This window comes from Arachis hypogaea, chromosome 18, assembly GCF_003086295.3.
Source record: "Arachis hypogaea cultivar Tifrunner chromosome 18, arahy.Tifrunner.gnm2.J5K5, whole genome shotgun sequence".
In the NCBI taxonomy this organism is placed as follows: domain Eukaryota; kingdom Viridiplantae; phylum Streptophyta; class Magnoliopsida; order Fabales; family Fabaceae; genus Arachis; species Arachis hypogaea.
The window spans coordinates 72,382,767-72,454,855 of record NC_092053.1 but is presented as its reverse complement, the minus strand read 5'-3'; the positions used below and the strand labels follow the sequence as shown (position 1 = coordinate 72,454,855).

Below are 72,089 nucleotides of genomic sequence, written 5' to 3'. Positions count from 1 at the left end.
TGGTTTTGCATACCTGTATTGCCATGAGAATACCCATGCCAATGAAAATGTTGAGAAAAATTTTAACATTACAGGAACACATGTTTCCTGATTGTTAAAGTTTGATTGAAAAAGTTTATACCCTTCATCTATTGGTGAGGGTAAAATTTCTTGGATTGGTCCAAAGAAGTCCCACCATTGGTAGAACCAATTTGGAAAAACATAATTGATTTTTCTTTTAAAATAAATTAACCATGAATGTCTGAACTGAGTATTTTGAAACCAAAATACTTTAGTCCAGGCTTCCATGTAGTCCCAATAATTAAAACCTATTGGGTCATAATTTTGAGAAAATTTTTGAATTTTGTTTAGGTTGTTCCCAAATTGCTTTGGGGATAAAATTTTGAGAATTTGAATGGTTGAATGGGTTATAAGTTCGGGATTGGTTTTATCCTTGTAATGTTTAATAGATACTGAGTCAGTATCTATTAAGATGAATTCGTAGAAATGGCGAGTTTTATTAGGTGCTAAGGGCCTAAAGTGGAATCCAGTAGGGAAAATCTTTGGGATAACTTTGTTTGGAGAGCTATCCCAGAATTCAGGTTCTATGTGGATAATATTTGCGGTTTTGTTTGTAGATATGTAATTGGTCTGGGTTTTTTGAGTTTTGGTATTGGTTGAGGATGTTTGGGGTGTCGAGACGACAGACTTTTGTTTTCCTATTTGGATGACTGTTCTACGATTGGCTACCTGAGATATTAATTGAGATAGGTCAATTTCTTCATCGGACTCACTGCAAAGGTCGGCCCAAGATTTTTTGTTGAGTTTAGTGAGACCCTGGTCCTGTAAGGCTAGGAGGGTTTCGATTGGGATGGCATAGTCTGCTTTGGATTGTTTGGCTTGGTTGTTTTGTGGTTCAAAAGATTTTTGGGTGGTTTGTTGTGTAGATGGCCCAGCTTGTTGGGTTTGGGTGAGTTGTTGGGTAAATGACCCAGATTGTTGAGTAGGTTGTTGGGTACTTGATTCTGTTGGGGTACTAGACCCAGATCTTCTGATTGGCCCTGGTAGGGCTAGGCGAATGCCTCTGCCTCTTGCTGAGGCCAAGGTTGCCTTTTTAGGCATCTTCTATCTGTTTATCTCCCTGCAAATATTCACGTGTGAGAAAGTCAGGGAGAGAGTTTGAGTTGCCCTTGATATGCTCAATATCAAAATCAAAGACGCTTAAAATAGCTTGCCACCTGGCAAAAACTTGTTTTGATGCAAGATTTTTAACATCATTTTGTAAAACATCTTTAGCTGATTTACAATCAACTCGGACTAAAAATTTTTGGTTGAGTAAGTCAGATTGAAATTTTGTGATGCATAAAACAATAGCTAAAATTTCTTTTTTGATAGTGGAATATTTTTGTTGAGTACTATTCCAATGTTTGGATGTAAATGCAATGATACAATCTTTATCATGCAGTTTTTGTTTTAGGATACCGCCATATCCTAAATCTGATGCATCTGTTTCCACTATTTTGAATGCATGAGGAACCGGTAAGTAAAGACAAGGAAGATTGCGGACTTTGGTTTTAAGGAACCTGATAATATCAGAATGTTTTTCTGTCCAAGGTGGAGGATTTTTCTTAAGCCTATCATGGAGAGGCTTAATGAGGTTGTTAAGATTTGGGATGAAATCCGAAACATAATTGAGACAACCTAGGAACCTCTGGAGCTGAGGTTTATCAAGAATATAATCTGGAAACTTTTCTGCAAACAAAATTGATCTTTCAATTGGAGTTATAGTGCCTTGGAAGATTATATGACCAAGAAAACGGATTTTTGTTTGAAAGAGAACAATTTTTGACTTAGAGACAGCAAGACCATTTTTTTGGATGATGTACATGAAAGTTTTAACATGCTTGAAATGTTCATGTAAAGTCTGGGAAAAAATTAGAACATCATCAATGTAAACGATTGCAAAATCTGAATATGGATTGAAAATATCATTCATAATTTTTTGAAATTCAGATGGGGCATTTTTCAGACCAAAAGGCATTACATTCCATTCGTACTGTCCAAATGGAACTGTAAATGCTGTTTTGTATCGGTCTGATTCGGTGATTTGAATCTGCCAAAAACCGGATTTCATATCAAATTTTGAGAAAATATTTGCAGAATTTAACCTACTAAGTAAATCTTTTTTGTTTGGGATAGGATAACGAATCCATTGTAAGGCTTCATTCAGAGGTTTGTAATTGATGACAAGCCTAGGGGTTCCTCATTCTATTTCAGCTTGCTTATTAACATAAAAAGCAGAGCAAGACCAAGGACTCTTGCTAGGACGAATTAATCCTTTATCCAAAAGATCTTTTATTTCCTTTTGACAATGCTGCAAAAGCTGCTCATTCATTTGAATTGGGCGGGCTTTTGTAGGGATTTTTGATTCTTTGAAATTCTTTTCATAAGGAAGATCAACGACGTGTTCTTTCCTATTCCAGAAAGCATGAGGCAAATCTGAACAAATAGACTTCTCAATTTGGTTCAAAAGATTTTTAATTTTGTCCTGAATCTTTGGTTGGGAGAGTTGAGATTCAAGGGTTTTAAAAGAGATTTCTTCTTTTAAGAAACAAATCTGCCTAGTCTTGGATTCAATAAGATTTAAAGATTTTTGTTTTGGTGAATCCAGGAACTCAAAGAAGGTTACTTGTCCCTGAACAAAAGAGGTAAGCCCCGGAAAGTCTGCCAGATAAGGAAACAAAAGGATTATGAAAGGTGTCCCCAAGACCACATCATTTTTGATATCTTTTGCAATAATAAATTCGGTGGGAATCCTGATATTGCCCTTTTCAATAAAAACATCTGTTAGTTTGAAATTGACACTTAGCCTTTCTCCTGTTATTGAGCTAAGGCGTTCAGTAGTTTTTTCGAAATATTTTGTAGGGACCAAACCTTCCTTAATATAGTTTGAATCTGCACCTGAGTCAAAGAGTGCAATGGTGTCAAAAACAAAATCTTTAACGACAATTCGGATATGAACACGATGCTTCATAAAAGAGAATACATTGATTATTCTCAGAATTTCTTTTCCCTCGTTGTCGTCAGAGATTTTATTTTCTTGTTCCTTAGAACACTCTGTTTGATCAAGTTCATCACCAGATTCTCCCACTTGCATTAATTGGGAGAGAATAAGTTGATGATTGTCTTGATGTCTCCTAATTTCCTGGATTTCTCTTTTGAGATTGTTGACCTCAGACTGGAGGTCCTGAATAGTTATGGGACGAATAACTTGTTTTTCTAATTTTTTGAAAATAGGTTTAACATCATATTTATTGCTAAGGACCAGGTTTTTGGGTTTTTTCTCCTTTTGTAGAGATTTTTTTAGTTTCAAAAGAAAGTCTTTTTTTTTGTTCAGGATTGTCAATAGCCTCAATAGCATCAAATAGGAGATCTTGATCTTTGGATAAAACACCAATTTGCTTGACATCTGAATCTGAGGATGATTCAATGTCATCGATTTCGATGTTATTGATATCATTCGAAGATTCTTGGTCAGAATCATTTTCTGAACTTTCTAACATCAGATTATTAATCTGTTCCTCAATCAGAGGATCAAGGTTTAGATTATTAATCTTTCTTTTTAACCGGCAGTATTTGCTAATATGTCCAGGTTTCTTACATGTATAGCAAATAATGGGGTTCTTTTGTGGGCAATTTTGGAAATTCTTTTGGAAATTCTTTTTATTTTTAGGGTTTTGAAAACCTCTTCTAGACCTTCTGAAATTCTTTTCAGGATTAGGTTTAATAAAAACTTTTCGATTGGATGGTCTTTTGGATTTTCTTGGATGACAAGCAGGAAGACCGAATTGTTCACAGAAAGTTCCCAGATCAATACGATTTTGGGTTTTTTCTCGGGCAAGTTGCCTTTGGATTTTGTCATCTTGACAAATCTTTAGAGCAACCTTCTGGATAAAAGAAACTAGCTGACCATAACTTAACTCGTCATAGGGTATTATCCCATCCGGGGTTAAGCTACGTATTTTGTCCCTTACTTTATCTCCAAGAGATTTTGGGAGTCCAGCAAGGAACTTTTCTTTCCAAAAAGGTTGTTGACTATCTTCTCTGGTGTAAACCCTGGTAAGAAAGGTGTCTTTATACCACCGGAAATCAGACAAAGTTTTGCATCTGAGATTGGAAAGTAGTTCAGCCGAACGATCTTTCCAGAGAGATGGATCACCAATGAAATGGCTTGCTATGGTAAAGATTAGGGTATTAACAGCATCAGGGATGGGTTCCCCATCATCACCAATGATCGGTTCGTTCTGATCATTGACTTTTATGGCAGAGAAGATTGAGTGTTTTTGGTTATCCGAAAGGTAGTTATCCCACCATCCTTTGAGTTGGCCACTGAAACCAGAAACAATAACATTGGCTATTGCTTCTTCAGAAGTTTCATGGGCAGCTTGATAGGCTGTGCCTACCATAGTCATATGCTGAAGCATACTCATGATGTTATATTCAGTTTTACCATCTATGTTCCATTCATAGACATTATTGGCATTGAAGCTGACAAAACCTAGTTCTCTTTCTTCGAGAGCTAGGTCGGGAGCGGAAACACGATTGTAACCGTACGCAGAGGGTTTGGTTAAACCCTTCCACTTGGTTAGGGAGTTTGTCAAAATAGGGCTGATTTTGAGGGATGTTTTGTGGGAACCATCACTTTCTTCGGAGGAGGAGTCGTTAGACTCATGACAAAGGGCATTAACGGCTTTGGATGAGCGTGTTTGAATACGCGAAGTAGACTCACCAGAGTTTGGAGTTTCAGGGACGGTAGAGAAACGGTTTAAAAGTTGGTCAATTTTTTGAATAACTTCTGAATCACCGGATTGTTGTTTTAAAATGGAAGTTTTAAGATTTTGCTTCGCTTTACTACTCATTTTAAAAGGTTTAAAAAGGGGTTTTTCAATACTTTTAGAAGTAGTGGCTTCAGAAGCATTTTTGAAAGAAAAAGTAGATCCCGAAGATGAAAGGTTGTCACCGAGACATTGTAAAAACCTATTGGTGTAATTAGATTGTTCAATAAGGTTTTTAATATCTTTTGGGGCGACAGCTTCATCAATATTTTTTGTTTTAAAAGGAGAAGCCATAACAGGGTTATGTCCTTCTGTGCTTGAAATAACAAAAGGTCCTTTTGGAGGAAACTCAGATCTAACTAAATTCCCATCTTTAACTTTCCAAGTTGAAATAACATTTGCTGAAAGCAAGTTTTCTTTGTTTTTGAAAGGATAAACCAGATTGTTTTTGATGGAATAAGCATGAAACCATTCAAAGAAAGGAATATGCATCTCAACCTCTTTTAGAAAACTGTAATATTTTTCTTTGAATGATGCAATTTGAGTAGCTGTGTGCGTACGTAAATACCATTCTCTATGGAGGTCATATTCCTCAGATTCTAGGTTTTTACATAATGCTTCCCTATCTATAATAAATTCTGTGCTACTCATTGGGCATTATTCACAGAAGAATATTGAGCACCATGCATAGATGAGTATGTTGGAGATTGAATGGAAGATTCTATCTCAATATCATCATCTGAGTGCTTATCATCGGTTTGATAAACTGGTTGGGAAATATTTGAATTATTTTGTAATCCCGAAATATTGATTTCAGAATGTACGGGTTTTGAAAATTTTGAAAACTGTGATTGAGAAGTTACAGAAAAAGACCTTCTTGCTGAAGCAAAATCATTAGATGTCCCTGCTTCTGATCTGGAGGAAAAAGAGTTTCTTCTATCGAAGAAAATTTCTACTTTTCCAGATTCATCCTGTTTTATTTCTCTTAGGAGAGGTGCTTGTCTAGGTTGTGTAGGGATAGCTCTATCAATAGACCATGACTGGGGGAGATCAATTTCATCCCACCTTATGAGCCTCGGAATCATGACGTTGGCCTTTGTCATATCGGTGACAAACAAAATCGTTTCACGATCTTGGGATTTAAGAAGGACCCTAGAATTACAGGTGTTCATGACCTTGTATTGAATCCTATAGATTAAAGCGGCTGGAATGGATCCTTCCTTCATGTTAAGACCATGAATTCGGATGTTTAGGAAGAGAGAATCAAGGATGTTGGTATCTAACAGGCTGACCGTTTTGTTTGGAAAACAGTTGAAATAAACTGGACCATGTCCGAGACTTGTTTCAACTGTTCCGATAAGGGAGTCTTGGAAATCATTGTGTCTAATATCTCTAAGACACATAAGGATGGAAGCATTCAAGCCTTCTCTGATGAGAGGTTTGACTGCAACCTGGACACATCCTATGTGAAGATATCTGTAGTGACGGGCATGTTCTCTGACAGATGCTTTGGTTAAGAGATGGAATTCCTCACCGGAATCTGGTCCCAGAGGAATATTATTTTCAGCGGTCTTGATGATATAGTCTGATTTTCGTTTGTTGTCGTCAGGGACATAAAGCTCATCTTGGGGGATTTTGGGTATCTCCCAGTTATCGATGGCTTGATTGATATCTTCGAAGCAAACTTCTTCTTCAAAGATATTGTGTTTGGGAGAAAGTTCATCAGGCCTAGCCACTTTCTCAGTAAGGGGATTGGAGGAAGAATGGATTGGAGAGGTGGAGGAGGAAGACGGAGAAGAAAAAGAAAGTCGTCGAGAAAGAGAACGGAAGAGTTTAGACATATTTTCATAAAATCTGATATCATTGCCCTCCTTTGGTTCAGAAAGAACAAAAACATTATCACTAAACTATCACTCAAATTTTTGGATCCGGGGTCTTAACTCTTTTTTTTTTTTTTTTTTTTTTTTTGCAATCTCTAAATCCATAGCCACCAGGAGTTCTTACGTTTGGATCTTATCACTTTCGAGAACATCATCAAATTAGCCTTACTGCCCATCAACAAGGGTCTTACTGCTACAGTTCCTTTTAAGTGATAAAATTAAACAGCCTGTACTTCCAGATTTAAAGAGTGGTTGTTCTGATATATACAAGAAATATAAGAACATGAACAGTAAAAAATGGTTTCCAGATCCATGAACCTCAGAGATAGTTTAATGATAATATTAATATTCCTACTTCCCCATCAGGCTCTGATACCAGATGTCCCGAGTTTGCTATACATATATATATATATATATATATATATATATATATATTGCAGATCATGTTTTTGAGCTAAGAACACAAGCAAGTGAGATTTGAACCTAATTGTGTGGTTACATCTTATAACCACTTATTTTTCCTTCTTGTGTGCATTATTCTCTTTCTATAATTGTGATCCTTGATTTGTTTAACTCTTTATGTCCGTTATTTTGTGTATTCATGTATTTATATGATTCAGGCCATTATTTTATTTAGCTCACTTACCCAAATAGCCTTACCTTTTATCTTCCATTGTTAGCCAATTTGAGCCTACGATCAACCCACTTGTTCTAATTTTAGCACATTACAAGCCTTAAAGCGAAAAACAAAAAATTTCCTTATTTGGATCTTTGATTGGCTTAAGCTAGTGTGTGTGTGTGTGTATCATTCAAGTGTGGAAAACTTGGGACATTGGTTGAATAAAAAGCGTAGTTTGTATTTTTGTTGTAAATATTGGGATTGGGTACATGCTCATGTATTGATTAAATGTATAGACCTTATGTATTGATGTCCTTGCATATAGCTTGAAAGAAAGAAAAAAAAGAAAAAAATATGGAAAAGAAAAGAAAAAATAGAAAAAAAAAGAGAAAGAAAAATAAAGAAATAAAAAAGGGACAAAATACCCCAAAGCAAAGTAAAGCTCAATAAAATCAATGCATATGAGTTGTAATTAAGAAGAGAATGCATGAGTATGTGAAAAATGGAAAAAATGGGTAGTTAGGTTAGTTTTGAATTATATAGGATGTCATAGGTTAGGTGGGAAGTTTAAGCTTATCAAAGATTCAAATCTCAAGTCCACTTGGCCAAATATGCATCCTACCTTGACCCTAGCCCCATTACAACCGAAAGAAAAGCCCTCATGATACTTGTATGCATGCATGAAATAAATGTTGATTGTTAGAAGAAAAATAAATCTTGGAAAGAACAATTAGGCGAGAATTGAGTGAATCAATCCATAAACACTTGAGTGAATAGAGCGGATACACATCCGGTGAGGGTTCGATTGCGCAATTACATGTTTTCACCTATGATCATCTCTTCTTGCAAGTTTGTAAAAATATTTAATAACTAGATTCAATTGTGGTTTAGACTTGCTAGTCCCTAGCCCTTGTGCATATATGCTTCTTGGAAATTGATTTATTTTGACCAAGCATTTGCATTCATTTAGATAGTTGCATATAGGTAGATTGCATGTAGTTAGTTCACATCGAATAAATGTCGTACCCTTTGCTTCATTCTTGGTTCAAGCATGAGGACATGCTTGGTTTAAGTGTGGGGAGGTTGATAAATCCCATTTGTAGGGTTTATCTTGTGCTTAGTTTAGGTGATTTTATGACCTTCTACCCACATTTATTCAATGAAATAGCATAGTTTCATGATTGTCTCCCAATTTGTGCTTAAATGTGAAAACATGCTTTCTAGGTCCTTAATTAGCTAAATATAATTCAACTTTGATTCCACTAGATGCCTTGATTTGTTTATTAAGTGATTTTAGGTTAAAAAGGCTAGGAATGGATCAAAGGAGTGGAGAGAAAAGCATGAAAAATGGAGAACTCATGAAGAAATGAAGGAATCGCAAAAGCTGTCAAGCCGACCTCTTCGCACTTAATTGACCATAACTTGAGCTACAGAGGTCCAAATGATGCGGTTCTAGCTGCGTTGGAAAGCTAACATCCGGAGCTTCAAAATGATATAAAATTTTCCATAGTTGCATCACGTTTAGGGGTTCACACGTGCGCTATATGTGTACGCGCCGATAGTTGCACATGATTCACTTAATGCAACTCGTGGCCAGCGATTTTAGAAGCCTTGTGGGCCCAATCCAACTCATTTCTGATGCTATTTAACCCAAGGATTGAAGAGGGATGAGGCACCTAGTTAGTTAGTGAGTTTTATTTTAGTTTTATCATACTTTAGTTAGTTTCTAGAGAGAGAAGCTCTCTCTTCTCTCTAGGTTAATTTCATGCTTTGATTTACTTTTCCTTCTGTAATTCTTCTTCTTCTACATCTCTTCTCTCTAGTTTAGCATTTAATTCTTGTAATTCTCTACTTTTATGTTGATGCACTTTTGTTCTTCTATTTCTCTTTAATGCAATTTATGTTTTCATGTTCTTTTATTGTTCATTTGATTCGTTGTTGTTTAATTCCTTGCAATTGAGTAGAGTAGATTTACTTTCCTTGCAATTTTACTATATTTTCCTTTTATGCCTTCCAAGTGTTTTATAAAATGCTTGGTTGGATGTTAGAGTAGAATTTAGTGCTCTTGGCTTGGGAAGGTAACTTAGGAACTCTTGAGTTACAAATGTCCAAGTAATTGATGATTGGGAGCCATTAACTCTAGATCTCACTAATTGAATTGGTGGAGAACTAGGACTTATGGACTTGGATTGATATAGCTCACTTGACTTTCCTTTACTACTAGTTAGAGGATGACTTAGTGGGATTGATCCTTGCTAATTCTCATGTTATGGTTAGTGATAGGGATAGAGATCCTTGACCACCAAACCTTGCCAAGACCTTGTTAGTTGTTAGTTTATTTTCATTGCCATTTACATTTCATGTCTCTTACCCCAAAAACCCCAAAACATACCTCATAACCAATAACAAGACACTTTATTGCAATTCCTAGGGAGAACGACCCGAGGTTCCAATACTTTGGTTTATAAATTTAGGGGTTTATTTTAGTGACAAACAATCTTTTGTATGGAAGGATTATTGTTTGGTTTAGAAACTATACTTGCAACAAGGATTTATTGTGAAATCTAAAGCGTCAATTTTCCAATCATCAAAATGAATCTCCATGGACGCGTACAGCGCGTCGGTGGCCGCACGTGATTTTTAAATAGAAAACGTGCCCAGCGATTTCTGAGAGCTGTGGGGCCCAGTTTACAACCAACTTTGGCGCCAAACTGCATATAAAGACCAAGGATTGGAGGGGAATCATCAATCATTCACACATCTTTAGCTCATTCACACACATTAGGAGGTTTGCCCGTTCTTTGTACATAAACTCTTGTGATAGTTTCGCGCAGCTTTAGTAGTTCTTCTGCTTCCAGGATAAATTCTCCCGTTTGTGCTTCATAAAAAGAACTAGCGGGTTGATGGATCATTACCCTAATGATTAGTTTAGAGTTAGTTTCTAGTTAGCTTCTCTCTAGAATTAGAATTAGGTTTAGTTCTTAGATCTAGGTTTAGATTCATGCTTTCTTCTACTTCTTCTTCTTAATTCTTTGTTGTTGCAATCATCATTCTTCTATTCTTTTGTCATAATTTCCTTTATGTTGTTTCTATATTTTGTTGTAGATCTACTCATGTTCTTTCTATTATCTTTCAATTCAATTAGAGGTAATTCATAATAATTGTGCTTCTTTGATTGTTGTTGTTAATTCTTGCAATTAGTTGTTGTTAGATTTTATTTTTGTTATTGATTTACTATGCTTTTCCTTTATGCCTTCCAAGTGTTTGATAAAATGCTTGGAAGGATTTTAGAGTAGAATTTTATGCTCTTGGCTTGGGAAGGTAACTTAGGAACTCTTGAGTTACTAATGTCCAAGTGATTGATGATTGGGAGCCATTAACTCTAGATGTCACTAATTGAATTAGTGGAGAACTAGGACTTATGGACTTGGATTGACATAGCTCATTTGACTTTCCTTTATTAGTTAGAGGATGATTTAATGGGGTTGATCCTTGCCAATTCTCATGTTGTGGTTAGTGATTAAGATAAAGACCCTTGACCACCAAACCTTGCCAAGACCTTTTTAGCCATTAGTTTTCTTTCTTGCCATTTATCTTTCATGTCTCCTATCAAAACCCCAAAAATATGCAACTCATAACCAATAACAAGAACACTACCCTGCAATTCCTTTGAGACACGACCCGAGGTTTAAATACTTCGGTTATTAGGATTATTAGGGGTTTGTTACTTGTGACAAACAAAATTTTTGTATGAAAGGATTAGTGTTAGTTTAGAAACTATATTGCAACGAGAATCCATTTGTGAATTCTAAACCGTCAAAAATACATTCATCAATACGTCATATCAAAACTTTCTAATCTCAAAACTGAAATTTGATCGCAGACGTTGGGGGTAACATTGGTTTACCAACGTTCCCTCCAACGTTGGCACCCAGTTTTGCATAACGTTGCGAGCAACGTTGGTGAGCCAACTCTGGCCACCAACGTTGCACTTCAAGCCATTGGAACATTGGTGGCAATGTTGGTGAGCCAACTTTGGCCACCAACGTTGCTTTCTCTGCCTTTTTCTAAACCTTTCTCTGCTTCTCTTCACCTATCATCAACCAAATAATTGCATCAAAGCCTTGCCATAATCACAAGACTTTTGCACCATTCATAACATTCAAGTAAATCTTGCATAAATCTCATGAAAATTCACATACTTAACTATGTTTGATTGAATCAAGATATGCATGAAATTCTCATCCAAATACTTACTTATTGCTCAAGAAAGTGCATGAAACCTAATGAAAACTAATGAAAAAGTCTTGCGTAACTAGCCTAAGATGCCTAGGCATCAGTTATCTTCTATGAATTCTGTATTCTGTGATTTTGCATGTGTTGTGTTTGTTTTCTCTTTATGTTCTTTAGTTATTCTATTTGATGCGTGATTCGGTTGTTGCTGCTGACTGGGTATAGTATTAAAATGGACTTAATTAACCAACCTGACCTTACTAAGAACTCCCCAGTTCTTATCCCTGCTCTTCCCCCTTCAGATGGAAACAGGAACTCTAGTTAAGATTACCCCTATATATATACGAGGACTCAGCAAAGGATACAAAAGTGAAAGAGAACTCGTTTTTTGGCTGCAATGATCGATCAGAGACAGTAAGAGTTGGTAGCGTATTTTGGGTGGCACCTATAGTGTAGCTTAGATATTTTGGTTTAGTCTCTCACTTTTGGATAGATCCACCAAGAGATTAGGAGCCATAAATACTGGTTAGGCTAGTTTTGGGTGACAGCTTAGGGGCTTCCTATATGGACCAGGGCCCGGAATGTTAACTATGTATATAGTATCAAGATATGAAGAATTGCACGCTAACTCATGCGATATATGGTAGTACCTTTATATGTATGTATGATCTATGCTATATGTTATGTTGATATATGATGTTGGCCTTGTGTATGTTTTATTTGATTCCCTATTATGGCTTGTGTGTTTAATTAGCTGCCCTCGCAAAACCTGTTATAAAATAAAAGTTTTTCTCCAGAAATTTGATTCGCGCGTGATAAACCACTATTTTATGGTTTATCTTGTGCTCAATTGAGTGGTTTTTATCAAGTCTTTTCACACTTATTCATACTAATTGCATGGTTTTACAAATCCTTCCTAATTCTGTACTATGATTGAAAACATGCTTCTTTGGCCTTAAAATTACTAATTATTAATTCCCTCTTATTACCATTCGATGCCTTGATATGTTTGTATAGGGCAGGAATGGCTTAGAGGATGGAAAGGAAGCATGCAAAAGTGGAAAGAATACAAGAAGTTGAAGGAATTGCTAAGCTGTCCAGCCTGACCTCTTCACACTTAACTGACCATAACTTGAGCTACTAAGGTCCAAATGAGGCGGTTTTAGTTGCGTTGGAAAGCTAACATCTGGGGCTTCAAAATGATATATAATTTGCCATAGTTGCCATGCTGTTAGGCAACGCGCACGTGTGGATGACGCGTACGCGTGACCTGGCGAAAGTTCAATCCACGCGTACGCATGGATGACGCATACACGTGACAGAGCCACGTGCTGGATGTATCAGAAATTGCTGGGGTGATTTTTAGGCTGTTTTTGATCTAGTTTTTGGCCCAGAAATGCAGACTAAAGCCATGGGACAAGCAGAGACTAAAAATAACTTCTCATTATTCATAATTTTTAGGTTTTAGATGTAGTAGTTTCTAGAGAGAGAGGCTCTCTCCTCTCTCTAGGTTTTAGGATTTCTCTTAGTTTTAGGTTTATTTCTTCTCAATTCCAGGTTCAATGTTCCTTTATTTTCTCTTCTACTTTTATTTGTTCTAGCACTTTGGTTTATTCTATTTTTCTTGTTGATTTTCTTCTTATCCAATTTGGTTTATGAACCTTCCAATGTTAGATATGATTTTATATTCAATGCAATTTGAGGTATTTCATATTTATGATTTCAATTTAGCTTTTTACATTCTTAGCTTGAATTGATTAATTAGAGACACTTGAGTTATCAAACTCCTTTGTTGATTAATAATTGGAATTTGCTGGTTGGTTTGGATCCCTCTAAAGCTAGTCTTTCCTTAGGAGTTGACTAGGACTTGAGGAATCAAGTTGATTAGTCCACTTGACTTTCCTTTATTTAGTAAGGGTTAACTAAGTGGGAGTAATGAAAAATTCTCATCACAATTGATAAGGATAACTAGGATAGGACATCCAGTTTTCATACCTTGCTAAGAGCTTTATTAGTTATTAATTTAATTCTTACAATCTACTTTTTCATGTTCCTTATTCAAAAACCCCAAAAAGATAATCTTTCATGACCAATAATAAATACACCTCCCTGCAATTCCTTGAGAGATGACCCGAGGTTTAAATACTTTGGTTACTATTTTTATTGGGTTTGCTTTAGAGACAAACAAGTTTTTGTACGAAAGGATTCTTTGTTGGTTTAGAAACTATACTAGTAACGAGAACTTATTTGTGAATTTCTTTACCAGCAGAAATTCATTCGTCAGCGCGCTAATACCATTACAGGCTCAATAATAAATATTTAGTTAGCTATTAGGTGAACAAGTTGGTGACACTTAGTTTCCAGTATGATCACGACGTACTGGGAATTGGGTAGTTACAATTTGGTATCAGAGTGGTTCGTTCCTATTAAAGCCTGGAGAAATGGACTGAATCATGCTTCATTGCATTCTCTGAGTTGTGTCTCATGCATATAGGATATCCTTGTGATATGAATTGCATGACTATCACTGTGTTTCCATTTTAGAGACTATTCACACTTTGCCTGAAATGTTAAGACTTATCACCTTAATATTGCATGCTGGGTGTGAACAGGATTTTGATTGCTGCAGGGGGACGAGGATGTGGTAGGCATGGTGCGAACTATGTAGAGGAACCGACGAGGGGTACGGATGCTCTTATAGCTGCGATGAATACCATGGCAGAGGCTATGCGTGAAACGGCAACTGCTACAACGCGAGCAATTGATAGTTTAGGAGAGAGGAATGGAGATCGTAATGGGGGACACAATGGTGAGCGTGGTAGAGATGGTAATGATAATGAAGGTGCTGGAAACCACGATAACGCTATGACACTGGCAACCCTTCTGAAGGTGAATCCGCCTAAGTTTCAGGGGACGCTTGTTGTAACTGAAGCTAACAATTGGTTCCGCAGTATTGAGAAGTCATTGCGAGCGCAACATGTACTAGAAAGACAACACGTGGAGTTTGCATCCTATATGCTGGAGGGAGAAGCTGAACATTGGTGGCATGGAGTGCAACACTTGTTAAGACAGGAGGTGGAAGAGATTGACTGGGATACTTTTAAGGAGGAATTTTACAAAAATTATTTTCCTAGATAGTGATGCAAAAGAAATGGAACTAATGCAGTTGAAACAGAGGAATATATCAGTGGTAGAGTATACTTGGAAATTTAAGGATTTGTGTCGATTTTCTAAGATCTGTCAGGGAAACCCAGATGATTTTGAAGAGTGGAAGTGTTTGAAGTATGAAGGAGGACTTTGCGATACTGATACATTCATTAGTCCCGCTGGAGATACGAAATTTCGCAGAGCTTGTCAATAAGAGTCAGCTAATGGAAGATTGTGAGAAAAAGATGGCAGCAATAAGAATGAATCATCAGGATTTACCTCCGAGAAGTTCTAACAGTTCTAGTTGGTATGCAGCTTGGCGGAGGGTGAATTTTAAGGCACCTAGAGTACCCCTGCGAAGGGATCAGCAAGTTAGGAACAATCTTGCACGCTCTACTGTTGAAAATAGAGATGAACCAAGGAAGAATACTGGCAAGCGACCTCTACAAACCCAAAGGGATACGGTGTGTAAGCAATGCGGGAAGGACCATGGAAACCGACCTTGTCGGTTTGGATTGAATATTTGTTATAACTGCGGTGAACTGGGGCATATAGTGAGAAATTACCCGAACAAGTTTATTCAAGAGCCAGCTAGACCGCAACAGCCAGGAAGAGTATTTACAATGATTCATGAAGATGCTCATACTCAGACTCCCTGACCCAAGGTCAGTGTTGTGTAAAGACTGACTTCTTAACTGCACTTTACGATTTTGGTACGTTGCATTCTCTTATTTCTTTAACTGCTATATGTAAGTTGAGACGAGATGAGAAAACACAACACACCTAAGGATTTGAAGATAAGATAAGGACCAATTACTTGCACCTCTTTATAGGTAAAGAAAATTTTGAGGGCAAAATTTTCTTTTAAGGGGGTAGGATGTAACAACTCTAATTTTTGCACTAACGCGAGTTTTTCTTAAAATAATATTTTAAAGCGATTAGTTTTATTTCAACAAGTTGACTTTGAACCCCGAAGTAAAATAAATGGTAATATAATTTTATTATTATGTTATTTATTTATTTTACTTGCTCTAATTATAATGGAGCCTAGATAATAATATTAATATTATTATCAAGTCCGACTTTTGCCGATATAAGAAATTATCGATATTTCTTGATGAGCTTAGAGTTGCTAAAGTTTCATCAAATATCTTTTAATTCCTAAGTTACTAATGTCATTTATGTTAGTAACTCATACATATTTAACCTTATTATGATTATTATTGTTGATCGAAAGAAGAAAAAAAGAAGAAAAAGAAACATGGACTCACATTCAACAATAGCACTTCATGTTACACAACCTTAATCATCATCATATATTATCACCGAGCATATAAGAAAGAAAAAGAGAGAGACCTATCATGGAACCATATGTCATTAGGCGATGACACTTAATCCTTTTTTCATTGCCAAATCATACCCTGCTAAAAGACAATCACCTTCTCCTATTCTTCATCCATTCATAAACGAATTGTATGCCAAAAAAAAAAAAGAAAAGAGAGAAAGAAACCAAAAGCACTCATTGAAGAACCGTGACCCCATTAACTTTCCTTCCTCGATTTCTTGATATCTGTAACTCCAATAAAAAATATAATCCGATAAAAGTATTCATATCCTCCTTCTCTACGTGTTGGCGTCACTTTTGATCGGTAGAAGTCGAGGGAGACGTAGCACCCCTACCCCTTAAGTTCGGGCAACTAGAGTTCTAGGAGGCTGGTGTGGGAAATCGTGATTCACACTTTTCACATCTCCGCACAACTAACCAGCAAGTACACTGGGTCATCCAAGTAATAAACCCTACGTGAGTAAGGGTCGATCCCACAGAGATTGTCAACTTGAAGCAAGCTATGGTCATCTTGTAAATCTCAGTCAGGCGGATTCAAATGGTTTTGAGGTTTTGATAATTAAAAGATAAATAAAACATAAAACAAGATAAAGTTACTTATGTAATTCATTGGTGAGAATTTCAGATAAGCGTCTGGAGATGCTTTATTGCTTCTGAACCTCTGCTTTCCTATTGCCTTCTTCCAACCATGCGTGCTCCCTTCCATGGCAAGCTGTAGGATCCTCTCAGTGAAAATGGTCCTCTACGGTTTCTGCACGGCTAATCAACTGTCGGATTTCTCGTCTCGAATGAAAAATACCAGGCACAGCTACCACATGGCTAATCATCTGTCGGTTCCTGCTAGCATCAGAATAGAATCCATTGATCCTTTTACACACTGTCACTGCGCCCAACATTCGCAGGTTTGAAGCTCGTCACAGTCATTCCTTCCCGGATCCTACTCGGAATACCACAGACAAGGTTTAGACTTTTCGGATCCCAGGAATGGCTGTCAATTGGTTCTAGCCTATACCACGAAGATACTAATCTCATGGACTTGGTTTGTGTATTAGATATCCAAGAGAATATACTCCGGCTGACGTTCAATGACTACGTTGAACATCATGTAGACCGTTTTGTGGTTGTCAGGCAGGCGGATCTTGGCTAAGCGAGTAACGAAGATTGGGTGATTGTCACGGGTCACCCCTTCATTCTGACTTAACTGAATTACGTACGAGAGTATATCTTGGAGAAGAAGTAGGCGTGAATTGAAAGAAAAACAATAGTACTTGCATTAATTCATGAAGAACAGCAGAGCTCCACACCTTAACCTATGGGGTGTAGAAACTCCACCGTAGAAAATACAAAAGTGAAAGTATTCTAAGCATGGCCGTGTGGCCAGCCTCAAATTTCTAAGGACTAAACGTCCAGAGATATGAATAGAATAGTAAAAAGTGCAATTTATACTAAACTAGTAACTTAGGTTTACAGAAAATGAGTAACTAAGTGCAGATAGTGTAGAAATCTACTTCTGGGGCCCACTTGGTGTGTGCTTGGGCTGAGCATTGAGCTTTACATGTGGATAGGCTATTCTTGGAGTTAAACGCCAGCTTGGGTGCCAGTTTGAGCGTTTAACTCCAATTCTGGTGCCAGTTTGGGCGTTTTATGCTAGGAAGTTTTAGGCTGGTTTTGGACGCCAGTTTGGGCCATCGAATCTCGGGCAAAGTATGGACTATTATATATTGCTGGAAAGCCTAAGATGTCTAATTTTCAACGCAGTTAAGAGCGTGCCAATTGGACTTCTGTAGCTCCATGAAATCCACTTCGAGTACAGGAGGGTCAGAATCCAACAGCATCTGCAGTCCTTTTTCAGCCTCTGAATCAGATTTTTGCTCAGGTCCCTCAATTTCAGCCAGAAAATACCTGAAATTATAGAAAAATACACAATCTCATAGTAAAGTCTAGAAATTTGATTTTTGCATAAAAACTACTAAAAATATAATAAAAAGTAACTAAAACATACTAAAAATTATATAAAAATAAGGCCAAAAAGGGTATAAATTATCCGCTCATCACAACACCAAACTTAAATTGTTGCTTGTCCCCAAGCAACTAAAAACAAAATAGGATAAAAAGAAGAGAAAATACAATAAATCTCAAAAATATTGATGAAGATTAGCTTCAATTAGATGAGCGGGACTTGTAGCCTTTTTGCTTCTGAACAGTTTTGGCATCTCACTTTATCCTTTGAAGTTCAGAATAATTGGCATCCATAGGAACTCAGAATTCAGATAGTGTTATTGATTCTCTTAGTTCAGTATGTTGATTCTTGAACACAGCTATTTTATGAGTCTTGGTTATGACCCTAAGCATTTTATTTTCCAATATTACCACCGGATACATAAATGCCACAGACACATAACTGGGTGAACCTTTTTAGATTGTGACCCAGCTTTGCTAGAGTCCCCAGTTAGAGGTGCCCAGAGCTCTTAAGCACACTCTTTTTACTTTGGACCACGACTTTAACCGCTCAGTCTCAAGCTTTTCACTTGACACCTTCACGCCACAAGCACATGGTTAGGGACAGCTTGGTTTAGCCGCTTAGGCCAGGATGTTATTCCTTTGGGCCTCTGGTGCACGAAATTGTGATCTCCAGGCTCGAACAAATCCTGATAATGGCTCCAAAGCTTGGTGCTCTGATCTTAATTCATAATTGTCACAACGTCGATACAACTAACCAGCAAGTGCACTGGGTCATCCAAGTAATACCTTACGTGAGTAAGGGTCGAATCCCACGGAGATTGTTGGTATGAAGCAAGCTATGGTCACCTTGTAAATCTCAGTCAGGCAGATATAAAGTGATAATGGTGTTTTCGAATATTGTATAATAAAATAGGGATAGAGATACTTATGTAAATCATTGGTAGGAATTTCAGATAAGTGAATGGAGATGCTTTTCGTTCCTCTGAACCTCTGCTTTCCTGCTATCTTCATCCAATCAGTCTTACTCCTTTCCATGGCTGGCTTTATGTGATACATCACCACTGTCAATGGCTACTTTCGGTCATCTCACGGGAAAATGATCCAATGCCCTGTCACGGCACGGCTAATCGTCTGGAGGCATCACCCTTGTCAATGGCTTCATCTTATCCTCTCAGTGAATAATATGCTCACGCACCCTGTCACGGCACGGCTATTCATCTGTCGGTTCTCGATCATGCTGGAATAGGATTTACTATCCTTTTGCGTCTGTCACTAACGCCCTGCAATCGCGAGTTCGGAGCTCGTCACAGTCATTCAATCATTGAATCCTACTCGGAATACCACAGACAAGGTTTAGACTTTCCGGATTCTCTTGATTGCCACCATCATTCTAGCTTACACCACGAAGATTCTGGTTAGGAGATCTAAGAGATACTCATTCTAGCTTAATTCATGTAGAACAGGAGTGTTTGTCAGGCACGCGTTCATAAGGGAGAAGGATGATGAGCGTCACACATAATCATCACCTTCATCACGTTCTTGGGTGCGAATGGATATCTTAGAAGAGAAATAAGAAGAATTGAATAGAAAACAGTAGTACTTTGCATTAATCTTTGAGGAACAGCAGAGCTCCACACCTTAATCTATGGAGTGTAGAAACTCTACCGTTAAAAATACATAAGTGAAGGTCCAGGCATGGCCGAGATGGCCAGCCCCCTAAAACGTGATCAAAGGATCATAAGGTAATCCCAAGATCCAAAGATGGTCCAAAAGACGCCTAATACAATAGTAAGAGGTCCTATTTATAATAAACTAGTCACTAGGGTTTACATGAGTAAGTAATTGATGAATAAATCCACTTCCGGGGCCCACTTGGTGTGTGTTTGGGCTGAGCCTAAGTGTTGCACGTGCAGAGGCCATTTGTGCAGTTGAACGCCAGTATTTGTGCCAGTTTGGGCGTTCAACTCTGGTTTTGGATCCTTTTCTGGCGCTGGACGCCAGATTTGGGCAGAAGGCTGGCGTTGAACGCCAGTTTACGTCGTCAATATTTGGCCAAAGTATGGACTATTATATATTGCTGGAAAGCCCTGGATGTCTACTTTCCAACGCAATTGGAAGCGCGCCATTTCGAGTTCTGTAGCTCCAGAAAATCCACTTTGAGTGCAGGGAGGTCAGAATCCAACAGCATCAGCAGTCCTTCTTCAACCTCTGAATCTGATTTCTGCTCAAGTCCCTCAATTTCAGCCAGAAAATACCTGAAATCACAGAAAAACACACAAACTCATAGTAAAGTCCAGAAATGTGAATTTAGCATAAAAACTAATGAAAACATCCCTAAAAGTAACTAGATCCTACTAAAAACATACTAAAAATAATGCCAAAAAGCGTATAAATTATCCGCTCATCACAACACCAAACTTAAATTGTTGCTTGTCCCCAAGCAACTTGAAATCAAATAGGATAAAAGAAGAGAATATACTATAAATTCCAAACTATCAATGAAACAGAGCTTCAATCATATGAGCGGGACTTATAGCTTTTTGCCTCTTGAATAGTTTTGGCATCTCACTTTATCCATTGAGGTTCAGAATGATTGGCATCTATAGGAACTTCAGATTTCGAATAGTGTTATTGACTCTCCTAGTTCAGTATGATGATTCTTGAACACAGCTTCTTTATGAGTCTTGGCCGTGGCCCTAAGCACTTTGTTTTCCAGTATTACCACCGGATACATAAATACCACAGACACATAATTGGGTGAACCTTTTCAGATTGTGACTCAGCTTTGCTAAAGTCCCCAATTAGAGGTGTCCAGGGTTCTTAAGCACACTCTTTGTTTTTGCTTTGGACCTTGACTTTAACCGCTCAGTCTCAAGTTTTCACTTGACACCTACACGCCACAAGCATATGGTTAGGGACAGCTTGGTTTAGCCGCTTAGACCAGGATTTTATTCCTTTAGGCCCTCCTATCCACTGATGCTCAAAGCCTTGGGATCCTTTTTATTTGCCCTTGCCTTTTGGTTTTAAAGGTTATTGGCTTTTTCTGCTTGCTTTTTCTTTTTCTTTCTAATTTTTTTTTTCTATTCTTTTTTTTTTCGCCCCTTTTTTTTTCTGCAAGCTTTGTTCTTTGCTGCTTTTTCTTGCTTCAAGAATCATTTTTATGATTTTTCAGATTATCGAATAACATGTCTCCTAGTCATCATTCTTTCAAGAGCCAACATATTTAACATTCTTAAACAACAACTTCAAAAGACATATGCACTGTTCAAGCATACATTCGGAAAATAAGAAGCATTGTCACCACATCAATATAATTAAGCTAAGTTCAAGGATAAATTCGAAACTCATGTACTTCTTGTTCTTTTGAATTAAAACATTTTTCTTTTAAGAGAGGTGATGGATTCATAGGACATTCATATCTTTAAGACAAAGTTACTAACTACTAATGATCATGTAATGAAGGCACAAACATAGATAAGCACATAACATAGAAAACGAAAAACAGAGAAAGCAAGAACAAGGAATGAATCCACCTTAGTGATGGTGGCGTTTCCTTCTTGAGGAACCAATGATGTCCTTGAGCTCTTCTATGTCTCTTCCTTGTCTTTGTTGCTCCTCCCTCATTGCTTTTTGATCTTCTCTTATTTCATGCAGCATGATGGAGTGCTCTTGATGTTCCACCCTTAGTTGTCCCATATTGGAACTCAATTCTTATAGGGAGGTGTTGATGTGCTCCCAATAGTTTTATGGAGGAAAGTGCATTTGAGGCATTTCCGGAATCTCATGGTGATGAGCTTTATATGCCTCTTGAGCTCCATGAGTGGGCTCTCTTGCTTGCTCCATCTTTTTCTTAGTGATGGGCTTGTCCTCTTTAATGAGGATATCTCCCTCTATGTCAATCCCAGCTGAATTGCATAGGTGGCAAATGAGGTGAGGGAAGGCTAACCTTGCCATAGTGGAGGACTTGTCAGCCACCTTGTAGAGTTCTTGAGGTATAATCTCATGAACTTCCACCTCTTCTCCAATCATGATGCTATGGATCATGATGGCCCGGTCTATAGTAACTTCAGACCGGTTGCTAGTGGGAATGATTGAGCATTGAATAAACTCCAACCATCCTCTAGCTATAGGCTTGAGGTCCAATCTTCTTAGTTGAACCGGCTTGCCTTTGGAGTCAATCTTCCATTGAGCTCCTTCTACACATATGTCCATAAGGACTTGGTCCAACCTTTGATCAAAGTTGACTCTCCTTGTGTAGGGGCGTGCGTTCTCTTCCATGTATGGCAAGTTGAACGCCAACCTCACATTCTCCAGACTAAAATCTAAGTATTTCCCCCGAACCATTGTAACATAGTTCTTTGGATCCGGGTTCTTACTTTGATCATGGTTCTTGGTGATCCATGCATTGGCATAGAACTCTTGAACCATTAGGATGCCGACTTGTTGGATGGGATTTGTTAGAACTTCCCAACCTCTTCTTTGAATTTCATGTCGGATCTCCGGATACTCATTTCTTTTGAGTTTAAAAGGGACCTCAGGGATCACCTTTTTCTTGGCCACAACATCATAGAAGTGGTCTTGATGGGCTTTGGAGATGAACCTTTCCATCTCCCATAACTCGGATGTGGAAGCTTTTGTCTTCCCTTTCCCTCTTCTAGAGGATTCTCCGGTCTTAGATGCCATCAATGGTAATGGAAAAACAAAAAAGCTATGCTTTTACCACACCAAACTTAGAATATTGCTCGCCCTCGAGCAATAAACAAAAGAAATAGAAGAAGAAGAAGAAGAAATATGGAGAGGGAGAGGGAGATGAGGTTTCGGCCAAGAGGAGTGTAGAGGGGTGTGTTGTGTGAATTTGATGAAGAATGGAGGTCTTTATATAGGGAAGGGAGGGGGGGTAAGGTTCGGCCATATAGGTGGGTTTGGGTGGGAAATTGGTTTTGAATTTTGATGGTAGGTGGAGTTTATGAGGTAGGTTTATGGGGAAGAGGAGATGGATGTGAGTGGTGAAGGTTTAGTGGGGAAGAGAGATTGAGGTGATTGGTGAGGGGTTTTTAGGGAAGAGTGTTTGTGGGGTTGTGTGAAAGAGAGTGGTGAGAAGAAGTGAGTGGAGGTAGGTGGGGATCCTGTGGGGTTTACAGATCCTGAGTGGATCCTGTGGGGTCCACAGATCCTGAGTGGATCCTGTAGGGTCCACAGATCCTGAGGTGTTCAAGGATTTACATCCCTGCACCCATTAGGCATGTAAAAATGCCTTTGTACCCAACTCTGGGCGTTCAGCGCCAGGTTGGTGGCCATTTTGGGCGTTCAACGCCCATTTGTGTGCCATTTCTGGCGTTGAACGCCAGAACCATGCCTGTTCTGGCGTTCAGCACCCAGAAGCTGCCCATTTTGGTCGTTCAGCGCCAGAACCATGCTCTGTTCTGGCGCTGAACGCCAGACAGATGCTCCTCCAGGGTGTGATTTTTCTTCTGCTGTTTTTGATTCCGTTTTCAATTTTTATATTTATTTTGTGACTCCACATGATCATGAACCTAAGAAAATATGAAAAACCATAAAAATAAGAATTAGATAAACATTGGGTTGCCTCCCAACAAGCGCTTCTTTAATGTCAATAGCTTGACAATGGGCTCTCATGGAGCCTCACAGATGTGCAGAGCTCTATTGAGACTCTCCAACACCAAACTTAGAGTTTGGATATGGGAGTTCAACACCAAAATTAGAGTTTGGTTGTGGCCTCCCAACACCAAACTTAGAGTTTGACTGTGGGGGCTCTGGTTGACTCTGCTTGGAGAGGAGCTTTTTCTGCTTCCTCTCCATGGTTGCAGAGGGAGATCCTTGAGTTTTAAACACAAGGGAGTCCTCATTCCATTGAAGGACTATTTCACCTCTGTCAACATCAATCACAGCTCTTGCTGTGGCCAGGAAAGGTCTTCCTAGGATGATGGATTCATCCTCTTCCTTTCCAGTATCCAGGACTATGAAATCAGTAGGTATGTAAAGGCCCTCAACCTTTACTAATACATCTTCTACTTGTCCATAAGCCTGTCTTCTTGAGCTATCTGCCATCTCTAGTGAGATTTTAGCAGCTTGCACCCCATAGATTCCCAGTTTCTCTATTACAGAGAGGGGCATGAGGTTTATCCTTTGAACCAAGATCACATAGAGCCTTAAAGATCATAGTGCCTATGGTACAGGGTGTTATGAACTTTCCAGGATCCTGTCTCTTCTGAGGCAATGTCAGTTGATCCAGATCACTTAGTTCATTGATGAACAAGGGAGGTTCAACTTCCCAAGTATCAATGCCAAATAATTTGGCATTCAGCTTCATGATTGCACCAAGAAACTTGGCAGTTTGCTCTTCAGTAACATCCTCATTCTCTTCAGAAAAGGAATACTCATCAGAGCTCATGAAGGGCATAAGGAGGGTTAATGGAATCTCTATGGTCTCTAGATGAGTCTCAGATTCCTTTGGTTCCTCAGAGGGAAGCTCCTTATTGATCACTGGACGTCCCAGGAGGTCTTCCTCCTTGGGATTCACGTCCTCTCCTCTCCTCACAGGTTCGGCCATGGCGCTTATGTCAATGGCCTTGCACTCTCCTTTTGGGTTCTCTTCTGTATTGCTTGGGAGAGTACTAGGAGGGATTTCAGTGATCCTTTTACTCAGCTGGCCCACTTGTGCTTCCAGATTTCTAATGGAAGACCTTGTTTCATTCATGAAACTTACAGTGGCCTTAGATAGATCAGAGACTAGATTTGCTAAATTAGAAGCATTTTGTTCAGAGTTCTCTGTCTGTTGCTGAGTTGATGATGGAAAAGGTTTGCTATTGCTAAACCTGTTTCTTCCACCATTATTAAAGCCTTGTTGGGGCTTTTGATCCTTCCATGAGAAATTTGGATGATTTCTCCATGTTGAGTTATAGGTGTTTCCATAAGGTTCACCTAAGTAGTTCACCTCTGCTATTGCAGGGTTCTCAGGATCATAGGCTTCTTCTTCAGAAGATGCCTCTTGAGTACTGTTGGATGTAGCTTGCATTCCATGCAGACTCTGAGAAATCATATTGACTTGCTGAGTCAATATTTTGTTCTGAGCCAATATGGTATTCAGAGTATCAACTTCAAGAACTCCCTTCTTCATAGGCGTCCCATTGCTTACAGGATTCCTTTCAGAAGTGTACATGAACTGGTTATTAGCAACCATGTCAATGAGTTCTTGAGCTTCTGCAGGCGTTTTCTTTAGGTGAATGGATCCGCCTGCAGAAGTGTCCAGTGACATCTTTGATAGCTCAGATAAACCATCATAGAATATATCCAGGATGGTCCATTCTGAAAGCATGTCAGAAGGACACTTTTTGGTCAACTGTTTGTATCTTTCCCAAGCTTCATAAAGGGATTCACCTTCTTTCTGTCTGAAGGTTTGAACATCAGCTCTAAGCTTGCTCAGCTTTTGAAGAGGAAAGTACTTGGCTAAGAAAGCCGTGACCAGCTTATCCCAAGAGTTCAGGCTGTCCTTGGGTTGAGAATCCAACCATAATCTAGCTCTGTCTCTTACAGCAAAAGGGAAAAGCATGAGCCTGTGGACTTTAGGATTTACTCCATTAGTCTTAACAGTATCACATATCTGCAAGAACTCAGTTAAGAACTGAAAAGGATCTTCAGATGGAAGTCCATAAAACTTGCAGTTCTGCTGCATCAGAGAAACTAACTGAGGTTTTAGCTCAAAGTTGTTTGCTCCAATGGCAGGAATGGAGATGCTTCTTCCATGTAAATTGGAATTAGGTGTAGTAAAGTCACCAAGCATCTTCCTTACATTATTATTATTTTCGGCTGCCATCTCCTTTTCCTGTTCGAAAATTTCTGAAAGGTTATCTCTGGATTGTTGTATTTTAGCTTCTCTTAATTTTCTCTTCAGAGTCCTTTCAGGTTCTGGATCTGCTTCCACAAGAATGTTCTTATCCTTGCTCCTACTCATATGACAAAGAAGAGGGCACAGAGAAAAAAAAATAATAATAATAATAGAGATCCTTTATACCACAGTATAGGGATCCCTTTGTGAGTGGAAGAAAAGAGGGAGACAAAGAGTATGATGTAAAGAAAGAAACACAACTGTGAGGATGGCAGAGATGTGAGATGAGATGTTAGGATATGAATGAATTAGAATAAGATGGGGGAGGGATAATTTTCGAAAATTATTTTGAAAAAGAGTTAGTGATTTTCGAAAATAGTTTTTGAAAAATATTAGTAATTTTCGAAAATTTTTAAAATCAAAAATAAAAATAAAAATAATTAGTTAATTAAAAAGAAATTTTTGAAAAAGAGGGAAGATATTTTCGAAAATTAGAGAGAGAGAGTTAGTTAGGTAGTTTTAAAAAAAGTTAAGAAACAAACAAAAAGTTAGTTAGTTAGTTGAAACAAATTTTGAAAAGATAAGAAGTTAGGAGGTTAAGAAAGATATTTTGAAAAGATATTTTTGAAAAAAATAAGATGAGAAGATATTTTTGAAAAGATATGATAGAAATTAGTTTTTGAAAAAAGATTTGATTTTTAAAATCACAATTAATGACTTGATTCACAAGAAATCACAAGATATGATTCTAGAACTCAAAGTTTGAATCTTTCTTAACAAGCAAGTAACAAACTTCAAATTTTTGAATCAAAACATTAATTGATTATGTTATTTTCGAAAATTTGGTATAAAAATAAGAAAAAGATTTTTGAAAAAGATTTGATTTTTGAAAAAGATTTTGAAAAAGATAAGATTTTCAAATTGAAAATTTGATTTGACTCATAAGAAACAACTTGATTTTAAAAATTTTTGAAAAAGTCAATCCAAATTTTCGAATTTGATGAGTGAAAAAGGGAAAGATATTTTTTTTTATTTTTGAATTTTTATGATGAGAGAAAAAAAAACAACAAAAAGATGCAATGCATGAAATTTTTAGATCAAAACATGTGATGCATGCAAGAATGCTATGAATGTCAAGATGAACACCAAGAACACTATGAATGTCAAGATGAACATCAAGAACATATTTTTGAAAAATTTTTGATGCAAAGAAAACATGTAAGACACCAAACTTAGAAATCTTTCATGTTTAGACTCCAAGAAACGAAAAATGCATATGAAAAACAATAAAAGACACAAAACAAAAAATCATCAAGATCAAACAAGAAGACTTACCAAGAACAACTTGAAGATCATGAAGAACACTATGAATGCATGAATTTTCGAAAAAATGCAAGATGCATATGCAATTGACACCAAACTTATAACATGACTCAAGACTCAAACAAGAACACAAAAATATTTTTGATTTTTATGATTTTCTAATTTTTTTGGATTTTTTTTTTCGAAAATTATATGAAAAAGAAAAAAATAAGGATTCTAAAATTTTTAATATGAATTCCAGGAATCTTGCATTCTTAGACATGGCTCACTAGCCAGCCAAGCGTTCAATGAAAGCTCCAGTCCAAAACACTAGACATGGCCAATGGCCAGCCAAGCTTCAGCATGTAACACCAGAGTATATTGCTCTTGATAACAAATTGCTGCTCATTACTTATCAAATATGTAACTTGCCTCTGATGGTTTGGAAGCCCCAGTCCAAAAGAATTTAGACATGGCTTTATAGCCAGCCAGGCTTCAAATGCTTCATGAAACACTAGAATTCATTCTTAAAAATCTTGAATAAAATTTTTGAAAACATTTTTATTTTTTTCGAAAACAGATGAGAAAGTTTTGAAAGATTTTTGAAATATTTTTTGAAAACAAAACAAAAAAGAAAATTACCTAATCTGAGCAACAGGATGAACCGTCAGTTGTCCAAACTCGAACAATCCCCGGCAACGGCGCCAAAAACTTGGTGTTGTTGCCAGATCAAAATTTGGTGAGAGCTCAGACGATTTTTGGCACTGACGTTACCGGACTGAAAGCTTGCCAAAAACTCAGACAATCCCCGGCAACGGCGCCAAAAACTTGGTGCACGAAATTGTGATCTCCAGGCTCGAACAAATCCTGATAATGGCTCCAAAGCTTGGTGCTCTGATCTTAATTCATAATTGTCACAACTTCGATACAACTAACCAGCAAGTGCACTGGGTCGTCCAAGTAATACCTTACGTGAGTAAGGGTCGAATCCCACGGAGATTGTTGGTATGAAGCAAGCTATGGTCACCTTGTAAATCTCAGTCAGGCAGATATAAAGTGATAATGGTGTTTTCGAATATTGTATAATAAAATAGGGATAGAGATACTTATGTAAATCATTGGTAGGAATTTCAGATAAGCGAATGGAGATGCTTTTCGTTCCTCTGAACCTCTGCTTTCTTGCTATCTTCATCCAATCAGTCTTACTCCTTTCCATGGCTGGCTTTATGTGATACATCACCACTGTCAATGGTTACTTTCGGTCATCTCACGGGAAAATGATCCAATGCCCTGTCACGGCACGGCTAATCGTCTGGAGGCATCACCCTTGTCAATGGCTTCATCTTATCCTCTCAGTGAATAATATGCTCACGCACCCTGTCACGGCACGGCTATTCATCTGTCGGTTCTCGATCATGCTGGAATAGGATTTACTATCCTTTTGCGTCTGTCACTAACGCCCTGCAATCGCGAGTTCGGAGCTCGTCACAGTCATTCAATCATTGAATCCTACTCGGAATACCACAGACAAGGTTTAGACTTTCCGGATTCTCTTGAATGCCGCCATCATTCTAGCTTACGCCACGAAGATTCTGGTTAGGAGATCTAAGAGATACTCATTCTAGCTTAATTCATGTAGAACAGGAGTGTTTGTCAGGCACGCGTTCATAAGGGAGAAGGATGATGAGCGTCACACATAATCATCACCTTCATCACGTTCTTGGGTGCGAATGGATATCTTAGAAGAGAAATAAGAAGAATTGAATAGAAAACAGTAGTACTTTGCATTAATCTTTGAGGAACAGCAGAGCTCCACACCTTAATCTATGGAGTGTAGAAACTCTACCATTAAAAATACATAAGTGAAGGTCCAGGCATGGCCAAGATGGCCAGCCCCCTAAAACGTGATCAAAGGATCATAAGGTAATCCCAAGATCCAAAGATGGTCCAAAAGACGCCTAATACAATAGTAAGAGGTCCTATTTATAATAAACTAGTCACTAGGGTTTACATGAGTAAGTAATTGATGAATAAATCCACTTCCGGGGCCCACTTGGTGTGTGTTTGGGCTGAGCCTAAGTGTTGCACGTGCAGAGGCCATTTGTGGAGTTGAACGCCAGTATTTGTGCCAGTTTGGGCGTTCAACTCTGGTTTTGGATCCTTTTCTGGCGCTGGACGCCAGATTTGGGCAGAAGGCTGGCGTTGAACGCCAGTTTACGTCATCAATTTTTTGCCAAAGTATGGACTATTATATATTGCTGGAAAGCCCTGGATGTCTACTTACCAACGCAATTGGAAGCGCGCCATTTCGAGTTCTGTAGCTCCAGAAAATCCACTTTGAGTGCAGGGAGGTCAGAATCCAACAGCATCAGCAGTCCTTCTTCAACCTCTGAATCTGATTTCTGCTCAAGTCCCTCAATTTCAGCCAGAAAATACCTGAAATCACAAAAAAACACACAAACTCATAGTAAAGTCCAGAAATGTGAATTTAGCATAAAAACTAATGAAAACATCCCTAAAAGTAACTAGATCCTACTAAAAACATACTAAAAACAATGCCAAAAAGCGTATAAATTGTCCGCTCATCAGCCTCCTATCCATTAATGCTCAAAGCCTTGGATCCTTTTTATCCTTGCGTTTTGGTTTAAAGGGCTATTGGCGTTTTCTGCTTGCTTTTTCTTTTTCTTTCTCTTTTTTTCTTTATTTTTTTCTTTATTTTTTTTCTTTTTTTTCACAAGCCTTGCTTTTCACTGCTTTTTCTTGCTTCAAAAATCAATTTTATGATTTTTTAGATTATCAATAACATTTCTCTTTTTCCATTATTCTTTCAAGAGCCAACAATTTTAACATTCATAAACAACAAATTCAAAAATATGCATTGTTCAAGCATTCATTTAGAAAACAAAAATTATTGCCACCACATCAAAATAATTAAACTAATTTCAAGATAGAATTCGAAATCATGCATTTCTTGTTCTTTTGCAATTAAAAACATTTTTCATTTAAGAAATGTGAAGGATTCATAGGACATCATAGCTTTAAGACATAGACACTAGACACTAATGATCATGTAATAAAGACACAAACATAGACAAAACATAAAGCATATATTTTGAAAAACAGAAGAATAAGAACAAGTAAATTAAACAATGGGTCCACCTTAGTGATGGTGGCTAGTTCTTCCTCTTGAAGATCTTATAGAGTGCTTCAGCTCTTTTCTATGTCTCTTCCTTGCCTTTGTTGCTCCTCCCTTATGGCTCTTTGGTCCTCTCTGATTTCATTGAGGATAATGGAGTGCTCTTGGTGCTCCATCCTTAGTTGCCCCATATTGGAACTCAATTCTCCTAAGGAGGTGTTGATTTGCTCCCAATATTTTTGTGGAGGAAAGTACATCCCTTGAGGCATCTCAGGGATTTCTTGATGAGAAATTTCCTCACGCTCTTATTGAGGTCCATGAGTGGACTCTTGTTTGCTCCATCCTCTTCTTAGTGATAGGCTTGTCCAACCATCCCCTAGCCACGGGTTTGAGGTCAAGCCTTCTTAGTTGAACCGGCTTGCCTCTTGAGTCTCTCTTCCATTGAGCTCCTTCCACACAAATGTCCATGAGGACTTGGTCCAACCTTTGATCAAAGTTGACCCTTCTAGTGAAAGGATGAGGATCTCCTCTCATCATTGGCAAGTTAAATGCCAACCTTACATTTTCTGGACTGAAATCCAAGTAATTCCCCTGAACCATTGTGAGCCAATTCTTTGGGTTTGGGTTCATACTTTGGTCATGGTTCCTAGTGATCCATGCATTAGCATAGAACTCTTGAACTATTAAGATTCTGACTTGTTGGATTTGGTTGGTGAGAGCTTCCCAACTTCTTCTTCGAATCTCACGTCGGATCTCCGGATATTCACTCTTTTTGAGCATGAAGGAGACCTCGGGGATCACCTTTTTCTTGGCCACAACTTCATAGAAGTGGTCTTGATGGACATTTGAGATGAATCTCTCCATCTCCCATGACTCAGAGGTAGAAGCAATTGCCTTCCCTTTCCTCTTTTTAGAGGTTTCTTCGGCCTTAGATGCCATTGATGGTTATGGAAAAATAAAAAGCAGAGCTTTTTCCCACACTAAACTTAAAATGTTTGCTCGTCCTTGAGCAAAAGAAGAAAGAAAGGAGTAGAAAAAGAAGAAATGGAGGAGATAGAGGGTAGTAGGGGTTTTGGCCAAGGGGGGTAGTGTGTATGATGTGTGAAATTGAAGGTAGTGGAAGGGGTATTTATAGGGTAGGAGAGAGATGGAATTCAGTTATAAAGGGGTGGGTTTGGGAGGGAAATGGTTTGAATTTGAATGGTGAGGTAGGTGGGGTTTATGATGGATGGATGTGAGTGGTGAAGAGAATATGGGGAAGAGGGTGGGATTTGATAGGTGAATAGTATTTGGGGAAGAGGTATTGATGTGATTGGTCAAGGGTATTTGGGGAAGAGTGTTATGGAAAGGTGTGAAGAGGAGAGAAGAAGAGGTGGGGGAGGTGAGGATCCTGTGGGGTCCACAGATCCTGAGGTGTCAGGGAATTCTGCTCTCTGCACCATTCTGGCATTCAAACACCCTCTGTGTGCCAATTCTGGCTTTAAACGCCAGCTCTGCTACCTTTCCTGGTATTAAACGCCAGTCTGCTGCCCCTTTCTGGTGTTTACCACCAGCCAGGCACCCTTTTCTGGCGTTAAACGCCAGTCTGTCTGCCATTTCTGGCGTTTAACGCCAGCCAGATGCCAGACACCCTTTTCTAGTGTTAAACGCCCAGAGTGCTGCCCATTCTGGCATTTAACGCCCAAAATGCTGCCAGGCTGGGCGTTAAACGCCCATTCTACTATCCTTATTGGCGTTTAAATGCCAGTAAGCCTGTCCTCCAGGGTGTGCTATTTTTGTGCTGTTTTTTATTTTGCTTTAATTCTGTAGCTATTTTTATGACTTCACATGATCATTGATAAACCATTATTTTATGGTTTATATTGTGTTTAATTGTGTGGTTTTATCAAATCTTCACCCACTTATTCATATGATTAGCATGTATTTACAACTCCTTCCCAAAATTACTCCATGGTTAAAAACTCGCTTCCTAGAGACTTTTAATTATGTATTTTAATTCTCCTTTATTCCATTCGATGCCGTGATCCCTGTGTTAAGTGTTTCAGGCTTTATAGGGCATGAATGACTTGGAAATTGGAGAGGAGGCTTGCAAAAATGGAAGGAACAAAAGAAATTAAGGGGATGACCAGCGAGAAGCGATGCGAACGCATGGCTCACGCGACCACGCGGAATGGAGAAATCGTAGTGACGCGCTCGCATGCCTGACACAAACGCATGGATTGGAAACTGCACGAGTGACGCTAATGCGTAGACGATGCGCACGCATGGCAAGGCAAAACGCTGGATGACGTGAACGCGTGGATAACGCGATCGCGTGACGTGCGCGATCTGCAGAATTTGCAGAATTCGCTGCGGGAAATTTTGGGCCATGTTTTGACCCAATTTTCGGCCCAAAATAGCAGATTAGAGCCAGGGAACATACAGAGACCAGGAGAGAGGTTCATTCCGCATAATTTTTAGTTTTAGATCTGATTTTACTCATCCTCTAGGTTTTCTCTCTACACATTCAAAGTTCTTAGGATTTTGTTTTTATTGCTTTTTGGATTGGGATATTGAGAAGAGTTATTACCTCCGCCAAGACTTCATTATTCTAGTTTGTTTTCCTTACCTGTCACTTACTCTTTCATATCCTTAATTTGTTCAAAATTACTATTGGATTATTTTTAGAATTTATTAATACAAGAACTATTTTTATTTTTAATTGGTCTTTTTGATTATTATTTATCATGTCTTCCTTTATTTCCTTTTCTTATTTTGTGAAGTTTACATTCATAATGAGCGAGTAATTTTCTAACATGATTGGGAGTTAATTGAAAGGAGAACCTTGAGTTGGAATGCTCAAGAGTAAAATTGTAATTGGGTTTATTGTTGGATGGCTCTCTAGTCACTGACACTAATCCTTCCCAAGGGAGAGGATTAGAACTTGTGAATAGGTGAATAGAAGTAGACTTCCAACTTGCTTGACTTTCCTCTACCTAGTAAAGGATAACTGAGCAGAACAACCTTGAATTATCAATTAATCTTGGGAGAACTCCAACAAGGATAGAACTTCTGATTAATCTACTCCCGGTCAAGATTTTTATTTAAATTACATAAATTCTCTGATTTTATTTCCTGTTTATCAAACTCAAAACCATTTTGGAAAACATCTGATTAATAAAATAGCACATCTTTCTACAACTTGTTGGGAGTTGACCTGGGATTCATACTCCCAGTATTTTAATTCTAATTTTGTGACAACCCTTCTAAATTAATAAGCGGATTTTTGTTGGTTAAGAACTGTACTTGCAACGTATCTCTCATAATAATTTCTTAATCTGCCAAATTCCGCCACGTTAATTTTTGGCGCCGTTGCCGGGGAGTTGCAATAGAGTGCTAAGTTATTGATTGGAATTTATTTATTTGCATTGTATTTTATTTTGCTACTATAAGCTGCATGTTTCTTTCATTGAATGACGCGTTCACTTCCTAATCTAAGATTGCCGGTATTTGATCCTAAGATTGAAAGAACTATTTCACGTATAAGGCAAGCTCGGCGTCGGTTAGCCCTCTCCGAGGACGAATCTGAAACGTCACTTAAGGAAGAAACAAGCTCCCTTTCTACTGATTCGGTTGATTTACGTGCAGGTGACATGGCAGCACCTAGGAGAGTTACTATCCAAGAAGCTGGAGCCCCTGATTTTACACTGCAATCGTATTAAGCGCATCACTCAGTGGTGGCTGTGGATTTTGAATTAAAGACTGCACTACTCAACTTGATGCCCAAGTTTCATGGTTTACCTGCTCAAGAGCCTATCAAGCAACTTAGGGATTTCTAGGCAGCCTGTTCTACTGTCAGGCGAGATAGTGCAAATGAAACTTCTATTTTGTTAAAAGCTTTCCCATTCTCTCTTGAGGGAAAGGCGAGAGAGTGGTACTACACTCAACCCGGAGCAACTGTTTCTAACTGGGATACGCTTAGAAGAAAATTTTTGGAAAAATTCTTTCCAGCTGAAGTTACTGATAAACTGAGGAAGGACATTTCCATGATTGTTCAAGAGGAATCTGAGACTCTCTACGAATACTGAGAGCGCTTCAACAATCTTCTGGAAGCATGTCCTCACCATATGATTGACAAGATAGTGTTGCTCGGCTACGTCACACAGGGCATGAAGCCTCAAGATAAGACCACATTGGAAAGTGCTAGCAATGGGTCTATGAAAAAGTACAAGACCACTGATAAGGCATGGCAATTGATCAGTGACTTAGCTAAATCTACTCGAAATCACAGGCAGAAACAAAGCCGGTCAAGAGCTATTGCAGAGGTATCTTCTAGCAAAGAGACTACTGCTCTAACTCAGAGTATCTGTGAAATGACCAACTTACTGAAGCAGATGCAGTTGAGTCAATAGCAAGCTCAGCCCTCTCCACCACAGCAAAGCCAACAGCTGGTTCCACAAAGAGTGTGCGGGATCTGTGCTGATTATAGCCATTATACTGATGAATGTCCGTAGCTCCAGCAGGAAGACAACACTGTGGCAGCCACTCATAACTTCTATGACCGCCCCAATCAAGGATACAATCAAGGTGGCAGCTACAACCATGGATGGCAGGACGATTCCAACCAAGGTTAGAGAGATAATTCTAACCAGGGTTGGAGGGACAATCATAACAGAAGAGGCAGATATAACAGTGGAAACCAGAGGTGGAATAACAATAACAACACCAGACAGTAGAATCAGAATCAGGCCTACAGAGCACCTCATTTAAGGCAGCCTTAAGCATCTCAGCAGACCCCTCAGATCACTTATTCCTCTCCATCTTTTAATGATGAGTTATTACACTCTATTGATCGGAGACAGCAGGCCATGGAAAATAACCTTACTTCTACCCTAAATGGTCTGAACTCTACCTTGCAAGCTCTTGTCTCACAGATTGGATCACTAAATAACTTCACCAACCAACCTTTGAGCTCCAGTGGACTTCCTTCTCAACCCTTACCTAATCCCAAGGGTGGGATCAATGCCATCACTCTGAGATCCGGAACCATATTGCAGGAGAGAAACCAAGAGGAGTCAAACCCACCAGAACACGCCCCAGCTGAAGAGGTGGTAGAGGTAGAAGATGCTGAAGAGAAAGAGGACGTACAAGACATGGTTGAAGAAGAAGAAGCTCAACCACAGAAAGAAGCACCAAAGGATACAGACGTTACAGAAAACGCCCTCCCTATTCCATTTCCATAAATTGCAAGGAAGCCCAGAAAGCAGATAGAACTTGATCCCAAAATGGTAGAAATATTCAAAAAAGTTGAGGTAATTGTTCTCCTTTTTGATGTTATTCAGCAAGTACCTAAATATGCAAAGTTTCTAAAAGATTTATGTATACATAAAGACAAAATTAATGAATTAGAAACTATTTCTTTAGGTAGTTCTATATCTGCTTTAATGGGAGGTATACCTGAAAAATGTAGTGATCCAGGTCCATGTATGGTTAACTGTACTATTGGAGGTGTGATATTTTCTGACTGTATGTGTGATCTAGGAGCATGTGTTAGTATAATGCCTTTGTCTATATATAATGCTTTAAGGATCCCTCCCTTTAAAAAGTCGGCAGCTCATTTTGTGTTGGCAGATAAAAGCATTATCACAGTGATTGGAGTTGCTGAAGATGTATAAGTGAGCATCAAGGAGCTCATGTTTCCCATTGATTTCTATATCCTAGAAATGCCCTCTACTGACTCTGGGAGGCCATCCTCAATCCTACTTGGAAGACCATTCCTGAAGACTTCAAAGTTCAAGCTGGACGCATTTTCAGGAACTTATTCTTTTGAAATAGATGGCAGAATAGTGAAATTCAGTTTAAATAAAGCTATGAAACACCCTCCGAAAGATCATTCTATCTCCCAGTATGACATCATTGATGAAACCGTAGCTAAAGTTCACCAGGAAGAATTATAAGAGAAGTACATAGGGCAAGGTCCAAGTGTGGGAACATTTTCAGAGGACAATAAGAGCACTTTACCATTATCGCCAGATCCAGATAATCCAGAGCCTGGCCATGAGCAGAAATTAGAATTAAAACCTCTCCCTCCACACCTCAAATATGCTTACCTTGAGGACAAGCAGAAGTTTCCAGTTATCATTGCGAGGGAGCTTACTTCCCAACAAGAAGAACAACTACTCAGTGTACTGAGAAAACATAAGAAAGCGATTGGATAGAGCCTAGCGGATATAGTAGGTATCAACCCTCAAGTTTGTGAGCATAGAATATTCTTAGAAGAGGGAGCAAATCATGTCCATCAACCTCAAAGAAGATTGAATCCCACCATCCTAGAAGTTGTCAAGAAAGAAGTGACCAGGCTACTTGAAGCAGATATCATTTATCCCATCTCAGATAGCGAATGGGTCAGCCCAGTACAAGTGGTGCCCAAGAAGTCTGGAGTCACAATAGTGAGAAATGAGCAAAGAGAGCTTCTGACAACTAGAGTGCAAAATTCATGGAGAGTTTGCATTGACTATAGGCGTCTCAACCAAGCCACTCGCAAGGATCATTACCCCTTGCCATTCATTGATCATATGCTTGATCGCTTGTCAGGTAAATCCCATTACTGCTTTTTAGATGGTTATACAGGCTACTTTCAAATTCATATAGCCCCTGAGGATCAGGAAAAAACTACTTTTACATGTCCTTTTGGAACATATGCTTATAAGAGAATGCCCTTTGGTTTATGCAATGCACCAGCTACTTTCCAAAGGTGCATGATGAGTCTTTTCTCTGACCTTATTGAGACTTGTATGGAAGTTTTTATGGATGACTTTAGCGTATATGGTGATTCATTTAGCCTTTGCTTGGATAGTTTATCTAGAGTATTGGACAGGTGTGTTAGTTCAAACCTTGTTTTAAATTTTGAAAAGTGTCATTTTATGGTGAAATAAGGGATTGTACTAGGACATGTTGTGTCTAATACTGGCATTTCTGTAGATCCAGCAAAGGTGGATGTTATTTCTAGTTTACCTTACCCCTCCTCTGTGAGGGAAGTCCGTTCGTTCCTTGGCCATGCAGATTTTTACAGGAGATTCATTAAGGACTTCAGTAAGGTCGCACTACCCTTATCCAGACTACTACAGAAAGATATTGAGTTCGAGTTCAGTGAGGATTGCAAACAAGCGTTTGATAAGCTGAAGACCGCCCTGACTCAAGCTCCAATTATGAGAGGACCAGACTAGAGCCAGCCATTTGAAATCATGTGCGATGCTTCTAATCATGCAGTAGGAGCAGCGCTGGCTCAGCGCAAAGGTAAGGACCCTTTCGTCATTGCTTATGCGTCTAAAACTTTAGACGCTGCTCAGTCTAATTACACTACTACTGAAAAAGAGCTCTTAGCTATTGTGTTCGCTCTGGATAAATTCCGAGCCTATTTACTTGGTACTAAAGTAGTAGTGTATTCAGACCACACAGCTCTAAAGTATTTATTAGCTAAAAAGGAGTCCAAACCGAGGCTTATACGATGGATACTGCTACTACAAGAATTTGATTTAGAAATTAAGGATAGGAGTGGTAAACAGAATCTAATGGCAGACCACTTGAGTCGCCTTGAGCACATTACGGATGTCTTCACTCCTATAAATGATAATTTCCCATTCGACAACTTACAAGCAGTATCTAAAGTAGTCCCTTGGTATGCGCCTGTAGCTAATTATCTAGTTAGCCGCACTTTTCCTCCAGACTTTACTAAGCATCAAAGAGACAAGCTGAAAAGCGAGTCCAAATATTATATATGGGATGACCCATATTTATGGAGGTGTGGTGCTGACCAGGTAATTAGACGATGTGTGCCTCAATCAGAATTCCAGTCTATTTTAGAGGCCTGCCACTCATCTAAGAGTGGAGGACATTTTGGTCCTCAGAGAACAGCTAGAAAAATTTTAGACTGTGGATTCTGGTGGCCTACTCTTTTTAAAGACACTACTGAATTTTGCAAATCTTGTTCCCCATGCCAATAGTTTGGTAATATATCCAAGAGGGATGAGATGCCTCAACTGATTATGCTTTTTTGTGAAATTTTTTATGTTTGGGGCATTGACTTCATGGGTCCATTTCCAAATTCTAATGGTTACTTTTATATATTGTTAGCTGTGGATTACGTTTCTAAATGGGTGGAAGCAATTCCTACCCGCACTGATGATGCTAACACTGTTGTTTCCTTTGTTAGAAACCATATTGGTGCACGAAATTGTGATCCCTGGGCGAAATTGTTACTCGAACAATCCCTGGTAAAGGCTCCAAAAACTTGGTGTTCTACTCTTAATTCATAATTTGTCACAACTTCGATACAACTAACCAGCAAGTGCACTGGGTCGTCCAAGTAATAAAACCTTACGTGAGTAAGGGTCGATCCCACGGAGATTGTTGGTATGAAGCAAGCTATGGTCATCTTGTAAATCTCAGTCAGGCGGATAATAATTGATTATGGAGTTTTCGAAAATAAATAATAAATAATTAGAAAATAAAGATAGAAATACTTATGTAAATCATTGGTGAGAATTTCAGATAAGCGCATAGAGATGCTTTCGTTCCTCTGAACCTCTGCTTTCCTGCTGTCTTCATCCAACCAGTCTTACTCCTTTCCATGGCAAGCTTTATGTAAGGGCCTCACCATTGTCAATGGCTACATCCCACCCTCTCTGTGAAAAAGGTCCAAATGCTCTGTCACGGCATGGCTAATCATCTGGAGGTTCTCAACCATACTGGAATAGGATTCACCCTCCTTTTGCGTCTGTCACTACGCCCAGCACTCGCGAGTTTGAAGTTCGTCACAGCCATCCCTTCCCAAATCCTACTCGGAATACCACAGACAAGGTTTAGACTTTCCGGATCTCAGGAATGGCCATCCATGGGTTCTAACTTATACCACGAAGATTCTGATTAAGAGATCCAAGAGATACTCATTCAATCTAAGGTGGAACGGAAGTGGTTGTCAGGCACGCGTTCGTAGGGAATGATGATGATTGTCACGTTCATCATATTCATGTTGAAGTGCGAATGAATATATTAGAAGTGGAATAAGTTGAATTGAATAGAAAAATAGTAGTACTTTGCATTAATTCATGAGGAACAGCAGAGCTCCACACCTTAATCTATGGTGTGTAGAAACTCTACCGTTGAAAATATATAAGTGATGGTCCAGGCATGGCCGAATGGCCAGCCCCCTACACGTGATCAATATGATCCCAAGATGAACAAAAAATCATAAGATGTCTAATAAAATAGTAAAAAGTCCTATTTATACTAAACTAGTTACTAGGGTTTACAAAAGTAAGTAATTGATGCATAAATCCACTTTCGGGGCCCACTTGGTGTGTGCTTGGGCTGAGCTTGAAGTTTACACGTGCAGAGGCTTCTTCTGGAGTTGAACGCCAAGTTGTAACGTGTTTTTGACGTTCAACTCTGGTTCGTGACGTGTTTTTGGCGTTTAACTCCAGACTGCAGCGTAGAACTGGCGTTCAACGCCCTTTTTCGTCATCTAAACTTGGCCAAAGTATGGATTATTATATATTGCTGGAAAGCCCTGGATGTCTACTTTTCAACACAATTGGAAGCGCGCCATTTTGAGTTCTGTAGCTCTAGAAAATCCACTTTGAATGCATGAAGGTCAGAATCCAACAGCATCAGCAGTCTTCCTTCAACCTCTGAATCTGATTTTTGCTCAAGTCCCTCAATTTCAGCCAGAAAATACCTGAAATCACAGAAAAACATACAAACTCATAGTAAAGTCCAGAAATGTGAATTTAACATAAAAACTAATAAAAACATCCCTAAAAGTAACTAGATCCTACTAAAAACATACTAAAAATAATGCCAAAAAGCGTATAAATTATCCGCTCATCACAACACCAAACTTAAATTGTTGCTTGTCCCCAAGAAACTGAAAATCAAATAGGATAAAAAGAAGAGAATATACTATAAATTCTAAACTATCAATGAAACATAGCTCCAATCAGATGAGCGGGACTTGTAGCTTTTTGCCTCTTGAATAGTTTTGGCATCTCACTTTATCCATTGAAGTTCAGAATGATTGGCATCTATAGGAACTCAGAGTTCAGATAGTGTTAGTGATTCTCCTAGTTCAGTATGTTGATTCTTGAACACAGCTACTTTATGAGTCTTAGCCGTGGCCCTAAGCACTTTGTTTTCCAATATTACCACCGGATACATAAATGCCACAGACACATAATTGGGTGATCCTTTTCAGATTGTGACTCAGCTTTGCTAAAGTCCCCAATTAGAGGTGTCCAGGGTTCTTAAGCACACTCTTCTTTTGCTTTGGACCTTGACTTTAACCGCTCAGTCTCAAGTTTTCACTTGACACCTTCACGCCACAAGCACATGGCTAGGGACAGCTTGGTTTAGCCGCTTAGGCTAGGATTTGATTCCTTTAGGCCCTTCTATCCACTGAAGCTCAAAGCCTTGGATCCTTTTTATTACCCTTGCCTTTTGGTTTTAAGGGCTATTGGCTTTTTGCTCTTGCCTTTTGATTTTAAGAGCTTTGGCTTTTTCTGCTTGCTTTTTCTCTCTTTTTTTTTCGCTATTTTTTTTTCTATAAGCTTTGTATTCACTGCTTTTTCTTGCTTCAAGAATCATTTTTACGATTTTTCAGATTATCAAATAACTTGTCTCCTTGTCATCATTCTTTCAAGAGCCAACATATTTAACACTCTTAAGAGAGGTGATGGATTCATAGGACATTCATAACTTTAAGACATAGTTACTAAATACTAATGATCATGTAATAAGGCACAAACATAGATAAGCACTTAACATATAGAAAACGAAAAATAGAGAAAGTAAGAACAAGGAATGAGTCCACCTTAGTGATGGTGGCATTTCCTTCTTGAGGAACCAATGATGTCCTTGAGCTCTTCTATGTCTCTTCCTTGTCTTTGTTGCTCCTCCCTCATTGCTATTTGATCTTCTCTAATTTCATGGAGGATGATTGAGTGCTCTTGATGTTCTACCCTTAGTTGTCCCATGTTGGAACTTAATTCTCCTAGGGAGGTGTTGATTTGCTCCCAAAAGTTCTGTGGAGGAAAGTGCATCCCTTGAGGAATCTCAGGGATTTCTTGGTGATGAGCTTATTCATGCGTCTCTTGAGATCCATGAATAGGCTCTCTTGTTTGCTCCATCATTTTCTTAGTGATGGACTTGTCCTCATCAATGAGGATATCTCCCTCTATGTCAATTCCAACCGAATTGCATAGATGGCAAATGAGGTGAGGAAAAGCTAACCTTGCCATAGTGGAGGACTTGTCAGCCACCTTGTAGAGTTCTTGAGGTATAATCTCATGAACCTCCACCTCTTCTCCAATCATGATGCTATGGATCATGATGGCCCGGTCTATAGTAACTTCAGACCGGTTGCTAGTGGGAATGATTGAGTGTTGAATAAACTCCAACCATCCTCTAGCTACAAGCTTAAGGTCCAATTTTCTTAGTTGAACCGGTTTGCCTTTTGAGTCAATCTTCCATTGAGCTTCTTCCACACATATGTCCATGAGGACTTGGTCCAACCTTTGATCAAAGTTGACTCTTCTTGTGTAGGGGTGTGCGTTCTCTTCCATCATTGGCAAGTTGAACGCCAACCTCACATTTTCCGGACTGAAATCTAAGTAGTTCCCCCGAACCATGGTAAGATAATTCTTTGGGTTTGGGTTCTTACTTTGATCATGGTTCCTAGTGATCCATGCATTAGCATAGAACTCTTGAACCATTAGAATTCCGACTTGTTGGATGGGGTTTGTTAGAACTTCCCAACCTCTTCTTTGGATTTCATGTCGGATTTCCGGATACTCATTTCTCTTGAGTTTGAAAGGGACCTCGGAGATCACCTTCTTCTTGGCCACAACATCATAGAAGTGGTCTTGATGGGCTCTGGAGATGAATCTTTCCATCTCCCATGACTCGGAGGTGGAAGATTTTGTCTTCCCTTTCCCTTTTCTAGAGGATTCTCCAGTATTAGGTGCCATCAATGTTAATAGAAAAACAAAAAGCTTATGCTTTTACCACACCAAACTTAGAATATTTCTCGTCCTCGAGCAAGAGAAGAAAGAAGAGATGAAGAAGAAGAAGAAAATATAGAGGGAGAGTAAGGGGGGTGTTTCGGCCAAGAAGGGGAAGATAGGGTTGGGATGTTTGAAAATGAAGAAGAATGGAGGGGTTTATATAGTGGAGGGAGAGGGGTTAGGGTTCGGCCATATGGGGTGGGATTGGGTGGGAAAGTGATTTTGAATTTTGAAGGTAGGTGGGGTTTATGAGGTAGGTTTATGGGGAAGAGTGGATGAATGAGAAGAGGGAAGAGTATGAGTGGAGGTAGGTGAGGATCCTGTGGGGTCCATAGATGCTGAGAAGAACCTGTGGGGTCCACAGATCCTGAGGTGTAAAGGATTTACATCCCTACACCAATTAGGCATGTAAAATGCCTTTGCATGCAATTCTGGCATTTAAACGCCGAATTGGTGCTTGTTCTGGCATTGAACGCCAGTTCTATGCTTGTTTCTGGTGTTCAGCGCCAGCTTTCCTCAGTGTGCATTCCTGGCGTCTGAATGCCAGGATGCTGCTTGTTTTGGGCATTCAACGCCAGATCCATGCTCTGTTCTGGCATTGAACGCCAGCCAGATGCTCCTTACTGGCGTTTAAACGCCAGTAAGTCCTTCCTCCAGGGTGTGATTTTTCTTCTACTATTTTTTATTCTGTTTTTAATTTTTTGATTTATTTTGTGACTCCACATGATCATGAATCTACTAAAACATGAAAGAACAATAAAAATAAAAATAAAATTAGATAAATAAAAATTGGGTTGCCTCCCAACAAGTGCTTCTTTAATGTCAATAGCTTGACAGTGGGCTCTCATGGAGCCTCACAGATGTTCAAAGCATTGTTGAGACTCCTCAACACCAAACTTAGAGTTTGGATATGGGAGTTCAATACCAAACTTAGAGTTTGGTTGTGGCCTCCCAACACCAAACTTAGAGTTTGACTGTGGGGGCTCTGTATGACTCTGTTTTGAGAGAAGCTTACTGTGCCTCTTTTCCATGTTTACAGAAGGAGAACCTTGAGTTTTAAACATAAAGGAGTCCTCATTCAATTGAAGAACTAGTTCACCTCTATCAACATCAATCACAGCTCTTGCTGTGGCTAGGAAGGGTCTTCCAAGGATGATGGATTCATCCTCATCCTTCCCAGTATCTAGGATTATGAAATCAGCAGGGATGTAAAGGCCTTCAACCTTTACTAGCATGTCCTCTACTTGTCCATAAGCCTCTTTTCTTGAGTTGTCTGCCATCTCTAATGAGATTCTGGCAGCTTGCACCTCAAAGATTCCCAATTTCTCCATTACAAAGAGGGGCATGAGGTTTATCCCTGACCCAAGGTCACATAGAGCCTTCTCAAAGGTCATGGTGCCTATGGTACAAGGCATTAGGAACTTTCCAGGATCCTGTTTCTTTTAAGGCAATCTTAGTTGATCCAATGCATTTAGTTCATTGGTGAACATGGGAGGTTCATCTCCCCAAGTCTCTTTACCAAATAAATTGGCTTTCAGCTTCATGATTGCACCAAGGAACTTGGCAACTTGCTCTTCAATAACATCCTCATTCTCTTCTGAAGAGGAACACTCATCAGAGCTAATGAAGGGCGTAAGGAGGTTTAATAGAATCTCTATGGTCTCTAGATGAGCCTCAGAGTCCTTTGGTTTCTCAAAGGGAGACTCCTTGTTGGTCACTGGACGTCCCAGGAGGTCTTCCTCCTTGGGATTCACGTCCTCCCCTTCCTCCTTGGATTCGGCCATGATGGTTATATCAATGGCCTTGCACTCTCCTTTTGGATTTTCTTCTGTATTGCTTGGGAGAGTACTAGGAGGAGTTTCAGTGATCTTCTTACTCAGCTGGCCTACTTGTGGCTCCAAATTTCTAATGGAGGACCTTGTTTCATTCATGAAACTTAAAGTGGCCTTAGATAGATCAGAGACTATATTTGCTAAGTTAGATGGATTCTGCTCAGAGTTCTCTATCTGTTGCTGAGTGGATGATGGAAAAGGTTTACTATTGTTAAACCTGTTTCTTCCACCATTATTAAAGCCTTGTTGAGGCTTTTGTTGATCCTTCCATGAGAGATTTGGGTGATTTCTCCATGAGGGATTATAGGTGTTTCCATAGGGTTCACCCATGTAATTCACCTCTGCTATTGCAGGGTTCTCAGGAACATAAGCTTCTTCCTCAGAAGATGCCTCTTGAGTACTGTTGGATGCAGCTTGCATTCCATTCAGACTCTGAGAGATCATATTGACTTGCTGAGTCAATATTTTATTCTGAGCCAATATGGCATTCAGAGCATCAATTTCAAGAACTCCCTTCTTCTGAGGCGTTCCATTACTCACAGGATTCCTCTCAGAAGTGTACATAAACTGGTTGTTAGTAACCATGTCAATAAGTTCTTGAGCTTCTGTAGGCGTTTTCTTTAGGTGAATGGATCCACCTGCAGAAGTATCCAATGACATCTTAGCTAATTCAGACAGACCATCATAGAATATATCCAGGATAGTCCATTCTGAAAGCATGTCAGAAGGACACTTTTTGGTCAGTTACTTATATCTCTCCCAAGCTTCATAGAGGGATTCACCTTCCTTCTGTCTGAAGGTTTGAACATCCACTCTAAGCTTACTAAGCTTTTGAGGAGGAAAGAACTTGGCTAAGAAAGCCTTGACCAGCTTATCCCAAGAGTTCAGGCTATCCTTAGGTTGAGAGTCCAACCATATTCTAGCTCTGTCTCTTACAGCAAAAGGGAAAAGCATGAGCCTGTAGACTTCAGGATCTACTCCATTAGTCTTAACAGTATCACATATCTGCAAGAATTCAGTTAAGAACTGAAAGGGATCTTCAGATGGAAGTCCATGAAACTTGCAGTTCTGTTGCATTAGAGAAACTAATTGAGGTTTAAGCTCAAAGTTGTTTGCTCCAATGCCAGGAATTGAGATGCTTCTTCCATGTAAATTGGAATTAGGTGCAGTGAAGTCACCAAGCATCCTCCTTGCATTATTATTATTTTCGGCTGCCATCTCCTCTTCTTTTTCGAAATTTTCCGTAAGGTTGTCTCTGGATTGTTGTATTTTAGCTTCTCTTAGTTTTCTCTTCAGAGTCCTTTCAGGTTCTGGATCAGCTTCAACAAGAATGTTCTTGTCCTTGCTCCTGCTCATATGAAAAAGAAGGGAACAGAAAAATAATAATAGGGATCTTTTTTACCACAGTATAGAGGTTCCCTTGTTGTTAGTAGAAGAAGAGAGGGAATAAGAGTGAAGAAGAATGGATAATCCAAACACAAATGTGAGGATAGTAGCAGTGATTTGAGATGAAGAGAATGTGTTAGTAAATGAATAAATAAATAAATAGAAGAGGGTGAGAGAGAAGAGAATTTCGAAAATAATTTTTTGAAAAGGAGTTGATGATTTCGAAAATTAAAGGGGGAAAATTTAAAATTAAAATTTAAAACAATTAATTAATTAAAAAGAATTTTTTTGAAAAAGAGGGAGATATTTTCGAAAATTAGAAGGAGAGAGTTAGTTAGGTAGTTTTGAAAAAGATATGATTGAAATTTAAAAAGATATGATTGAAACAAAAAGATAAGATTTGAAAATCAATTTTAAAAAGATAAGAAGTTAGAAAAGATTTTGAAATTGAATTTGAAAAAGATATGATTGAAATTAGTTTTGAAAAAGATTTGATTTTTAAAATCACAATTAATGACTTGATTCACAAGAAATCACAAGATATGATTCTAGAACTTAGAGTTTGAATCTTTCTTAACAAGTAAGTAACAAACTTGAAATTTTTTAATCAAAATATTAATTGATGATGTGATTTTCGAAAATTATGAGATAAAGATAAGAAAAGATTTTGAAAATATTTTGAAAAAGATTTTTGAAATTTTCGAAAATAATAATAAAAAATAGAAAAGATATGATTTTTGAAAAAGATTTTAAAAAGATAAGATTTCTAAAAAGATAAGATATTTTTTAATTTTTGAATTTTTATGATGAGAGAGAAAAACACTAAAAATGTTCAATGCATGGAAATTTTAGATCAAAACAATGAATGCATGCAAGAGTGCTATGAATGTCAAGATGAAAACCAAGAACACTTTGAAGATCATGATGAACATCAAGAACATATTTTTGAAAAATTTTACTATGCAAAGAAAACATGCAAGACACCAAACTTAGAAATCTTTCATGTTCAGACACTATAGATGCAAGAATGCATATGAAAAACAAGAAAAGACACAAAACAAGAAAGCATCAAGATCAAACAAGAAGATTTACCAAGAACAACTTGAAGATCATGAAGAACACTATGAATGCATGAATTTTTCGAAAATTTTATGCAAACTTTAGATCATGCAATTGACACTATACTTAAAATTGACTTAAGACGCAAACAAGAAACACAAAAATATTTTTGATTTTATGATTTTATTAAATTTTTTTTTGATTTTTCGAAAATTATATGAAAAAGAAAAATAAGGATTCCAAAATTTTTAATATGAATTCCAGGAATCTTCAATGTTAGTCTAAAGCTCCGGTCCAGGAATTAGACATGGCTCACTAGCCAGCCAAGCTTTCAGTGAAAGCTTCGGTCCAAGACACTAGACATGGCCAATGGCCAGCCAAGCTTCAGCAGCACAAGCAATTCACTAACATGTGGAGGCCTCAGTCCAAAAGATTTTAGACATGGCTTTACAGCTAGCCAGGCTTCAACATGCTTCATGAAACACTAGAATTCATTCTTAAAAATTCTGAAGAACATAGATTAAAAAAATATTTTTTTTTTGAAAACAAAACAAAAAGAAAGTTACCTAATCTGAGCAACATGATGAACCGTCAGTTGTCCAAACTCAAACAATCCCCGGCAACAGCGCCAAAAACTTGGTGCTCTACTCTTAATTCATAATTTGTCACAACTTCGATACAACTAACCAGCAAGTGCACTGGGTCGTCCAAGTAATAAAACCTTACGTGAGTAAGGGTCGATCCCACGGAGATTGTTGGTATGAAGCAAGCTATGGTCATCTTGTAAATCTCAGTCAGGTGGATAATAATTGATTATGGAGTTTTCGAAAATAAATAATAAATAAATAGAAAATAAAGATAGAAATACTTATGTAAATCATTGGTGAGAATTTCAGATAAGCGCATAGAGATGCTTTCGTTCCTCTGAACCTCTGCTTTCCTGCTGTCTTCATCCAATCAGTCTTACTCCTTTCCATGGCAAGCATTATGTAAGGGCCTCACCGTTGTCAATGGCTACATCCCATCCTCTCTGTGAAAAAGGTCCAAATGCTCTGTCACGGCATGGCTAATCATCTGGAGGTTCTCGACCATACTGGAATAGGATTCACCCTCCTTTTGCGTCTGTCACTACGCCCAGCACTCGCGAGTTTGAAGTTCGTCACAGCCATCCCTTCCCAGGTCCTACTCGGAATACCACAGACAAGGTTTAGACTTTCCGGATCTCAGAAATGGCCATCCATGGGTTCTAACTTATACCACGAAGATTCTGATTAAGAGATCCAAGAGATACTCATTCAATCTAAGGTGGAACGGAAGTGGTTGTCAGGCACGCGTTCGTAGGGAATGATGATGATTGTCACGTTCATCACATTCATGTTGAAGTGCGAATGAATATCTTAGAAGCGGAATAAGTTGAATTGAATAGAAAAACAGTAGTACTTTGCATTAATTCATGAGGAACAGCAGAGCTCCACACCTTAATCTATGGTGTGTAGAAACTCTACCGTTGAAAATACATAAGTGATGGTCCAGGCATGGCCGAATGGCCAGCCCCCTATACGTGATCAATATGATCCCAAGATGAACTAAAAATCATAAGATGTCTAATACAATAGTAAAAAGTCTTATTTATACTAAACTAGTTACTAGGGTTTACAGAAGTAAGTAATTGATGCATAAATCCACTTTCGGGGCCCACTTGGTGTGTGCTTGGGCTGAGCTTGAAGTTTACACGTGCAGAGGCTTCTTCTGGAGTTGAACGCCAAGTTGTAACGTGTTTTTGGCGTTCAACTCTGGTTCGTGACGTGTTTCTGGCGTTTAACTCCAGACTGCAGCGTAGAACTGGAGTTCAACGCCCTTTTTCGTCATCTAAACTCGGCCAAAGTATGGACTATTATATATTTCTGGAAAGCCCTGGATGTCTACTTTCCAACGCAGTTGGAAGCGCGCCATTTTAAGTTCTGTAGCTCTAGAAAAGCTACTTTGAGTGTAGGGAGGTCAGAATCCAACAGCATCAGCAGTCCTTCTTCAACCTCTGAATATGATTTTTGCTCAAGTCCCTCAATTTCAGCCAGAAAATACCTGAAATCACAGAAAAACATACAAACTCATAGTAAAGTCCAGAAATGTGAATTCAACATAAAAACTAATAAAAACATCCCTAAAAGTAACTAGATCCTACTAAAAACATACTAAAAACAATGCCAAAAAGCGTATAAATTATCCGTTCATCACATATCGTCTGTCGTTTTGGATCACCACGAGCTATCGTGAGTGATCAAGGCACCCATTTTTGTAACAAGAGACTAATAGGATTACTGAAGAAGCATGGGATAATTCATAAAGTGGCAACAGCCTACCATCCCCAGACTAATGGGCAAGCTGAGGTGTCTAACCGAGAAATAAAGCGTATATTGCAGAAGATAGTCAAACCTCATAGAAGAGACTAGAGCACCAGACTATAAGATGCACTCTGGCATACAGAACGGCATACAAGACACCCATTGGGATGAGTCCCTTCCGCTTAGTTTATGGTAAAGCCTGTCACCTCTCAGTTGAAGTCAAGCACAAAGCCTTTTGGGCAGTGAAGGAGTGCAACATGGGATTTGAGAAGGCCGGAGCTGAAAGGAAGCTGCAATTGTAGGAATTAGAAAGCCTTCTCCTAGAAGCTTATGAGAACTCCAGGCTTTACAAGGAAAAGATGAAGGCTATGCATGATAAGCACATCAAAAGGAGAGAGTTCCAACCGGGGGACTTAGTCCTCCTTCACAACTCCAGATTGAGGCTCATACCAGGCAAGTTGAGATCAAGATGGGACGGCCCATATAGAGTAGAGAAGGCTGAGCCATACGGAGTTTTTCACCTGAGTCATCCTTCAAGCTATGAATTCATCAAAGTCAATGGACATCACTTAAAGCTTTATCATGGTGAAAAGATGAAGAATAAGAAGGAGCTAGAGATCTTCCTCTTGGAAGATCTACCCACAGCAGAAGACTGAGCTAGTGGAGCGTCCAACTTAAGGATGTTAAAGCAAAGTGTTAGGTGGGAGACAACCCACCATGGTATGATTGTTCCTTTCTCTCTTCTTAGTTTTCTTTTTCAATAACTCTTCTCCATACTTGTTTTCTTTTTCTTTCTTCCTCTTTTTATTAGTGTTGGAAATTTATTTGGGTCATTATTTCTTATATTTTGCTTGTGGATTGTTACGGAATTATTTGACAATTATATATTAATTTTTAAGGGTTGCTTGCATGTTCAATTTAATACTTTCAATAGCTTATTCACCATGCATGCTATGTGTTTGTGAAAACGCCCATATGGCATTGTGCACTATTTTTAGATTTCTTTTATTCTACTACCCTAAATGCTTGCTTTTTACAAAACCATTTTTATATTATATTATTTAAATATAATTGTTATTACAAACAGGTTATTAGTTTGAAAGGCTTGGTAATCTAACTTGGACATTGAATGCTTGATCTATGCTACTCATGCCTTTCCCGGCATGCCAATAAACACCTTGCATTTAACTGTCATCATATGCACTTGCTATATTTCCATTGATGATTTTTCACATGTAGTCATGACCATGTGTTAACATCATTCATCTTTAATGTGCCTTGATTACCACCTTTCCCGTTCTCTTCCTTGCTCTAACCCTTGACATCTTAACATCCTTACTCTTTCCCTTTCAGGATGGCCACCAAGAAAGGAAAAGAGAAAGCTACTCCAAAACCACCAGCAAGGAGAGGAACAAAAAGAGCATTAATGGCAGAACCATCTTCAACTGCAGTTACGCCCTCAATAAAACGAATTAAGAGGATTATAAAGGTCGATGAAAAAGAGAAAGCCTTCCCAGCAAAGGACACTGCGCGATTTCCCAACCGCTTCTGTGAGCAGATGTTTCCCATCCTGACAGCAAGGAATTACAACAACGAATACCTGCTTATCCTCCCGACTCATATTGCTGAATTTGTTGAGCCGCGAATTGAACAAAGACACTGGGATTCCTACAAAGACAGCCACGACAAGTTAATCTCTCATGGGTAGTCGAGTTCTACTCTAATTTCCACTCGCCAACCTTGCAATCTATCTATATCTGTCAGAAGCAAATCCCCATTACAGAAGAGGCCATTCAATGAGCTTTGGATCTCCCCCTGCTCCAGAAGGATTGGACGCATTCCAAGAGGCCGCACTCAAGCGCCAGACATACCAATTTGACTGGGATGCCGTTCTCAGAGTTATCGCACAACCTGGCAGCAGATGGGTTTATAGATACCATCGTTCCCGACCTAAGGGAATATCGGCTTCCGCACTTACCTTGGAGGCTCGCGTATGGGCACAGATTATGTCCCACTAAGTCTTTCTGAGCACTCATGAGTCCTCCTTCACTGCAGACATGGCCGTTCTACTATGGTGCATCTTCACAGACTAGCCTCTACACCTACCAAGACACATCCGGAATGCCATGGGACACGTATAAATTGCGGGCAACCTACCTTTTCCCGCCTTTGTCTCAAATCTTATCGTAGCAGCCGGAGTCTCCTATAGAGCTGGGGACACCAAAGCCATACTTCCACGGGATGATCAGTACGTCCCTAACGGGAAATATCTCAGGCCACCAACAGCCACTACCAACCAGTCCGCAAAACAAGCTGCAGATATTTCCCCTTCCACACCACAAGCACCTTCAACAAGTCAGCTGCTCCATCAAATACTGGAGAGGTTAGACCGGCAAGACCAGAAAGCGAAGCTACGAGAGCGCCGCAACTTGCGCCGATTCAAATACCTTAAGGAGCTACTCACAGGCAACCACAGGCCTGACAAGGACCCAGACACCCCGGACTCCACTTCATTTACCAGCACAGGGAGCCATGACGGTTCCGACTGTGGAGATACTGCTACCAGCCCCCTTTGTTCCTGACAGATGGCACCGAGGACGGTGCAAAGCCTTAAGTGTGGGGAGGTCGGTCAGTGCCTAACTTCCGGAGGTAATTTCTCTTCCTTAACACCAATAAAATAGAATATTTAGTTAGTTTTTCAATTTCTTGTTTTAGAATATGATAGATTGCATAGTAATAGGTTAATTGCATGCATATTCTACTTGATTGAAAGGATAATAAGTTTCTCCTAAGACCTGAATCTTTCACTAATTTAAATAAAAACCCTTATGTTAAAATTGTTTGAAGTTGTAATTGGAACATGGTTTTTGAGCTAAAGAACACACAACCTGTGAGACTTTGAGCCTAAATACATGGTTACATTATTTAACCATAACTATTTTATTCTTGTGTGTTTATTTCTCTATGATTGTAATTTGAATTTTGTTTTATCCTGTATGTCCATTATTTAGTGTATTTACATGCTTGCATATGATTGAGGCCATTATTTGTTTGCTCACTTATCCCAAATAAGCTACCCTTTTAATTACCTTTGTTAGCCACTTTGAGCCGTTTTAATCCCATTTGTTCTACATTTTACCACATTACTAGCCTTAAGCAGAAAAAAAAATAATTAAATATTCCTATTGAATCTTTGGTTAGCTTAAGATAGAAATTGTGCGTTAATTGAGTTTGGAAAGATTGTGGGAACAAAGGTTAATAAAGGAATGTGTCATGATAAGATAATGGGAATTTGGGTACCTACTCATGTGAAACTATAAAAGAAAATTAAAAATCTATGTGCATTGATAAGCTATGTTTATTTTCATGTTCAAAAAGAAAAAAAAATTCATAATATTTTAGTAAATAAGGGGACAAAATTACCCCAATGATAAGTTAAAGTCCAACAATCAATGCATATATGATAAAATCAAAATAAAGGTTGATACATGAGTATGGAACGTGAAAGGGAAATTTTGGGTAGCTAGGTATGAATGACTGCACTGCATTCTTCAGTGAGGAGAACTCTTTCAGTTTCTCTCCAATCCTTCTTATGACTCAAGATCTCTTTTATGAACTTGGCATAAGAGGGTATTTGCTCAAGTGCCTCTGCAAACGGAATCTTTATTTCAAGAGTCCTGAGATAGTCTGCAAAGCGGGCAAATTGCTTATCTTGCTCTACTTGGCGGAGTTCCTGAGGATAAGGCATTTTGGCTTTATATTCTTCAACCTTAGTTGCTGTAGGTTTATTTCCTACAGAGGCAGGTTGAGAAGCCTTCTTGAAGGAGTTATTATCAGCACTTGCAGGTGTTTGATCCCTCACTGGCGTTTGAACGCCAGAACTGAACATGGATTGGGCGTTGAACGCCAGATTCTCACCGTTTTCTGGCGTTTGAACACCAGACTTATTCCTCTCTGGGCTCTTACAGTCCTCAGAGGGATTTTGGGTAGCAGGTTGCTCATCCTCTGTCAGCTGTTCTTTTCTTGGCTTTCTGCTGCTTTGAGTTGAGGTATTTAATGTTTTTCCACTTCTTAATTGAACTGCTTGGCACTCCTCTGTTATCTGTTTTGATAATTGCTGTTTTGTCTGATTCAATTGTGATTCCATATTCATATTAGCCATTCTTGTGTCTTGTAGTATCTCCTTGAATTCGGCCAGCTGTTTTGTTAGAAAATCTAATTGCTGATTGAATTCAGTAATTTGTTCTGCAGGACTGAGTTCAGTAGTTACTGTTTTAGCCTCTTCTTTCATGGAAGATTCACTACTTAGGTACATATGCTGATTTCTGGCAACTGTATCAATGAGCTCTTGAGCTTCTTCAATTGTCTTTCTCATGTGTATAGATCCACCAGCTGAGTGGTCTAGAAAAATCTGAGCTTTCTCTGTAAGCCCATAATAGAAGATGTCTAACTGCACCCACTCTGAAAACATTTCAGAGGGGCATTTTCTTAGCATCTCTCTGTATCTCTCCCAGGCATCATAAAGAGATTCATTATCTCCTTATTTAAAGCCTTGGATGTTCAGCCTTAGCTGTGTCATCCATTTTGGAGGGAAATATTGATTCAAGAATTTTTCTGACAGCTGTTTCCATGTCCTTATGCTAGCCTTATGTTGGTTATTTAACCACCTCTTAGCTTGGTCTTTTACAGCAAATGGAAACAGTAATAATCTGTAGACATCCTGATCTACTTCCTTATCATGTACTGTGTCAGTAATTTGTAAAAATTGTGCCAGAAACTCTGTAGGTTCTTCCTGTGGAAGACCGGAATACTGGAAACTTTGCTGCACCATGATAATGAGCTGAGGATTCAACTCAAAGCTACTAACTCTGATGGAGGGTATACAGATACTACTCCCATATGAAGCAGTAGTGGGGTTAGCAGATGACCCCAGAGTCCTTCTGGACTGTTCATTTCCACTTAGGTCCATGATGGAGAAAGGGAGATGATGTGGATTTATTTTATTTATTTTATTATATTTAAAAAAATTTCGAAATAGTAAAATAAAATAAAATAAAAACTACAATAAAAAAAAGAATTGAAAATATTTTATGAGGATTTTCGAAAAAGTGAGGAGAGAGAAAGTGGTTAGGATATTTTTGAAAAAGATATAATTTTTTAAAAACTTGATAACTAAGATATGATAAGATAAAATTTTGAAATTGAAATCTGAAATTTTTTGAAAAAAATTTTGAAATATTTGCTCAAAAATAGTTAGAGAAGATATTTTTTTTATTTTTGAATTTTATGATGAAAAAGAAAAACACACAAAAGACACACAACTTAAAATTTTTAGATCTAATGCTCCTTGTTTTCGAAAATTTTGGAGGGAAAACACCAAGGAACACCAAACTTAAAAATTTGAAGATCAAAACACAAGGAAAACTCAAGAACACTTTGAAGACTCACAAGAACAACAAGAACATGAAGATAGAACACCAAACTTAAAATTTTTAGAAAACCAAAATAAAATATTTGAAAACTAAAGAAAAGTTAACAGGAGAATACCAAACTTAAAGTTTGGCACAAGATTTATTCAAAAAAAAATTATTTTTGAAAAACTTTTAAAAAGAAGATAGCCAATTACCAAGAACATAAGCACAACGCTCTAGCCAATTGAGCTATAAATTTAACGTGTTTTAATAAGGTATTTAATAAATAAATTTTTTTTTGAAAACTGATATTTTGAAAAAGCACAAGAAAAACAAGAAAAGACACAGAACAGGAAAACTAAAGATCAAACAAGAAAAATTGACAAAAACAACTTGAAGATCAAGGAAGAACAAAGAACATGCAATTCAAAAACTGAAAGACAAAGAAAAGCATGCAATTGACACCAAACTTAAAACATGACACTAAACTCACAGAAAAACTAAAAATTGATAAAGAAAAATAATATTTTTGGAAAATTTTTGAAAAGAAAATAAAAGACTCTGACCCAAAAGACAAAATTTTCCTAATCTAAGCAACAAGATGAATCGTCAGTTGTTCAAACTCGAACAATCCCCGGCAACGGCGCCAAAAACTTGGTGCACGAAATCACAATCACACTTTTGCAATCTCGTACCACTAACCAGCAAGTGCACTGGGTCGTCCATGTAATACCTTACGTGAGTAAGGGTCGAATCCCATGGAGATTGTTGGCTTGAAGCAATCTATGGTTATCTTGTAACTCTTAGTTAGGATGTCAATTATAATTATCAGTTTGAATTGCGAAGAATAAAAGAGCATGAAATAAATACTTGTTATGCAGTAATGGAGAATATGTTGGAGTTTTGGAGATGCTTTGTCTTCTGAATCTCTGCTTTCCTACTGTCATCTTCTTCACGCACGCAAAGTTCCTTCTATGGCAAGCTGTGTGTTGGTGGATCACCGTTGTCAATGGCTACCATCCGTCCTCTCAGTGAAAATGGTCCAGGTGCGCTGTCACCGCACGGCTAATCATCTGTCGGTTCTCACTCATGCTGGAATAGGATCCATTGATCCTTTTGCATCTGTCACTACGCCCAACCCTTGTGAGTTTGAAGCTCGTCACAGTCATTCAATCCCTGAATCCAACTCGGAATACCATAGACAAGGTTTAGACTTTCCGGATTCTCAAGAATGCTGCCAATGGATTCTAGCTTATACCACGAAGATTCTGATTAAGGAATCCAAGAGATATTCATTCAATTGAAGGTAGAACGGACGTGGTTGTCAGGCACGCGTTCATAGGTTGAGAATGGTGATGAGTGTCATGGATCATCACATCCATCATATTAAAGTGCGAATGAACATCTTAGATAGAAACAAGCGTGTTTGAATAGAAAACAGAAATAATTGCATTAATTCATCGAGACACAGCAGAGCTCCTCACCCCCAACAATGGAGTTTAGAGACTCATGCCGTCAAAGAGTACAAAGTTCAGATCTAAAAATGTCATGAGGTGTAAAATAAATCTCTAAAAGTTGTTTAAATACTAAATTAGTAACCTAGGTTTACAGAAAATGAGTAAACTATGATAGATAGTGCAGAAATCCACTTCCGGGGCCTACTTGGTGTGTGCTAGGGCTGAGACTTAAGCTTTACACGTGCCTAGGCTGTTTCTGGAGTTAAACGCCAGGTTGTAACCTGTTTTGGGCGTTTAACTCCAACTTGCAACCTGTTTCTGGCGTTTAATGCCAGAATAGGGCAGAGAACTGGCATTGAACGCCAGTTTGCGTCATCTAAACTCGGGCAAAGTTTGAAATATTATATATTGCTAGAAAGCCCTGGATGTCTACTTTCCAACGTAATTAAGAGCACACCATTTGGACTCCTGTAGTTCCAGAAAATCCACTTTGAGTGCAGGGAGGTCAGAATCCAACAGCATCTGCAATCCTTCTTCAGCCTCTGAATCAGATTTTTGCTCAGGTCCCTCAATTTCAGCCAGAAAATACCTGAAATCACAGAAAAATACACAAACTCAGAGTAAAAGTCCAGAAATGTGAATTTTGCTTAAAAAGTAATAAAAATATACTAAAAATTAACTAAATCATACTAAAAACTATATAAAAACAATGCCAAAAAGCGTATAAATTATCCGCTAATCAACTTCCAACTTGCTTGACTTTCCTCTACCTAGTAAAGGATAACTGAGCAGAACAACCTTCAATTATCAATTAATCTTGGGAGAACTCTAACAAGGATAGAACTTCCGATTAATCTACTTCCGGTCAAGATTTTTATTTAAATTACATAAATTCTCTGATTTAATTTCCTGTTTATCAAACTCAAAACCATTTTGGAAAACATCTGATTAATAAAATAGCACATCTTTCTGCAACTCGTTGGGAGACGACCTAGGATTCATACTCCCAGTATTTTAATTCTAATTTTGTGACAACCCTTCTAAATTGATAAGCGGATTTTTGTTGGTTAAGAACTGTACTTGCAACGTATCTCTCATAATAATTTCTTAATCTGCCAAATTCCGCCACGTCAATCATCAACCTAAAGAAAACATAAAATAACAATGGAAAACAAATGTCAATGAAATTAAATATAATTAAATAACATTGGGTTGCCTCCCAATAAGCACTTCTTTAATGTTAATAGCTTGACAGTGAGCTCTTAGAGAGCTTCAAAGAGACTCAGAGCTTGATGATGGCCTCCCAACACCAAACTTAGAAGTTGAGTGTGGGGGCTCTGTTTGACTCTGTATTGAGAGAAGCCTTTCATGCTACATCTCCATGGTTACAGAAGAAGATCCTTGAGCCTTAAACACAAGGTAGTCCTCATTCAATTGAAGGACTAATTCTCCTCTATCTACATCAATCACAACTCTTGCTGTGGCTAGGAAGGGTCTTCCAAGGATAATGGATTCATCCTCATCCTTCCCAGTGTCTAGGATTATGAAGTCAGCAGGGATGTAAAAGCCTTCAACCTTCACTAAGACATCCTCTACAAGTCCATAAGCATGTTTTCTTGAATTGTTTGCCATCTCTAGTGAGATTCTTGCAGCTTGTACCTCAAAGATCCCTAGTTTCTCCATTATAGAGAGTGGCATGAGGTTTATACTTGAATCAAGGTCACACAGAGCCTTCTTAAAGGTCATGGTGCCTATAATGCAAGGTATTAAGAACTTCCTGGGATCCGGTTTCTTCTGAGGTAATTTTTGTTGAACTAAGGTATTCAGTTCATTGATGAGCAATGGAGGTTAATCCTCCTAAGTCTCATTACCAAATAATTTGGCATTCAGCTTCATGATTGCTCCTAGATACTGAGTAACTTGCTCTTCAACAATATCTTCATCCTCTTTAAAGGATGAATACTCATCAAAGATCATGAATGGCAATAGTAAGTTCAGTGGAATCTCTATGGTCTCTGTATGAGCCTCAGATTCCTTTGGTTCCTCAATAGGGACTCCTTAGTGGCCAGTGAACGTCCATTGAGGTCTTCCTCTATGGAATTCACTGCCTTTCCCTCCTCTACAGGTTCGGCCATGTTGGATATATTGATGGCCTTGCACTCTCTTTTTGGATTCTCTTCTGTATTGCTTGGGAGAGTACTAGGAGGAGTTTCGGCCACTCTTTTACTCAGCTGACCCACTTGTGCCTCCAAATTTCTAATGGAGGACCTTATTTCAGTCATGAAACTGAGAGTGGTCTTAGATAGATCAGAGATTATGGTTGCTAAGTCAGAGAGGCTCTGCTTAGAATTCTCTGTCTGTTGCTCAGAAGATGATGGAAAAGGCTTGCTATTGCCAAACCTATTTCTCCCATCATTATTATTGAAGCCTTGATTAGGCTTCTGTTGATCCTTCCATGAGAAATTAGGACGATTCCTCCATGAAGGATTATAAGTGTTTCCATAGGATTCTCCCATGTAATTCCCCTCTTTCATTACAGGATTCTCAGGGTCATAAGCTTCTTCTTCAGAGGAAGCTTCTTTAGTACTGCAGGATGCAACTTGTATTCCAGTCAGACTCTGAGAAATCATATTGACTTGCTGAGTCAATATTTTATTCTGAGCCAATATGGCATTCAGAGTATCAATCTCAAGGACTCCTTTCTTCTGAGTTACCCCATTATTCACAGGATTTCTTTCAGAAGTTTACATGAACTGGTTATTTGCAACCATTTCAATGAGTTCCTGGGCTTCTGTAAGCGTCTTCTTCAGATGAAGAGATCCACCAGCAAAGTGATCCAATGACATCTTGGACAATTCAGACAGACCATCATAGAATATACATAGGATGCTCCATTCTGAAAGCATATCAGAAGGACACCTTCTGATCAATTGCTTGTATCTTTCCCAAGCTTGATAGAGGGATTCACCTTCCTTTTGTCTGAAGGTTTGGACTTCCACTCTAAGCTTGCTCAACTTTTGAGGTTGAAAGAATTTGGCCAAGAAAGCATTGACTAACTTTTCCTAAGAGTTCAGGCTTTCTTTAGGTTGTGATTCCAACCATATCCTAGCTCTGTCTCTTACAGCAAAAGGAAAACGCATAAGTCTGTAGACCTCAGGATTAACCCCATTGGTCTTAACAATGTCACAGATTTGCAAGAATTCAGCTAAGAACTGATGAGGATCTTCCAATGGAAGTCCATAAAACTTGCAATTCTATTGCATTAGAGAAACTAATTGAGGCTTAAGCTCAAAGTTGTTTGCTCCAATTGTAGGAATTGAGATGCTTCTTCCATAGAAGTCAGAAGTTGGTGCAGTAAAGTCACCAAGCACCTTCCTTGCATCTCCACCATTGTTGTTGTTTTCGGCTGCCATGTCTTTTTCTTTTTCAAAAATTTCTGTAAGGTTCTCTCCAGAGTGTTGTGCTTTAGCTTCTCTTAGCTTCCTCTTTAGAGTCCTTTCAAGTTCAGGATCAGTTTCAACAAGAATGTCTTTATCTCTGTTTCTGCTCATATGAAAAAGAAGAGAATAAAAAAGAAGAGGAATCCTCTGTGTCACAGTATTGAGATTCCTTTATGTGAGTAGAGAAATAGAAGAAATAGAATGATTAAGCGAGAAGAAGAAGAATTCGAACAAGAGAGAGGGAGAGGGTTCGAATTTTTAAGAAGAAAAGTGTTAGTGAATAAATAAAATAAATAGAAAGAGATGAGAGAGTGTGTGTATTCGAAAATTATTTAAAAGAGAAGAAAAATATTTTTGTTTTTATTTTAATTATTAGTTGGAATTCGAAATTTAAGAAGAGAATTAAAATTAAATTAAAATTTAAAATAATTAGTTAATTAAAAAGAATTTTGAAAAAGTTGTTAGTGGTTTTTGATGAGCAGATAATTTATACGCTTTTTGGCATTATTTTTAGTATATTTTTAGTAGGATCTAGTTACTTTTAGGGATGTTTTTATTAGTTTTTATGCTAAATTCACATTTCTGGACTTTACTATGAGTTTGTGTGTTTTTCTGTGATTTCAGGTATTTTCTGGCTGAAATTGAGGGACTTGAGCAAAAATCAGATTCAGAGGTTGAAGAAAGACTGCAAATGCTGTTGGATTCTGACCTCCCTGCACTCAAAGTGGATTTTCTGGAGCTACAGAACTCCAAATGGTGCACTCTCAATTGCGTTGGAAATTAGACATCCAGGGCTTTCCATCAATATTTAATAGTCCATACTTTGATTAAGGATAGACAACGTAAACTGGCGTTGAACGCCAGTTCCATGCTACATTCTGGAGTCAAACGCCAGAAACAGGTTGCAAAGTGGAGTTAAACGCCAGAAACATGTTACAAAGTGGCGTTCAATTCCAAGAGAAGCCTCTACACGTGTAAAGCTCAATGCTCAGCCCAAGCACACACCAAGTGGGCCCCGGAAGTGGATTTTTGAATCATTTACTCATTTCTGTAAACCCTAGTAACTAGTTTAGTTTAAATAGGACTTTTTACTATTGTATTTGGAGATTCTCTTTGATTAGTTTTATGCTATCTGAGACCTTTATGGGGGCTGGCCATTCGGCCATGCCTGAACTTTTCAATTATGTATTTTCAATGGTAGAGTTTCTACACACCATAGATTAAGGTGTGGAGCTCTGCTGTTCCTCATGAATTAATACAAAGTACTACTATTTTTCTATTCAATTCAACTTATTCCGCTTCTAAGATGTTCATTCGCACCCAAGAACATGATGAATGTGATGATTATGTGACGCTCATCATTATTCTCACTTATGAACGCGTGCCTGACAAACACTTCCGTTCTACATGCAAACAAGCTAGAATGAGTATCTCTTGGATATCTAATACAGGGGACCGAGTCTGAGTTATTAGTGTCTTCGTGGTATAAGTTAGAACCCATGGACAGCCATTCTTGAGATCCGAAAAGTCTAAACCTTGTCTGTGGTATTCCGAGTAGGATCTGGGAAGGGATGGCTGTGACGAGCTTCAAACTCGCGAGTGTTGGGCGTAGTGACAGACGCAAAAGGATAGTAAATCCTATTCCAGTATGATCGAGAACCGACAGATGATTAGCCATGCAGTGACAGCGCATTGGACCATTTTCACTCAGAGGACAGGTGGCCATTGACATGGAAAGGAGTAGGACTGATTGGATGAAGACAGCAGGAAAGCAGAGGTTCAGAGGAACGAAAGCATCTCTATACGCTTATCTAAAATTCTCACCAATGAATTACATAAGTATCTCTATCCTATTCTAATTATCTTTTAGTACACTATAATCTCTTAATACATTTGAATCCACCTGACTGAGACCTACAAGGTAACCATAGCTTGCTTCAAGCCGACAATCTCCGTGGGATCGACCCTTACTCACGTAAGGTTTATTACTTGGACGACCCAGTGCACTTGCTGGTTAGTTGTACGAAGTTGTGAAACAGAATTAAGAACATGAACGTGCGTATTGAGTTTTTAGCGCCGTTACCTGATGACAAGTCATCTTAGCCTATTTTAGCTAGTCTTTTTCTTTTGTTTTCATTAGAATTATGCACTTTCTTAAGCCACAAGCAAGCTAATTGAGTAGATTTTCATGTTTCCCTTGATTGAACCAACCATATATGAATTCATGCCATTTCATGAGGTTTTAGGCTATATTTGTTGCATATTATGAAAGATCGAATATCTCATGATTTTGAGCATAGCTTTGATTAGTTTGGTTGATCAATGATAGGTGAAGAAAGCTTGGAGAAAGGTTGAAGCAAAGAGGAATGGCTAGGAGTGAAGAGAGGACAATGGAATAAGTGAAATTGAACCGGGATGCATGAAGTTAGCCCCAACGTTAGCCCCCTAACTTGGAGGCTAACGTTGGGCATGAAAAATCACTCCCTGGGCTCCCCACGTTTGAGCCAACGTTAGCCCCCTAACTTGGAGGCTAACGTTGGCACATGACATTGCAAGGAAGTGGCCAACGTTGGCTCCAACGTTAGCCCCCTAACTTGGAGGCTAACGTTGGAACTTGAGAAGTTTCTCCCCTGGGCACCAACGTTTGCGCCAACGTTAGCCCCCTAACTTGGAGGCTAACGTTGGCACTTAAATTACAAAGGAGGAAGGCCAACGTTTGCGCCAACGTTAGCCCCCTAACTTGGAGGCTAACGTTGGCGCCACTAGCACTAAGCATTGCCAACGTTAGGGTCAAAGTTAGACCCCTAACGTTGGAACCAACGTCCAAACCAGAAGGATGTGGCTTGCTGCTATGAAAAGTTGGGGTCAAAGTTAGACCCCTAACTTTGGCCCTAACGTTAAGTCCAGCTTTGGCTAACTTCAAAACCGGTTCAATTGGTTCACTTCGGTTCTTCTTCAATCTTCAAGAGCAATCAACCAAGGCCTCTTTCAACCCATTTCCACCAAGAACAAAGGCCCAACTCAAGGCTTGAAGATCATTTTGGAAAATGTATAAATAGGATAGAATTCAAGTTATTCGGGGAGCTTTCCTTTTAGAATTTTCAGAAGAGTTTTTTTGGGAAGCTTTTGTCACTGAGTGAACTTTAATTTCTTGTTTTCATTGCTTTCAATTTCATTTTACATTTGTCTTGGATCTTGGATTGGAGAATTGAAGAAATTCTGTTTCAATCTCAATCTTGGATCTCTCTGTTTCTTTACTGTTAATTGAATTCCATTTCCGGTTCGTTGTTCTTCATCTCTTTTCTTTGCAATTTACAATTTCCTTGCTATTGTTCTTGTTGGATCTAGGAAGGCATTGAGATCTAGACTTGGTTTTCTAGTCTCTGGGTCCTGAGATCTGAATTTCTCATTTCAATTCCCTGCTTATTGCTTTTTCTGTTCATTTACTTTACTGCTTCAAGATCCGGTTTAATCCCAATTCCCTTTCCCTCTTCTGTTTGATGCAATTTAGTTTTTCCTTGTTTAAATTCTGCAAATCCATTCCCCAACTCCCTTTACATTTCAAGCAATTTATATTCCTTGCACTTTAAGATTCCGCAATTTACATTTCTTGCACTTTAAGTTTCTGCCATTTAATTTCTTGTTCTTTAAGATTCAGCAATTCATTTCTTGTTCTCTTTACTTCAATGCAATTTACATTCTGCAAGTCACAAATCACTCAACCAACACTTGATTCGCTTGACTAAATCAACCATTAAACTAAAATTGCTCAATCCTTCAATCCCTGTGGGATCGACCTCACTCCCGTGAGTTTTTATTACTTGATACGACCCGGTGCACTTGCCGGTTAGTTTTGTGGTGTTTTGGGAGAGATTTACGTTTCTCACCAAAATATCTCATCAAGTTTTTGGCGCCGTTGCCGGGGATTGATTAGATTGACAATGATTAAGTGAGGTGGTAATCTAGATCAAGCACTTTTTCTTTAATTTTGACTAACCCACTAACTGTTTGAATTTTTGCTTAAGCTAACTAAAACTTCATTCTAGCAGTAGATTGAAGTGTAACTGGTTTGTGTGTTCTTATGTTCTGCTTGTATGTCAGGTACAAGAAGAGCCATACCCAATTTTCATGAACAAGACGAAAGAACTCTCAGGAGGTTAAGAAGAGATGAAAGAGGGAAAAGTATTGTTGGAGAAGAGGAATCAGACGAAGAATTCCACGAGATGGAAGGAGATACATCTAATCCAGAAGGAGGAGTCAATAACCAACCACAACAGAGGAGAGTATTGGCTTCCTATACCTTTGCAAATGCTAGACATTGTGGAAGTAGCATTCTCACCCCTAATGTCAATGCAAATAACTTTGAACTGAAGCCACAACTCATCACATTGGTCCAGAACAATTGCTCATTTGGGGGAGGACCATTGGAGGATCCAAATCAACATCTATCTACCTTCTTAAGGATCTGTGACACTGTCAAATCCAATGGCGTGAATCCCGAAACCTACAAGCTTCTGTTGTTCCCTTTCTCATTAAGGGATAAGGCTGCACAATGGCTTGAAACTTTTCCCCAAGGAAGTATCACTAGTTGGGATGACTTGGTGACTAAATTTCTAGCCAAATTCTATCCACCCCAAAGAGTCATCAGGCTGAAAACTGAGGTGCAGACATTCACACAATTAGATGCTGAATCCTTGTATGAAGCATGGGAAAGGTACAAAGCCTTAATCAGAAAATGTCCTCCAGAGATGTTCAATGAATGGGACGTGCTGCAAAATTTCTATGAAGGCCTGACATTGAAATCTCAGGAGGCATTAGATCATTCTGCTGGAGGTTCACTACAACTAATGAAAACTGCTGAGGAAGCTCAGAATCTTGTGGATATGGTGGCCAACAACCAATATTTCTTTGCTCATCAAAGAAGCCGCCAACCATCACAAAGAAGAGGAGTAATGGAGCTAGAAGGAGTGGATTCAATCCTAGCTCAAAACAAGATGATGCAGCAGCAAATTCAACAACAATTTGAGCAAATGGCCAAGAGGATTGATAGTCTCCAAGTTGCAGCAGTCAACACTAGCCAACCATCAACCACATGGGGACAGAGTGATGAAACTCAAGAAGAACAACAACAAGAGCAAGTTCAGTATATGCACAACCAAGGACCAAATGAAGTGTATGGTGATACATACAATCCATCCTGGAAGAATCACCCAAACCTCAGATGGGGAGATAACCATACCCAAAACCAACAACCATGGCAGAGGAACTCAAACCAACACAATCCAAGAAACAACCAAAATCACAACCAGCAGCAGACTAACCAAAACCCCTTCAGAAAACCTCAAAACAACTACCCCAACATCAACCAATACCAATCTAATAACCAATCCACCAACCAAAGTGCCTACCATCCACCACCCACATCTCATAACCCACCTCAAGTATCACCTGAAGCCCAAAGAATCACTCACTTGGAAGCCATGATAGACAAAATGTTGAAACACCAAGAAATGGTAGCCAAGAACCAGGAAGCCTCTATAAAGAGCCTAGAGAGACAGATGGGGCAACTCTCCAAGCAAGTATCTGTTGAGAGACCTTAAAACTCACTGCCCAGTGACACAATTCCAAATCCCAAGGAAGAATGCAAGGCAATACAATTGAGAAGTGGGAGAGCATTGACAAGCAACAATGCCACTACAAAGAAGCAAGAAGAGGAACAGTCAAAGGAAGCCTCAAAGCAAACTCAGGCAAAGGAGGAACAACTAAAAATTCCAAAAAAAGGAAATGAAGTAGTTGAAGAACCAACCAAGAATCAAAAGCAACAAGTAGAAAAAACCTTTGTACCTCCACTGCCATATCCCCAGAGGTTCAACAAAGAGGTTAAAGACCAGCATTTTCACAAGTTCCTTGAGATCTTCAAGAAGCTGGAAATTAATATTCCCTTAGCCGAAGCACTTGAGCAAATGCCTCTATATTCCAAGTTTTTGAAGGATCTTATCAACAAGAAAAGAAGGTGGGATGAGAAAGAAACCATAATGATTGCTGAGGAATGCAGGGCCTTGATTCAAAAGGGGCTTCCTCCCAAGCTTGAGGACCCAGGGAGCTTCCTGTTGCCTTGCACCATTGGGAAATTGACAATCACTAAAGCAATGTGTGATCTCGGAGCAAGCATTAACTTAATATCATCTTCCCTGATGAAAAAGCTGCATATAGAGGAGGTCAAACCAGTACAAATGTCTCTGGAGCTGGTAGACAAGTCAATGGTATACCCCAGGGGTGTAATTGAAAATCTCTTGGTCAAGGTGGATAGTTTTATATATCCTGCTGATTTTGTGGTTCTAGAATCAAACGATGATGATGGTGACTCTGTTATACTGGGAAGGCCATTCTTGGCCACTGCTAGAGCTATCATAGACGTAGAGGAAGGGGAATTAACTCTAAGGATGCATGACCAGAGCATCACTCTGAAGGTATTACCAGAGGCACAATTCAGCAAGGAGAAGAAAGACTATATGAAGAGTGCCCAGGAGAGTCACAGCAACATCCCAATGCTAAGGAATGTGCAGACTGATGAAAAAGCCCAAAAAGAGGATAGTAGAGTATTAGCCACTGAAAAGAGAGGCCCCCAAGGAAAGCCTATGGCCAGAAAAGAAAGATCAACAAAAGGAAAAATGAAACGCAGAAACAAAGCAAAAAGGGGCTGGAAAAATAGAAAGATTCCAACAGAGGGGCTTTCCAAAGGTGACAAAGTGCAACTGATATATCAACAGTTGGGGGCAAATCAACAAACCGAGGATTACTACACTGTCAGCAACATACTATCATTAGAGCATGCTGAAATTGAACACCAGAGAACAAAGAAGAGGATCACGGTCAGGGGAGACAAATTGAGGCCCTACAAGCACCAACCACCATAAAAGAAAGCTTCAATGTCAAGCTAGTGACAATAAAAGAGCGCTCCATGGGAGGCAACCCATGCTTTAAGATTCTTGTCATTTTACATTCAATAAATTATGATCACTTGATGCATGAATTCTTTTCTCTTTTCATGAACGTGTCCATTTATGGCATGCACTATTTTGAAACATATGCTAAGTTTGGTGTGTCTTCAAGCACACTTAACCAATATCATAAAGGATTTTGTTTCACATGCTTAAAATATCTTGATAGAGCATATGGCCGAACACTAAGTTTGGTGTCCACATAGCTTCATGAAAATTTGAAATTCATGCATCAATAATCATACTTTTTCTATTTTTCAAAACCTTATAAATAGAATTTTTTTTATGAAGGCATTAATTGTGATAAACCCTTTGACAGGAAACAAGTTTGATGTTCATCAAACCTTGATGCACCAATTCAAGGATACAATTAATCCTTCATGAAAAAAAGAGAGAAAAAGAAAGTATGATGAAAACAATTCTTATGAACATTTAAACTTCACTAATTGGAAGAAGAAACTCATTTTCTTTATATATTACCAAACATCAAGTTTGGTGTCTTCCAAAGGAAGTATCACGGTTTAAATGAGACAAGGATTGATGGTTCATAAAGCTTTAATAAAAAGTACACCCTTGCTACGGTTGGATGAGACTAATGTGTGTTGTCTTGTTGTGGTGACTAGGAAGTCAAAGAATCTTCAAAGAAAAGGACAAGACAAAGGAAAGCATAGCATAAGGACAAAATCCTATCACATGCTTCAAATAAGAAATCTGCCACTCCTTGAGAATGATCACGGCAAAGGCAAGGGAAGGAGCAAATTTTGTCTTCATTCATCCATACATGCACACCCTTGATTCCCATAAGGTCTAATTGCATCCTAGCCCTTCATTGCTCATTTAAAAGCATACCACCTTCAAGCCATGCACATAACCGAATCACTCCTCAACATAACAAGCCTTGTGCAATCTTTCTTCTACTTTAAACTCTAACCACTTAGACTTCTCTTCATAATCTCTTGTCATAACAAATTCAGTCCGAATCACTGTTTCCTCCAACCACATATCAAACTCTCCAACATTCTTCACATTCCCTCTCAACCAACCAAGTGATCATGGCATCCTCCTCAAGAACCAAACGACGAAAAGGAAAAGATCCAATAGTAGAGGAAGAAACTTATGAATATGACCAATGGAAGTTCAAGTCTTGGTCTCATCAAATGCAAATTCAATGGATGAACGAGAAAAAAATCTATCCTGAAATTCCATTCATGTTGCCGGATGATGGATGTCAAGAAATAAAGAACAAAATCCGGAAGAGGAGATGGGAGGAACTTACATCGCCAACCACCCGAGTTAATGCCAACATCATAAGAGAGTTCTATGCAAATGTCCCAAGGATTGACATGCGTGAACCCCCAACGTACAAGAGCTATGTGCGTGGGGTGGAAGTAGACTTTAGCCCGGAGGCAATCAAAAAAGTCTTGAAACTAAAGTCAGTCTGCTTTGATGAACCGGGATACCAACAAAGATTGACTGAGGATCAAGATTATGAGGAGATTGCAAGAGACATTTGTTTTGAGAACTCAGAATGGGAAGGGGACAACAAGAACAAATACAAGTTCCTAAAGAGATGTAACCTCATTCCGGAAGCAAAAGGTTGGTATGAGTTGATGAAAAGATCAATTCTGGGGACAGTGAACACCTCAGAAGTTAACAGGGAGAGAGCCTTAATGCTGCATTGTATCATGGTGGGTGGAGAGATAAGAGTTCATGAAATCCTTGCAAGAGACATTCAAAAGATAGCTGAAAAGAATTCGGCCGGATCTTGGTTGTACTATCCGAGCACCATTTGGAAATTGTGTGCAAAGGCTAAAGTCCCATTGGAAGAGGAGAATCCAATGTGGTTAAGCCAAGGCATGCCCATAACCATTGAAAGAATGATGATGCCCCTTGAAGCACATCAAGGCCGAAGGCCACATGGAGGAAGGGAAGTAGAAGAACCAATGGAAGAAGATGAGCCACACATGGAAGAAGAGCCACAAGAGGAGGAGGAGCAGCCACACTTTTTCCCACATGGCAATATGGATATGACTCAAATGCAAGAAGCAATAGGGAGATTGTCTCAACAGTACACTAGAATCCAAGAGAGGCAAGAGGAATACCATTCTCTGTACTTGCAAAACCAACAAGCACAAGAAGAAAGAGAGCTAAGAATAATCAACAAACAAAATGAATTCGAGTCAAGATTTCTTGCGATGCAAGAAGAACATGCCTTTCAATCTCATGAATCTTTTGGGAAGCTGGAACAAATGCAAGCTGAAAGTTTGAAGCCTTTCAAGGAGTTCACAACACTCCAAGAAGCAAGGTATGAAGTGCAAGCTGATTATAATGTCAATAGCCAAATCAAGCTAAACTATATTGGAGAACATATGCACAACATGGATCCGGCATTCCCAACTTTTGATGAATTTTTCAAAATGAGAAGTGAGATGGAAGTGAACAGGGCTATGAGACTTGAAGATAGAGTGGAAGAAGCTATGAATAGGGCTGGCTTTTGGCAAGATCAACAAGAACCAAACAAGGATGGTGGGAACACTAGCAGCCAAGTGTATGAAAGGAGAAAGAAAAGGCATGACAAATGAAAGGTGGACTTGCTCCTTGTTCATCACAACATGCATTCTATCTGTTCTAATCTGTCTTTGCATTTTTAAGTAGTCATTTAAAAGTCTTTGCATTATGTTTGTTTCTTTCAAAATAAGTAGGCTAGTTTATGTGTTTGCTTGTATGTTCATTTTCACTTAACAAGAAGTATGTATTGTCCCCTGCATCTTTAAATTCAATAAAAGAACAGTTTGAATGTGAAGTGAAATGGTCTCTGTTAGATAGAAGTGGAATAAAAGTAAGTGGTGGTATGTGTGTGATTGTATAATAGCTCACTTTTAGTGAATAAAGAGCTAGGATATCTCCTTCTAAGTAAAGAGTGGCCTACTGTCTATGAATCTCAATTGAATTGAATTCCTTGGTTAGAAAGAAAAACAAAAAGAAGGAAAGAACAAAGAGAGCCAAAAAAATGGCAAAACAAAAGAAAAACAAAAAGAAACAAAGCTGGACACCAATAGCTTGAACCTTAGAATATATGCCTGTGGTGTCTTTGTATTAGGATCTGCTTGGATTATTAAGCTCTTTGGAGTGCATCAACACTTGGTGACTTGGGTTAACTAACCCGGGATCATCAGCCGAAAGTCCACTATCAAGAGCAACCTAACTACAAGGCATTTAGTAGCCCAAAGAGGTGCTGGGCATCAATGTTTTAAGAAGGAATGTGAGCCAAGTGTCTATGGTGAATAATGTGTCAAGTATAAAGAAAAGAAAATGAACTTGCTACACATGACACTCAAATAAAGCTTTTGAATAAAGTAATAGCCAAGGATAAAGGAATAATGAGAGGTTATAGCAGTATGTCATTTGAAGCTTGAAGGAGACTTTCTAGGCCTAGAAATCAATAAGAGGTGAGTATTTACATATCCACACAAAACCCCATGAACTATCAATAATACTCTGCTAGCATGAACTTCCTCTTCCATTTCATTCTTTCTTCTTAATAATTCATTTCTTGCTTGGGGACAAGCAAGCTTTAAGTTTGGTGTTGTGATGACAAGTCATCTTAGCCTATTTTAGCTAGTCTTTTTCTTTTGTTTTCATTAGAATTATGCACTTTCTTAAGCCACAAGCAAGCTAATTGAGTAGATTTTCATGTTTCCCTTGATTGAATCAACCATATATGAATTCATGCCATTTCATGAGGTTTTAGGCTATATTTGTTGCATATTATGAAAGATTGAATATCTCATGATTTTGAGCATAGCTTTGATTAGTTTGGTTGATCAATGATAGGTGAAGAAAGCTTGGAGAAAGGTTGAAGCAAAGAGGAATGGCTAGGAGTGAAGAGAGGACAATGGAATAAGTGAAATTGAACCGGGATGCATGAAGTTAGCCCCAACGTTAGCCCCCTAACTTGGAGGCTAACGTTGGGCATGAAAAATCACTCCCTGGGCTCCCCACGTTTGAGCCAACGTTAGCCCCCTAACTTGGAGGCTAACGTTGGCACATGACATTGCAAGGAAGTGGCCAACGTTGGCTCCAACGTTAGCCCCCTAACTTGGAGGCTAACGTTGGAACTTGAGAAGTTTCTCCCCTGGGCACCAATGTTTGCGCCAACGTTAGCCCCCTAACTTGGAGGCTAACGTTGGCACTTAAATTACAAAGGAGGAAGGCCAACGTTTGCGCCAACGTTAGCCCCCTAACTTGGAGGCTAACGTTGGCGCCACTAGCACTAAGCATTGCCAACGTTAGGGTCAAAGTTAGACCCCTAACGTTGGCACCAACGTCCAAACCAGAAGGATGTGGCTTGCTGCTATGAAAAGTTGGGGTCAAAGTTAGACCCCTAACTTTGGCCCTAACGTTAAGTCCAGCTTTGGCTAACTTCAAAACCGGTTCAATTGGTTCACTTCGATTCTTCTTCAATCTTCAAGAGCAATCAACCAAGGCCTCTTTCAACCCATTTCCACCAAGAACAAAGGCCCAACTCAAGGCTTGAAGATCATTTTGGAAAGTGTATAAATAGGATAGAATTCAAGTTATTCGGGGAGCTTTCCTTTTAGAATTTTCAGAAGAGTTTTTTTGGGAAGCTTTTGTCACTGAGTGAACTTTAATTTCTTGTTTTCATTGCTTTCAATTTCATTTTACATTTGTCTTGGATCTTGGATTGGAGAATTGAAGAAATTCTGTTTCAATCTCAATCTTGGATCTCTCTGTTTCTTTACTGTTAATTGAATTCCATTTCCGGTTCATTGTTCTTCATCTCTTTTCTTTGCAATTTACAATTTCCTTGCTATTGTTCTTGTTGGATCTAGGAAGGCATTGAGATCTAGACTTGGTTTTCTAGTCTCTGGGTCCTGAGATCTGAATTTCTCATTTCAATTCCCTGCTTATTGCTTTTTCTGTTCATTTACTTTACTGCTTCAAGATCCGGTTTAATCCCAATTCCCTTTCCCTCTTCTGTTTGATGCAATTTAGTTTTTCCTTGTTTAAATTCTGCAAATCCATTCCCCAACTCCCTTTACATTTCAAGCAATTTATATTCCTTGCACTTTAAGATTCCGCAATTTACATTTCTTGCACTTTAAGTTTCTACCATTTAATTTCTTGTTCTTTAAGATTCAGCAATTCATTTCTTGTTCTCTTTACTTCAATGCAATTTACATTCTGCAAGTCACAAATCACTCAACCAACACTTGATTCGCTTGACTAAATCAACCATTAAACTAAAATTGCTCAATCCTTCAATCCCTGTGGGATCGACCTCATTCCCGTGAGTTTTTATTACTTGATACGACCCGGTGCACTTGCCGGTTAGTTTTGTGGTGTTTTGGGAGAGATTTATGTTTCTCACCAAAATATCTCATCATTACCAAGGAAGGAACGATCACGATTTCGCACACCAAGTTTTTGGCGCCGTTGTCGGGGATTGTTCGAGTTTGGACAACTGACGGTTCATCTTGTTGCTCAGATTAGGTAATTTTATTTTAATTTTAAGATTTTTATTTCTTATTTTCGAAAAAAAATTTACAAAAAAAAAAATTCTTTTTTTTCGTTTTTCCCAATTAATTTCGAAAAAATCCAAAAAAAAATTTTATAAAATCATAAAATCAAAAATATTTTTCTGTTTCTTGTTTGAGTCTAGAGTCAAGTTTCAAGTTTGGTGTCAATTGCATCTTTCTAATTTTCTAAAAAAAAAATTTTTTTTTCGAAAATTTCATGCCTTGCATTCTTCATGATCTTCAAGTTGTTCCTGGCCAGTCTTCTTGTTTGATCTTCATATTTTCTTGTTTTGTGTCTT

At 38.7% G+C, this 72,089-nt stretch overlaps 2 non-coding genes across 2 annotated transcripts; both read left to right on the top strand.

Moving 5' to 3' along the window:
• The first annotated feature begins 25,330 nt into the window (after nucleotides 1–25,330).
• Nucleotides 25,331–25,438, top strand: LOC112773804 (small nucleolar RNA R71). Its single transcript, XR_003188333.1, has one exon. It is a non-coding gene; the product is annotated as a small nucleolar RNA R71 (small nucleolar RNA).
• Nucleotides 25,439–44,868: 19,430 nt separating this feature from the next.
• On the top strand, nucleotides 44,869–44,976 carry LOC112773601 (small nucleolar RNA R71). The gene has a single exon (XR_003188144.1). It is a non-coding gene; the product is annotated as a small nucleolar RNA R71 (small nucleolar RNA).
• Nucleotides 44,977–72,089: the final 27,113 nt, after the last annotated feature.